This window comes from Fundulus heteroclitus, unplaced genomic scaffold (genome assembly GCF_011125445.2).
Source record: "Fundulus heteroclitus isolate FHET01 unplaced genomic scaffold, MU-UCD_Fhet_4.1 scaffold_345, whole genome shotgun sequence".
Taxonomy (NCBI): Eukaryota; Metazoa; Chordata; class Actinopteri; order Cyprinodontiformes; family Fundulidae; genus Fundulus; species Fundulus heteroclitus.
Window position 1 is genome coordinate 72,374 of NW_023396755.1, and position 62,883 is coordinate 135,256.

A 62,883-nucleotide genomic window follows, 5' to 3' on the forward strand; every position below is an offset into this window, starting at 1 on the left:
ATGATTTTCTTCCTCCATGTCACTGGCAGATTTGTAGGTCTGTTTTCCTCTGGGTAACTTATTAACTTATTAAATTCCACAGCAATATATATATATATATATATATTCCCCCTGCATCCTGTCAGCCACAAAACATATAAGAATTAAGGTCACAATATAAACTGACAACAGACAGCATGTCATGTTTTTAAAGACAAATTTGTAAGTTTGTAGAACCTAAACGGAGTGATGTGATGTTACTGCTTCATCAAATGACATCCTTTCCGTTTCAATCTGGGAAATTCCCAAAGTTAGGAGCATTGCTGAGAACTTCAACTATGCCGGAACCTTATTATATATTTGTATAACTGAGTATTGATATACTTTATTCATATTAAATGTCTTTTTTTCCAGAACAGGATGAGGCCACTGCCATATACTATGTAAATGAGCAGCCCTGTAAGCTAGAGTCACCAAAAGCTTTATAACCTGGCAGATTGTTTTTTTTTTTTAAGTACAGAGGAACGATTTATGACAGTTTGATAATGAATCATCAAAAAATGTTGAAAGTGATATAATTACCATGAGTAGGGGAGCATTTTTGGCAAAGCGCCTCGTTGCGGACGGTGCGTTTGGCTGCTGAGACAGACGTGGGTCAGGTAGAGTGAGTGTAGGTGGAGAAACTGAATGGATCAGACAGAAAGCTGGGGCCCGTAGGATTACCAGAAACAGCAGAGGACATCATAAAAAAATCAAGTTGTACAGAAAGTAGAGCTCAGGTTGTTCTGCAGAGAAAACCTGGGCAAGATTGAAAATTAAAATCAGGCGAGGTAAACACCTTAGCAGCGACTGTAGCTTTTCTATAGAAAAGCTACAGTTGCTGCTAAGGTAAGGCAGAAGTAAATGCTTCTGGAGAGCAACGAGAAAACACCCTGCATTTCTAACAGTGCTGAGGGAGAAAACATTAAATACTGTGACCATTAGGTCTATTCGTCTCATTGGAAACGAATGAACCACTAGGAATGGAATTTCCCGCCATTGTTCACACTTTAATATATCATTTTACCATATAAACAGTTCGCCAAAACCTCCCGTCCAGCAGCTCTCTTCCCCTAAGACAATGATCGCTGAGCTATTTTTAACCCAGCTGTAGTCATAGCCTCTGGTGGAACTTCTCTTCCACATTCCAGCAAAGCACAAGCTGTTTATGCTGCCGGTTTCCTCTCCTGTCATTATATCCAGCCTCGTTCTCCCGACTGGTCGACTCAGGCGTCGGTTTCAGAGTCCAGCGGATGTGAATAAAGTGCCAGCTGACCGTGAAGCAGCTCTGATCAGCGATGACGGCGGAGAAACAGGCCGACCGACAGGGAGCAGAGGGCGTAAACATGTTTGCTCCTCCGCCTGCTGTCCTCTGCTGCTTGGTCTCCAGGCTTCGCAGGAAAAGTGCATGTGAGGGACTTGGCACGTGCGTTTGTGATTCTGTGGATACAGTCTTGTGCCTCTGGCGGTTGTGCTTTCTGAGAAATTCAAATGAATACATGAAAGCGATCAGAGATACTAGCATTGTTCCTTCGTTTTATTTCTTCTGGTATAGTGAACTTTGAGTGGAGGGATTTGAAGGTATTGAACATTTCAGGGTTGTATGAGGGCACACTTCTTAGCACTGTTGTGTGAATCCTGGCTGGGGCCTTTGCGCATTGACTTTAAATGTTCTCTCTATTAATTTATGGGTTCTCTTTGGGTACTCCTGCTTCCTCCCACAGTCTAAAACATCTATGCTTGACATTTTCCACATATTGTCACATTACAACCACAAACATGAATATATTTTTGTGAGCCTTAAGTGAAAGACCAACAAAACGTTGTATACAATTATGAAGTAGAAAGAGAATTATGTACAATTTAAAACATTTTTTTTTACAAATAAAAAACTAAAATGTGCGATGTGCAAAAATATTCAGCCCCCTTTTCTCTGAGTGCAACCAATTGCCTTCAGAAGTTATCTGACGATTGCTAATAACTGAATAGAGTCCACCTGTGTGTAATCTAATCTCTGCACAAATAAAACTGCTCAGTGACGGCCTCAGAGGCTGGTTAAGAGAACATTGGGGAGCAAGGAACACACCAGACAGGTCAGGGAGAAAGTCTAAAGCAGGCTTAGGGTATAACACGATTTCCCAAGCTTGGAACATCTCACGGACGGCTGTCCATCATCTGAAAATGGAAAGAGTTTGGCACAACTGTAAACCTACCAAGACAAGGCCGTCCACCTAAACTTACAAGGAGAGCGCTGATCAGAGATGCAGCTAAGAGGCCCATGGTGACTCTGGATGGACTGCAGAGATCCACGGCTCAGGTTGGGGGGATCACGGGACAAATATTAGTCGTGCACTGCACAAATGTGGTCTTTACGGAAGAGTGGCAAGAAGAAAGCCATTGTTACAACAAACCATGAGAAGTCTTGTTTGCAGTTTGCCGGAAGCCATGTTGGGGACACAGCAAACATATGGAAGAAGGTGCTTTGGTCAGACGAGACCAAAATAGTAAATTTTGGCCAAAATGTTAAACGCTACGTGTGGCGGAGAGCTAACGCTGCACATCACTCTGAACACGGCGCACCAATGCTGCTGACATTATATCTGACAGGTGTGTCAGATATAATGTCAGCAGCATCGTGCTGTGGGGGTGCTTCCCTTCAGCAGGGACAGGGATGGACAGAGTTGATGGAAAGATGAATGGAGCCAAATACAGGATAATCTTGGAAGAGCACCTGTTGGAGTCTGCAAAAGACTTAAGACTGGGGCGGAGGTTCACTTCCAGCAAGACATCGACCCTAAACATACAGCCAGGGCTATAATGGAACGGTTTCAAACCAAGCATGTTCATGTCTTAGAATGGCCTAGTCAAAGTCCAGACCTAAACTCAAGAATCTGTGTCAATATCTGAAAACTGCTGTTCACAAGCGGTCTCCACCTAATCTGACTGAGTTTGAGCCGTTTTGCAAAGAAGAATGGGCAAAACCTTCAGTCACTAGATGTGCAAAGCTGGTAGAGACACACACGAAAAGACTTGCAGCTGTAACGGCAGCAAAAGGTGGTTCCACAAAGTATTGACTCGGGGGGGTGAATATTTTTGCACATGCCCTTTTAAGTTTCTTATTTGTAAAAAATAAAAAAATAAATCAAGTATAATATTCTTTCTGCTTCACAACTGTATCCCATTTTGTGTTGGTCCTTCTCATACATTTCAATAATATGGATTTATGTTTGAAGTTGTGAGAATATGTGGAGAAGTTCAAAGGATATGAATACTTTTACAAACCATTGTAGTTTAACTGGTCAAGCTGAATGCTGTAAGGTGCGACTGTGCCTTGTTATGTCTCCCTTTGATGCTCAGTGCTGGACTGGTAACCTTGTAGGGGTTACCAGCCTCTTCCCCAATAAATGGTGGAGCCAGGCACCAGTCAACTCATCACCCCGCGTGGAAGAACAGTACTGGAAACGCTGTATGGAACAAAAACAAGAGGCAACTTTCATACAAGGGGTGGTTCAAATTGCTCTGTATGAAATGAAATGAAGAGAGATGATCACGTTAAAGAGATTCTTCTGTATCACATTTGTTGCTAAACTGCCTTTTTTGATTCTCTTTTCCGAAGATGTTGGACTACATATGGGTCTGCGATTGGATTTTATTGAGGCATCTAGATTCGGGCTTCTTCAAGAGAGGTTTGACCGCTGCAGTTTTCAGAGAAGTCTTTAAAATATGTGAGGTGCAGTTTTAAAATGCATGGTAATCCCATGAAGGCGGTTATGGGTTGCAGGTGGTGGACAGTTTTTGTCAGAGTTGCATAATTCAAGACTTCAAAATAATCTAGATCTACTTTGCTGGATAACATTTCAGGAGGAACAGGACAGAGTTTTCAGCCTGCTAAAAAGAGTAGAAAGGTTATGGGTCATTATTATTACCGGTGTTGTCATTGATCATGTCAGAAAATGCTTCACCATCTTTGAAGAAGAAAAGAAATCTTTATTTTTCATCCAAATTGTACATTAAAACATTTGTTTTTCTCTATTTGACCCATCCCTTTGGGAGCAGTGGGCAGCTTTTTTTTTTTTACAGCACCCAGGAGCCCTCTGGAGCTAAGGGTCTTCCTCAGGGACCCATTGAAGCAGTCTGTGGGGATTGACCCAGTGACTTGTAACCTTCGCTAGGTGGAAGCGCGCTGCTCTAACTGCTCGTTTTACAGCTTTTCTTTTTGTTTGTCTATTTTTTTCCCGGTAAACATATAAGGGAAGCCATCTGACAAGAGGTTAAGATTTCTGCAGTTTTGATCTCGAACATGCTTGACTATTATATGTCAATAGGATTTGCCATATATGGTTCTCCTTTCACTTCAGAGAGAGGTTTCACTGCATCACTGATCATGGGATTGTTAGATGGAATTAGTTTAAATTGCACATTTTGCCCTTCGCTGCCACCAAACCCTGTTTGAGTCCACATATTTCTTTTATTCACCACCATCATCCAATTTCAAAAGGCACATTTCCCGGTTTAAAAAAACAAACAAAGAAATCTCTTATTCCATTTGTTCAGTAAACCTCTAGACTGAGAAAATGATGGCAACATGAAACACTACTATTACAACAGCATCCAAAAACCCTTTTGATTTGTTTCCTCACATAGTTACTGTTTAAAATCCAATTCCTGGGTCTTCGTCAATTCCTAGAAAGCAAACATTTTACAGCCTTGTAGTTTTATTCAGAGCAGCCGCTGTTTGGAATTGCTGCCCCTAAGATTTCTGAATAACTTTGTGTATTGCCATACTATAAAGCATGCGTTATTTATTTTGTGTTCATTTGTGTGCCGTGTGAACCGTGTGTCAAGAAACATGCAGTCAGTTTCCCACAGATGCGTCTGAATGTCCTTTGAAAAGTGCATTGCCGCATGAAATGAGAAATTTCTGCGTTGAAACTTTTCCAGCACCGCCTGAACATCCACTTTGATGTGGGTGGAAGTTAAAAATGGATGAGCACCCAGTCAGATTCTGCATTTCATGAGGACAGTAACACAAAAGCACGACTCTTGGGAGCTTTGCACTGTGCCGCTCGTGGCTGTGCGGCTAACCCGTCCTCCATTCGTCGCCTCGTCTCCTCCGTGGAGCTCCCAGGTTGGCATGCAGGGGACCTGGCGGGAACCCGCCTGCGTTTGTCCAGACGTGTAGGCAGTCAGACCAAGAGGGAATGTGTGTGTTTTATGTGTGTGTGTGTGTTCTAATTAATTAGCACCTGCTGTGTGGTGCCGGTTTGAGATTGGCTGCTAACGCACCGGAGGCTGTTTCGTCAGGGCGGGCGGAGGAACCGGCCCGCAGAGATGTGACATGTGAAAGCTGCTGCAGAGAGGAGGCTGTCCTGTCAAGGCGAAGAAACTCTCAGAGACGCGCAACATCTGAAGCACAGCTTCCACCCCCCGAAGGTGTTCAGCAGACCGCAGCTTGAGAAAATAGGACATTTAGAAGAAGAAGAAGAAAAAAAAAAGATACGTATCACACATCCTGACCTTGCAATGACACAGATTCTTCTAGAGGCCATATTGAGTTCTTCGTAGGAAGCTGACGCAGCTGATGCAGCAATAAAAGTGGATCTGGGAGAACCAATGTTTAACTCATGCATATTATTTGTGTTATTGTTTTTTTTTTTTATTGATTATAAGCACCTTGATTACAGCATATATGCGTAATCCAGTTATTCTCTGTACACTGGTCCATCGAAGAGACAGCCAAGTCAAGCATGTATGCACACATTCACACCCAAGGTTGTATTTGATAACAATTAAAAGTAACACACGTATTTTCATTTCACTGGAGTTGTGAGGCCAGTAATAAACATTACATTTTATCAAGAGAAGATCTCTGCTGGTGAGCTCCTGCCAGCTCTGGGTTCTGCACACCTGGAGCAAATCCCCTGATCAGGCTGACTGGGGTTTAAAAGAGGCAGCAGGATCTTCACTCCTCGCCGGATGATTACTGATGATGGTATTTCCAGCCAGCTCTAGTGAAGTCAATATAGTTGACAGTATTGTGCTTTGGTCTTTCTGCTCTAGCTCTCAAGGCTATTTTGTCCCTGTGTTTTCAGACCTTTTTGGATGATCCTTCACCATTGGCAATTTTGGTTTGAAGACCTGTGTGCTGTCTGAAGATCCTCAGTCAACTAACTTGCCTGCTCGCTCTCCAGTGTGTCGCTCCCACCTTCAGGAAAACAACCTAACAGGAACTTTACTTTACTTGAAAATTCACTGACCTTAGGGCTCCAGTTGTGCACCTATATTAGTACAACTTCCAAATATATTTTGTGTCTCTCTGTGTTGAAGGGAATCCAGCAGCTCTAGCACAGAACGTTTCCCTCAGTAATGTGGCTTTAGAGCCATCACTGAGTCATGGAAAGGATTTGGAGAAACGTGTCACGCTTTTATCAACATGGGGCTTGTGTGTATCAGGCATCAGTTCAGAACAGCTTAAACCTGACCTCAGTTATTTGTGTATTTATTATTACTTTATATAATAACCAGGTAAGACCCATTGACGTTTTAAATCTCATTTACAAGAGTGACCTTGACAAATTTGTGACATGCAGTTGGAGCTGGGCTCCAGAGATGGGCAAATAATAAATAAATAAATAAGAAATCAAGGTTTCATTTAGTTCCTGTATTTCTAAAGCTTTCATCATAACCCAAAGTCTCTCCTGTGTGCATCCGTGATCGGATTTCGGTATTTTTAGACCCAGTTTCTTCAAAACTATGTAATACGCAATGACAACCTTTGGTGGTCCAAGTAAAAAAATCACCATAATCACCATAATCTTAACTCTATTAGAGCAATAGTAAAAAAAAAAAAAAAAAAAGCATTTGATCTTTTTCTGAGAAGCTCCTAAAGCTGAAGCTCTCGTAATGTGAGGAAATTACCCCCAAATTCACGGTCCACTTACTCACTGCTTTTTCCATTTTGAGCTGCATCTCTCGGGTTATTTCGTCTTTTATTACGGATTCAGACTTCATTTTACGACTGGATGACTCTGTAGAAGGTTTCTTGGAAATAATTGTGTAATCTGGTCCCAATATAAGAATAATGTTATAGTAAAGTTAACGTAGATGGTCTTGAGTTCACAGTATGAGTAAATTAAGAGGAAATTTAACACACATAACTGAATCATTTGAATCAAACTTTTAATACCGTTTATTAATATTAATAGGATGTTTTACTGAAATAAATTTGAACTAGACCCTGACTCTGACCCTAAAAGACTCTTTTTGATTTTAATTAAAGGCCATTTTACAGCCCCATGTGACCGAGCAAATGTTTCTCTCGCCAACATCCTGGGAGAAAAACAAGTGAATTAACCCAGGACTATGGAGGGTGAAGAGAAATGAATGTGGACGTAAGATGCATGGCAGAGACCCAGAGAATGACGATCCAATAATAATCCGAACAACACAGAGAGCTGGCAGACCACCAACAAAGAGTGCAGTCAAAACAATCAATGATCCCAGTGTGAGAGCAGCAGGGTAATGTTAAAATATCACCTAATAATCAGTTTAAAAACCTAAAAACACCATGTATGCTGTATCTAAGGCCAAAAGCTTATTATTAACGCATTTCACAGTGTGGGAGTCAAAGGATATAGAAACCTAAAAGTAATCTTAGACAAGCAGAAGCAGACTATGATTCTGCTTATGCATTGCCTATTTTCATAGGAAAGATGCTAAATAAAAACAAACTGAACCGTCGTCCCTCTTTAAAATGCAAGCAATGCAGCACAGCTAGCTTTGACAGGAAGTTAGAAGAGTGGCAATTTAGGACTCAGCTGAACCAGACAAAGGTTGATTGCCAGTTTTAAGGCGCACTGAGGTTTTTAAAAAGATCCTATGGCTAAAATCTTCTTAAGGGTAATTTATACTCAATTTGTGCACGAAAAGAGGTCTGTCTGTTTGCGTATGTGGGTAGCAACCTCATGCGTGAGAGGGCAGTTCGCAGTTAGTTTCTAAATTCACTCAGGCCAATAAATAATTTGTGACACGTAGACAGAGACCTATTTCTACCATTGTCTTCTTTGTTCATTTTGCTAATCGCATGAAAGCTATACTGCGACTCACTGCCCCCTGCATGTCTGGTGGTGTTGCTTGATTTGTGGCATTTGGCTACACATCCAAAACAAAAATAAAATACCCGTGAAGATGGCCTGGATGCTCCGTTCACATGTATCTGCCTTTAATGAGAGGCCAGAGAAAGAGTTGGATTGACCAGAGGTTTCTTTGGCTCCTTGAACAATAGCATCACTATAATTTACCCTTGGTTGCAGGAACAACAAATACAGTCTGGAAATACTTCCATTGACAAAGAATAAACATATAAATAAAAAACAGACAGTCATGATGTGGAGAGCAAAGGAGCGCCCCCTTTTTGCTCCCATCAAAAGTAATGCTGTTCTAAAACTGCAGCTGGAGAACAATACGCAGCTCGCCTGTTAAGTCGCTGACTACAGACTCTACCAGAGCAGAGAGCCTGACTAACCAGCTAACATCACCTTCTTTTGTCTGTGTTACTCTACAGAGACCTGATTGGATAAAAGGTTTGTATGATGAAATGTTGGACACTAGAGTTTGTTTTTGTCTCACTGGTTTTGTGTCATGTTGTTTTATCTCTATATTTTTCTCAAAGACTCAAGTCCTGTATTGTTAAATTTGTTTCCATTTTTTATTTATTTTTTGCTGGGGTCTGAAAATCAAAATAGTTAAAGCATCACTATAACTGAATTGTCCACTAATACTCTTGCAGCAGTAACAGCATGTTGTTGCTTTTCTGTTTTACATAAAAGTGATATCATCATGACTTTGCTGCTGGTGCACGTGAATTCACCCACTGAGGGACAATAAAGGTCATTTCTGTTCTGCTCCTGTCATCCATTTTTGTTATAAATTTGTCTTTAAACACCACGATGCTGTGAAAAACGTTGTACTTTTCCTCAAGGTTATCGTATCACCGAGAGAATATCCTGCTGGATCAAGCCTCCTACGAAACACTGCTTTTCAAGAAACGCTGGGTTATTCATAGTACATGTATTAAGTTCTGGTAAGTAGCAGCTATTTGGTCTGAAATCCACCAATTAGTCTTGTGCTGCAATATAGTTAAGCCAGAAATGATAAAAAACAACTGTCAGATTTAGGCCTGAAGTGACTGTTTAATTCTAGCAACGTGTTTCTGATTGCAAGTACTACATTTACTAAATAAAGCAATAACATTTTGGAATTATTCAGCCTCTTAAATATGATAGATAATATCTGGGGGGTACAAAAGATTAGGATGATGCCAAGGAGGCCTTTCACACTCAATTGTCAAAATACCAGTGGCAACATGCAAGACCCTGGCCAGCAGTTATAACATGGGTTTGATTGCTGTTATGCAAATCCATTCTTTTTTTCCTCCCACTGATTTTTGTGAAGGTTATAAAAAAATTTTGAAATGCAAATTTTTGTTCATGAAGTGATTTTTTTTAAGTAAGCTGAAAAAAATCTATGGTTATATACAACAGAAGCACTAAATTAATCAGCGTGAAAGAATCCATTTAAAAGGACACATGGTAACTTGCGCCGTAGAGAGGATCAGAGTAGATAAAGGAGCTATTTGTAAAAACTGAAATGGCTTTTGAAGTTTGTATTGTACCTCCGTCCCACTCCACTACCGTCGAAACAAGCGTTTCCAATTTAAAGCATCGTCCCAGAGTGGCGCTTCCTCGCTTTCCGCTCTGGCCCTGACCGTGAGCGCGGCCTTTGCCGCCATCTAGTGGCCAAACGTAGAATCACACTTACGCTCCTACCTGAGACGTGAGGCGATGGCTGTGCGATGATGCGGTTATTCCCCAAATAGCCCACACACAGTAATTAAACAAGCACACCGTGCGTCAAAGTTCCGGGTAGGTGACGTGTGAAGTAACGTCGATTTAAAGTTTTAAAATAGGGACTCTGAAACGGAAGCACAAGCCTCTTAAATGAGTGGGGGCGACAATAATAACGCGTTTCAGTTGAATTCTAATTATAAAAGGCGTCTTTTTTATTATACTGTGCAATTAGGATTTGAAAGCCCCGTATGATCTAAAAAAAAATGTATTCATCAATTAAGATAATTATCTGTTCTGTTTTATTTTTCTTATTATTTTTACTTTTTTGATAAGCTGTTCTGTTCTTTTTTTATATATATATATATATAAGCGGGCAACGCCCTTTTTACTGTGTGGAAGAAAATAATAAATAAAATACCTTTGGTGCCATAATGTAACTGGGATTGGTTTGTGTTTTTGTCAGAGTCATGGAGGCGGGAGAGGGGGCACGCACAGACACACACACACATACAGATACAGTGTCTCCACTGTGACTGTGTATCAGTTCAGATGCTCAGATAGAATTAAAAATCTGCGCTCCTCCGCCTTTGTCACCAGTGTTGTGCGCATTTTTTTTTCCCTCTCCCGCAGCATGGTGCACGGACTCGGAGACTCAGCGCCGCATCTTTCTCGGACGACTTAGATAAGCCAGCAGAACGCTCCTACACCACCTGTTCCCACCTTCAGAGACAAGGTAAGACATTTGAGAGGCAGGATTTGGATTTCTTTTTCCTTTTTTTTCCCTCTTCCTCCGTGGAACGAAAAAAAAAAAAAGCAAATGCGGCTTTTTGCCCAGATTAGAAGTGAGAAAAACAAACATCCAAGATGAGTTTGTGGAGAGTTGGCACACGCTGAATGCCTGCAGGCTGTACAGTGCGCGTTTTGAGGTGTTTCTCCTCCTGTTTAAGGTCCCTTTCGCTTCCCAAGTTCAAAGCGCGTTGGCGCTTGTTGTTTAACGTAGTTTCCGGTCAGCGGGGGACGTCTTGGTAAACAATGCAGCTCAGTTGGATTCGTGCGTAATGGCACTCCTATTATATCATTTGCCAATTAACCAATTTGTGATCAGCATCATATGAAGCTATGACAGGGTTTCGTTTAGCTCACAGCAAAGTTACCAGACGCATTAAAGGCAAGCTGTAGCTGTGATTTATAAAAACTGGCAACTAATACAAATCCAGCTGCTATGAGAAATATTTGCCTTCTTTAGAGCTTTTCAAACTGATGCCAATTACCCACTTTTCCTTGGCCAAGCTGCACCTTTATGAGGAAGGCCAGTGATCAATTATCCACTCAGACCTGTTATTTCAGAGGCTCATGATCACTTGTCTCCCCTCTGAGGGCACATTAAATGTAATCTCATACCAGTGGACTGTTACATAACTTTAAAACTGAAGTGCCATTCTGCCTGCGTGGGAGGATGTGATGTTCCCACTTCCTTGCTGTGGTGTTGCTTGTTAATTGAGTGAGGAATATTAGTGTAAGCTGACTTTGTTATGATTGCTGCAGCTTTTGCAGAAGCCTTTATTTTATTTTTATGTATGTATTAGTGTGCAGATGAGGCGCTGAACAGAGGAGCGGCTGCCGAGATAATGCATGATTCCCACACAAAGTCTTTGGCTGCTGAATTGCATGTTAATTCTGAAGGTGGCATGACCAAATGTGCATATAGCTCTGTGAGTATGGAGGTGGTGGGTCGTGTTCTAACCCTGCGTTGTGTAGGAGAGGTGTGACCATGGAGGGCCCAAGCATGACGCCCAAGAGCTGTTTGGACATAGTTCAACCCTTCGCTGAGCAGTCTGTCTTGTTAGCGGGAAGTGTTGCCCCCTGGCAGGCAGACACGTTACAGCAACCCGAGAAATGTTTACTTCTCCCTCCCAATCAATTGGGGTCATCGACAAGCGTCACGCGACAAAGTCCAAAACCAGACGTCTTTGTTTCACCAACCACAAACTTCAACGTCATTCGTGGAGATGTGATAGACCGTCACAAAGTAGGATTTCAGAGCTCTGATCAATCCTTCAGCTGAACGCTGAAAAGGTGTGGCAGAACCGCAAACCAGCTGAAACCGTCTGGACCGACAGGAGATCGTGAATCTGAGAAGCAGCCAGGAGGCCCACGGGAACTCTGCAGGAGCTGCATAGGTCCAGAGCTCAGGTGGGAGAATCTGCTGGCAGGACAACTATTAGCCATGAAGTTGGGCCTTTATGGAAGTGCAGCAAAAAAAAAGCAAGACGAAGTCCCGTTTGCAGTTTGCTTCAACATGTGTAGGGGATGCAGCAAATACGTACATTCAAGAAGGTGCTCTGGTCAGAAAAGACCAACCTTTAACATTCTGAGCTAGATACAAACCCACATGCATGGTACTTGTGGTGGAAAAGTAACATTGCATTCCAGTGGTGAAAAATGGCGGCGGCAGCATCATGCTGTGGGGTTGATTTTGTCCAGAAGGGGAAATAGAAGCCTGTTTGAGTTGGTGGAGCTAAATACGGACCAAACCTGTAAGACAACCTGTTAGAGGCTGCAAAAGTCTTTAGACTGTAGCAGTGGTTCTCCATCTAGTAGTACAATAACCTAAACCAGAGCTACAACTCAATGCTTTAGATCAGAGAATATTCACGTGTTAGAATGGCCTAGTCAAAGTCCAGGCCTGAATGGTAAGACACACAAACTTCTGGTCACCGACACTCTGCTGCCAGTCTGACTTAGCTTGAGCTACATTTCATGAAAAAAGGTGCAGAAATTAAAGTTTTCCTAGAATGAAAATAACAATGAAAACCATCTATTGTTTACCTTTCAGTTCACAGCTATGCACTTGTTTGTGTTTTTCATTTACTTAAAGTCTTGATTAAACAATGAGCTCCATAGTTTGTGGTTATAATGTAACAAAATGGGAAAAGGTTAAGGAGGTTTAAATACCTTTTCAAGGCACTTTATTTAAATAGTTTTACACCACTTTCAATAGATTATAATTTTTGTTACCGGGAGGCTTTACAAATTAAAAGAACAAAAGTCTAAGTGGGTTTTTCTTCTTTGAGAACAAAAAGGAAAAAATAATAGAATATCCTATAAGAGAATTTGACTTGCTGTGATGGACTGGCAGCCTCTCCAGGGCGCAATCTGCCTGCGACCCTGCCTGTCGTACAGACAATGGATAAATTGACACTTTGAATAAAAAAGAACAACAAAAACATGCGGATGAGCTGCTGTTAAGCTCAGTCTTCACGTGGGAAATAACTCAATATTTTCCTGGTCGTTGAGCATTTTAAGCTGCTAAAAACCTAATGAAAGAATAAGTGCTCATGCCAAGGAAAGGCAATCTTTCTAATGGATCTCTGCCAGATTCTGTCCGAGTCCTTTCCCGATAATTACTAAATATTAAGTATGGCAATACACAACAAAATATAGCAAAATTCACATTCTTTCACGGCCAAAACTCAGAAAGACTTGGGAAGACTTTACCTTCAGAGCATGTTTTCTTTCAGATGAAGGCAAACAAGAGGTTGAGTTTACACAGCTACTGTCATGGTTAAGTGTTAGTGCAACTTCAATGTTTTATAGTTTTTCACATATAGAGTAGACTGAAAGTCATCTGTTCTCATCAAAATGTTTAAATTTGTTCAGTCCAAAGACATTTTTTCTTCAATCAGGCCTCCTCAGTTTTAAACATAACACTGTTTAAGAAAGTAATAAACAGAGGTAGTTTCAAACTGATTTCTGTAGAAATTACTTTTTAACTCTTTATTTACTTGTAGTTTATCTTTTTTTTCCAGTTTAACTTAATGCTGTTTATTATTCAGCGCTTGCAGCCTTGTAACCTTTGTGGCATTGATGTAATTGTCTGGTGAGCACAACGAGATGTCCAGGCTAATAAAGGAGAATTGCTCTTATGGGATCCCATCGCCCATTAATTGGCTGAAGGAAGTCCTGTAAAATAACGTGGGAGACGTTGTTGCTTACGTTGACAGTAAGCACGCACCTCCTGAATCAGCTCCAAGTTACACACAGAGGACCCAAACTACCATATCACCCATGATTTTGTGGTGAAGAGACAGAGGCATCAGTTTTGGTGCATATGAAGATATACGGTTTATCTTATTTTGATAAATGCCATGCTGATTGTATGTTCTTATATATAGCCACTGCATTGGGGAGCCAGTTAAGATCATAATAAACTTCCTCAATCTCTGATATTAGCCAGGATATGCAATAAGCTCTTCTATAGTTTGAGACAGTTATAGGTAAAACACATGGTAGTAACGCCAATTATCAACTGAAGACTCATATAACTGTTTACCATAGGTGGGTACACTGCAAAACGGCAACTAAAAGTACCGGTCTGTGAAAAGTTCCTTGAAATTAGTGTATTTGCCCTTAATTTGAGCATGTAAATAAGATTATGTACCAATGGAATGAGTATTTTGACCCCTAAAACGAGATAATTAGATATACTGCACTTGCAATAGGATGATGGAGATGAGTTGTTCCTATTTTAAGTGAAAAACTCCTATTCAATTGGTAGACCTTTTAAACTTGGCTGCTCAAATCAAGGACAAATTCCCTAATTTCAAGAAAAAAATACTTACTTTTGGTTCCATTTTTGCACTAGTTATATTTACTCAGTTGCATCTACTCGATTAACTTTTTTGAAAATGTACTTTTAGGAGTAGATTTACCGCACTGTCCTTTTAACTTTTACTTGAGTAATATTAAAAAGTATCCCCACTATTACTTACCCCACTGCAAGTTAAGTCATTGAAATCAGGAGCTGATATGTTTTAACCAAAAAAAAAAAAAAAAAAAGACAAACCTTCAGTTGACATTAAGTTGAAACTTCTTGTTGTTACACAAGGTTTGTTGCTTTAATGTTATTTTCTATCTACTGAGGACATTGAGCCATTTGGAGGTCAAGTGAACATATAGTAAGCAGTAGGTATTGTTACTGGAAGGACTTTGCACTATTCTAACTTACTACACATACATTACCTGCTGCAAGTATTGGTTATCAATTTTTATCCTGAGAAAACAATTTGGAAAAGTGTTTCTTTGGCCTTCATTTGTTATCTTGTAATTCTGTTATTTTTGTGTAGATTTTTATATCATTTTAGTCTTTTAAATACCAGAATTTGTATATGACTTTACAGATTTGTCTGTCCAATTACATTTTCTAATATTAAATTAGATTTTATGATTAAATCAATTCAATTAAATTGAATTTTATTTATATAGCGCCAATTCATGAAATATGTCATCTCAAGGCACTTTACAAAGTCAGATTCAATCATATTATACACATTGGTCAAAAATGTCCTATATAAGGGAAACCAGTAGATTGCATCAAAGTCCTGACAAGCAGCATTCACTCCTGGAGAAGCGTAGAGCCACAGGGAGAGTCATCTGCATTGTCCATGGCTTTGCAGCAATCCCTCATACTGAGCAAGCATGAAGCGACATTAGTTACTCAGTACTCTAGTAGCTTTCTTACAGGTTATCTTTTTACTCTGACTTGAGTCTTTTCTTGGTTGGCTGCGTTTCACTTTCATTCGCATAAAACTACTTTCAAGTTGAGCCCCGCTCACTTGAGTGCAATTTTTGGCTACACCTCTGCTGTTGACAAATTGAATAAATGATTTCATGTTGGCAGGTTGGGCATCTGTCTGTTAAAGCGGACGTCATGCATCACTGGCTCTACTCCGTAAATTAACAAATACTCTTACTGTGTCTGGAATGAAAATGCTTCAACACAATAAATCTTTTTTTTATTGTTAGACTGTACCTGGCAGTTGTTTTGTAACCAAAACAATATATTTCATGGATTAATTCACTTCTGTGAGTTACATCTTGTGTATTTTTATTTTATAAGGCTGGCGTACAGACATGAAGACCTGCAGCCAGGTAAGAGGGGCTCATTTCTAGGACCCTGTGCGTACAATGATTTTTTTTTTCATAAAAAAAAAGTCATCATATGCACAAGGCCTAAGTCAAATGAGGATGATGGCAGCAAAACTGCCTGAGAATCTCCCTTAGGAAACGAAGAACAGGGATATACTTGATGTAGTGAGGATGCTGAAGCAGCTGAATATGCCTACGTAACTAAAGGTTCAGGCGAAGCAGAGGAGTCGCCACCAGACAGAGCTCCAGGGCAACAGAAAGCAAATAATTAGCTACTGAGAGCTGAAACAGAACCTGATGGAGGGTTGGAGCCTTCTGACTGATGTATTTGTTTAGGTTTCTATACATCAACGGGCTCATTCCTTTTCTCTTAGAGTCATGAGGAATATTTTGCCTATTTTTCTGGAACTGCCCGTTGTTAAAATACAAAGCTCTCCAGAGGGTAGAGTCAAGAATACTCGCATGAGAGATCGAAAGACAACACAGCAGCATGTTGAAAAAGGAGGCCAACAAGTCAGGAGCATACTAGCTTTTCTTTTCTTTACCCTAAACAGTTGTAAAACGGACAAACATGCGGCCACAAAGATTTTTTTTTTTTTATAGTTTCAGTCAGCGTATAGTATTATTCAAATGTTGTTCACGTGCATATATCAAAGTCTAACTGTCCTTGTTATTTATATACTCTGTATAAGAAATACATCATAAATCAGACTGAACTTTTAACATTTTAGGTGCCTTAACATTTCTATGCTTTAAAACTACTTTGAAAAGTCCAGATGATAATCTCTTGGTGTTATAAGCACCTGATTCACAACATTTGCGTTAATGGGAGGCACACAGAAAGATGTATTTCAGGCAACACCTCAAGCACCTGCTTCCTTTTCTGACAGCATGGAAAACTCGAAAGAAATCAGCAAACGTATCGGGGAGAGAGTGGCGGACCTCTACAAGACCTACAATGACAGTTTGTCATTTGTTGCTTTTTCTGAGATGCCCGAAGGAGCCCCCGTTCCTCTGTTCAAACGGCTACCTGCAAGTAAAAGCAAGCAGGGAACGTCCAGCCTGTATGCTGTTCAGGAAGAAGACTGGTTCTGTGTCCCAGATATGAACCTGTTTACTCGCAAAATGTGTGCATCAACCCCAGAAATAAAGTAAAAGACCACGTAGACATGGTTTCTGAATACTGTCTGACGCTTTCTGAAGTCCTGTGTTGACATGGGCTGAAAGGCCACTCAGACAGGAAGAAGCCATCTGTGTCCCAGAGGAAACTTGAGAGCAGGGCTGAAAAGGTGTGTGTGAAGTTTCTCTAAGAAAATCTCGTCATGAGTCATTTACCAAATACAAACAAATTTAGTGATCCTAACTGACCTCACACAGGAACAGTTCTTGCTGCTCGGACGGTGTAACAAAGTTATGTTTATGCAGCGTGTATGAATATGTTGTTCATGGATGATGTCAAGAAAGTGAAGGGATTTGACATGTTCTCTGCCACTGATCGCAGTAATAATACAGGCTTTTGTCCTCTTGTGGTCACTCTAACACAATGTGAAAAGGGAGGACGAGCCTTCAGCGTCTCTGTCATCATTGACAGACCAGGCTGACAAATCACTTAAAATGACAGGCCTTAAAAACCACAGTGATGGCCGCCCCTTTAGACGTGTTTTACCCAGCAGCTCTATACGTCCTCACATCAGTCCAAAATAAGCTTTTTTAATTTATGTCAAATGAAACGATGAATTCTAACAAATGCTTCTGAAGGTCTTTTTCGACCGAAGGTTGCTCCTTTTTTTTTTTTTTTTTTTTTAGTCAAGCATTTAAAGCAATGCTGACAAAAATGTTCTTACCTAACAGCCCTTCACAAAAATAACATTTTATATGAGGTGATGTTCGTGCACCATTTCACTCTGAATCAGTGAGTCATCCAAAGGTCCGGTCAGATCAGAGAAGGCAGAATGTGCTTCGCGAAACAATTTTTTTTTTTTATTAATCCTTTCAGGAAAAACTTTCTAAACATCTTGGTCCAGCTGTTTCCCAGCATTTTCAGGGACTTTCAGTTTTACAGTTTTAGCTTTGCGACTCTCATTGTTAGTGATCACATTAAAAATTTTTTTTAGGTATGACTTACAAATCAGTTATGCTACAAATGATGTTTATTTTTCTTTCTTTTTTTTTCTTCTTTGTAGTATGCCACCTTTGGTCACAATTTGGTATCAGGTGGCTGTTGGTGTTTGTAGGTAAACCAGAAATAATAATGTATTTTATTTGGATAATATGTGATAAGACCGACACAAAGTAGAACATTAATGTGAAATCTGAAAAGTGTGGCATGCACTTGTATTCACCACCACCCCAAGTCAATATCTAGAGGCTGAATTTTTTTTTTTTTTTTTTTGGCTAATTGTTCTCTGTAATATAATTAAACCTCAATCAGACTGGATGGAGATTATATGTGACGATCGCTTTTAAAATCTTTCCACAGCATCTCAATTTGATTTAGATCTGGACTTTAACTGGGTCGTTCTCACATCAGAATAATGTTTGACCTGAACCGTTGTAGTTCTGGCTGCGCTTTATGTTTAGAGTTGTTCTTTGCTGGAAGGTGAACCTCGGTTCTAGTCTCAAGTCTTTAGCAGGCCTTGACAGGTCTCATCTGATTTGAGCTCCTTTTCTCATGTTTTTGCTGTGTGGACTACATGTTTTGTTTTTGCAAGCTGCAAACATGACTTCTTCTGGTTCATCCTGCCATTCTTCAGTAATTGTCAGATTTGTCAACAGATTCTTTCAGGTGAGTTTTGGATCTGTGCAGCTCCTCCAGAGGTACCCTGGGTCTCTTGTCTGCTTGTCTGGTCAATGCTCTCCTAGCCCAGCCTGGCAGTTCAGGTGGATGGCCATGTCTTGCTAGGTTTTGCTGCTATGCCATACTCTTTCCATTTGCACCTAATATGTCATGCCTGATATAAGTTCAGCATGTGGGATTAGATCTGATACGTTGTCTGAATAAAACTGATTTTGATAGTGGCTTTATAATTGTAACTGTTGTCCTTTGTCATCTGAAAGGGAAATACAGTATTTTACATAAAGCCTGCCTGATTACAGGGTATATTGTTGGTCCGGACCTGTCACTGCTATAAAGCTGCCTCTTTGTTAATATTTTACAAAGCAGATTGAGTATACTATAATTAGGGAGGTTTGTTACAGCTGTTTCTTTTAGGAAATACAGTTATTTTTTGTACCGTGTTTCATGTTCAGCTGACAGAATAAATGTTCCCCAGGTCTTTTTTTTTTTTTCTTTTACCGTGTCCTGTCTGGCTGTGTAGCACTAAGAATTGCTCCCTTAGTGCCAACGAGACCCCAACAGATTAACTTTCACAAGTGGAGCATTACTGCTTTTGCTATATTGTTACGCCTGATAAGTATATGTAAAAAAAACTTTATTGGATATTATTTTTCGGATTATTTCAAATTCAATGGCCACAGAAACGGAATGGTAAAAGACAAAGAACGGAAGAGAGAAAGATGAGGCAAAATGTTAAGAAAGAGAAAAGGCGACAATAATAGAGCAGAGGAAAAAGAGGGGGCAAGATAACATCCTCGGAATGGGTGTTTGCAAGAATGCACTTGTTTATGTAAAGTTTATCCATACGAAAGATTCTCAATAGTGGTTGTGAAGAACAAAAGATCCAAGGCAGACACCGGGGAGATCAGAGCCCCAGATGTCCGAAAATGTCCCCAGAGCAAAGGAACCAATGAAGGACCACCACAGGGAGAGCTGCCTCCCCCATCCCAGAGAAAAGCAGAGCCCCAGGAAACCCCCTCAGCAGCCACAGTGCAGAAGTCCCTGGGGTCTGCAGCAAAGAGCCCACCGGCTCCGCCAGCTGCCCCCCAGCGGGGCCCCGAAACAGCCATGGAGCCCATGCCCCGTGGAGCAGCCACCAGGAGTGAGTCAGCACACACCGAGCACCCAGGACCACCAACGCAGCAGCGGGTCAAGGCACCAACCACCGGAGGGGAGGGGTGGGGTGTCCCAGAAGAAGGGCAGCCCAAAACCCAACCTGACAAAAAGACAAGCACATATACACAGGCACACATTCTCACATTCTTAATGCTCACACACCAGATCTAATAATACACGAGAATAGACTCTGCACACACACTAGGACTCACCACACATCCTATACTCCCAGGTCCAGGTACTGATACCCCAGATGGGCATCCAGCCCCAAGACCTGGGAGGTGTTCCCCAACACCAGGACAGGGGGGAGCAGACCAGCCATGCCACTAGCCAAGACCAGGGCTGAGCACTGCTCAAACCTGGGCAAACCCTGACCATACCCCAGCCCCACGCCCTGATCCCAACCCGACGACCCCCGAACCCATCCATCCACAATTTGAACGAACCAGCCAACCACAGCTCATGCCGTGAATGTTTCCCAGGACTTAATGAGAACAATTAGGTGTGAAATAGAAAATTAAAGCAGTAGAATTAAAACATTGGACTAAAGGGTCAAGTTAGGCAATGAATACCTTTGAATATTTATGGTTTTGCTGATATACAAGTTGATGTCTGTACTAATTAAACACAATATACACACTATAAGATATGTAAGCAATATTGTTTAACAGTGTCCAGTGTCTGTTTAAAAATAAACCTGATTGATGAATGGATATGCATATGTATCAATATTTAATGCGTATATGTAACTCTGAAAAAATATATTGTTGAGACCCATATCTATTAAGGAAACTGAATAGAGTTTTCTCCAAAAATCAGAGCTTTTGCTTTTTAAAGATAAAAAATGGATAGACAGGTAGTATTTGACTTTATAGTACACTCACTGATAAAGCCCAGAGGGATTGATTTGGATGTAATGTTCATATTTAGACATAAAAATATGAACAACTTGTTGCATTTCTACAACAAGTATCAACACAAATAGTTGAAACTAAAAACTGACACTGTGTAAACAGACATGTTTTTTTTTTTTTCTCAATGTTTGACATTGGACCCGACTAAACCCTCCCTGTTTTTGATCACTGATGGTTACTAAAATAATTCCTATTTGCTAAATTCTAGAATAATGAGAGATACTGTATTTTAGAGACCATTGTTTTTTTTACTTACCATAATGACAGTAATTACCATTATTGGGTATAGAAATAAAACTGAGAAGCGAGCAAACTTGAGGACATGATCCCCAAGTGTGAGGATGCAGCATCATGCTGAATGAATCCCTTGTTACTAACTCTGGGTATAACATTAGTTAGCTTCAGCTGTTCTTACAGCCAGTTACCCAACGTTATCCCAATGTTGTAAAGTAATAGCACTTAAACCTTTCTATTAAATGCTGTTTTTATCTTTATTTTTACAGTCATTCAAATATCTTGAACTGACTCTGTCCTCCACATTTATATGGTGTTATCAACAGATACAATTGAGTGAACAAGTATATGCCCCATTGCAGATTTCTTCTGCTTCTTTTTTATATTAAAATGTTGCAGATCATCAAGCAAACTCTTACATCAGAGAAAATAACCTGAGTAAATTCAAGAAGCATTTTTTTTTTCAAATTAAGATATTTTTTGTTAAGAGTAAAAAAGCAACCTTGGCCCTTTGTGAAAAAGTAATCAATGCCCAGTTAAAGGAGACATATCACACTTTTCAGTTCTTCCTTTTCACATTGAAATCATTCAGTTGCGGTCTATATACAGTGGGACTTGATTTTGTAAAGTGCCTTGAGATGACATGTTTCATGATTTGGCGCTATATAAATAAAATTGAATTGAATTGAATTGACTGCAATGCTTTGGTCTGAATTCCTCGTTAATTTACCCCCCACATTCCTTCTTTTGCCCCTGTTCTGAAATGCATCTAGGGCAACTTGTTTTAGTGTTGCATCTGAGTCCATCACTACACCCGCATTTCGGCCCTGATCGGTGGTTACTAGCTGAAGCAGCTGAAGCTGTGCACTGACTCTTGATTGGTTCTCTATTGGTCCAAAAATTATTATTCAGCACTTGAATGGGTTCATAGTCACTTGGTGACATGGTGATGTAGAGCTGTATGTCGTCTGCATAGTTATGGTAGCTGATGTTGTTTTTTATGATCTGAGCCAGAGGGAGCATGTAGATATTGAAGAGGAGGGGACCCAGGATGGACCCTTAGAGATCCCCACATGTGATTTTTGTGTTTTCTGATGTAAAGTTACTTACTGAGACACACAAAAAAACATTAAAATTTCCTACGCTCCAAGAGACTCCAAGTACACAACAAAATGGACTTTTATAGTGGATATATGTCCCCTTTAAGGTCAGTGTGCAATACATCTTGGTGATCCCAAGTGACATTTGGGAAAGTACTGTGGAATGAAAAGACAAAACTGTAACTTTTTGGTAGGTGGGCTTGACGTTGTTACGTTTGATATAAAAAAACGGTATTTCATAAAAATTTATATTATACTAACATTGAAATATGCTGGAGGTGTGGGACTGCTGTTTATTCTTCAGGAAATAGATGACTTGCCTTAATTGATGGAACTGTGAAGTCTCACTGACTGATCTAGTCAAAATCTGAACTTAAAATCCAATTCAGATGGTGTGGCATAACCTAAAACAGGCCATTTATGCTCAAAATCCCATCAGTGTGGAGGAATGAAAACAATACTGCAAAGAAGAGTATGCCACAGTTCCTCCACAAGTATGCCTCTTATCCCATGCGTTTGTTGTCAGCTGTTGTCATCAAGGGTTTACTTTTTCATACTTGATGTATGTGGCTTATTCCCATTCAATAAAAATATATAAAAAAATGTAAAGCGCATTTTGCAATTTCTCAAGTATATAACATTCAATTATCATATAGAATTAATTAATAAAACATATCAAGCGTGATCTTAAAGTGTGACAAAATAAGCAACAAAAACTAGAAATCTGTTTTCCCAGCCCTGTAGGCTTTGCTGTTCCTGTGTATCTAGTATGACCAGGGCTGTGATCCGGACTGTAGGCAGTGGGAATGTGTGATAATTAATTTTTGTGAATGACTCATTTAAATATTAATGTAAAAAAAATGTTCTTTTAGATGATTTCATGACATCATTATGAGGTTTTTCACTATTTTAAAACGCACACACGCGTCTGGTGAGACAGAACTATTTGTGACAGTTCTGCTCCTGAATCACCGCACCATCAGATTTGCTGATATGTTTCTAATATTATCAAAATTCACAGTTATGTTAACAGTCCTTCTTCTCTCCTTCATCCCGACTGTTGCTTCTGACTCACACTAATGCCTTTGTATGACTTCACACATACTAACACGCAACTCTCACGTCTTTTTACCGGCGCTGACTGCCTGTGCAGTGTCTTTTCTGCAGCAGGCATCAAAACAGACACCTGTCATCAGTTGGCAGCCCCCACGTGCCCACTGTTGCCCCCTGTGGGTACTTATAGCCCACTGCAATTATGTTCTTCCATTAGTCATCCTACGCGTGCAGTGATGGGCTACTGGCTATTCTTAGCCATCGTCATGGTCACTCCTGTGTAAAAGAGAGATTTTACAAACACATAATAGTGGTTGGCGTCAAAGATGATGATCAGAGATGAATGTTACGCACATGGTTCTTGTTTTATTTCTGGGTTTTAACCAAATGTGGAGTCATTTTAGTGAGGGGGCATCTTTTATTTGTTGTTTTGTAAATGAAATTTCACTTGGTTATTTCAGGAACAGCTGTCAGACATGTGAAAAATGCAAAACAACCACCTTCTAATTCATTCACATACACTGTGAAGACAATAATGCTATTGCCAACTTTAAAAAAAAAATACAGCTTATCAAGTCGGCTGTTATAAATATGTGGTGGAACTTGAGTTTTTACTTTTTAATGATAAAAAAAAGTAAGAATGAACACACACGTCACTTTAAAATTTCTTGTTGTACTTCCTTAATAAGGATCTCATTACATATAGTGTCTCTTTCTTATGGCAGAGGCATGACTTCTGACCTTTAATGGAGCAATAGGCAAAATTGTATTATTTTAGATAGAAAGAGCTAAAAAAAAATATTTTGTAAAGAACTAAAAGTGTCTTTTTTTTAGATGGACTATGGTTAAACATCACACACTATCTCTCTGTGTTGTTCTCCAGTCTCTTGCTTACATAGCCGGGCATGTACGTCCACGTGGACAGCTGCCACTCAGGGCTTACCTACTCTCTGCCCATAAAATGCACAAAATGGCGGAGATCACTGGCCCGTAACCGGACAGAAGAACCACTGTTTAAAGCTGGTCACTTCATCAGAAAGTCAGACGAAAAAAATGTATGTGAATCTTTGATCCAGCCAAAAGATGGCTGGGTGCTTAATAAATGGTATCAAAATGTGCTTTCTCCCTGAGGTAACAGTCTGACCAGCTGTGCTTAGCGAGACTGTCTGAAAAACCTTTCTTTGGCTTCATCGGCATCAACGTTTTCCCTGCCTTCAACATTCCTGAAACCATTTCCCTGCAAATGTTTGAGAAAAAGACTTCTCTGTGCAACTCCTGCAAGACTCTGTTCTCTTACCTCCTGTGGCGGCTACTGGCAAATAACCCCTTTTCTTTTATGCTGGTAATTGGCCTCAGATGGTCTTTAAAACCTCCTCCATTCAAACAACCAGATCTGCTTCACAGGCACCTGTTGCCTCCTCTCATTCCTCAGAGTAACTCGTGTTGGTCTGAAGGGATACATTGGTCTATGACAGACAGAAAACTATCAGTTCTGCTCTCTTAGAGACTGAGATCCTGAAAGTAAGTAGCAGACGTTAATAATGGCACATTAAGTGGAAAAAAGTTGATATGAACCTGGATATGATGGTTGCAAAAAGGTAACTTCATGTTCTTAGCCTTAAATTAAATAAGAAATCTGGTTAAGTAGAAATTTTTACATACAAAGTTTCAGAAATGTCTCATAATGTCTGGATAACCACGAGTGTTTAATCCATTGACTAATAAGATTGCTGAACGGTATTTCATTACTTTAGACAGTCACACATTTTATTCTGATCACTATAAGTAGGTTAAATCCAACCCAAGTGGGAAAATACAACCACACGAGTCTCAAATGCGAGACCAAGAAAAAACGTAACTTGATTTTCATCAATTCCCCAAACACACTGCTGCCAATTTCTCTGGGTGTGTAAAGATTTGTAAGCCTTCTCCTGCAGTTTGTAATGAAACAACTACCAAAAAAGAAATTTGAATATGAAATTATGTCAAAAATCTTTTGTTGAAGAGCATTGACTGAGATTCAAACCAGAGCGGTAGCTCCAAAAAGTAGGGACAGTCCTGACGAGCTGAGTCTGTTCTTCACAGATCCAGAATAGAGGATCAAAGATTCTTTACAGACAATAATAAAGAATCGAAACATCGATGTATTTTTGCTAACAAGTTTCAGTGTCTGTCATCTTGGCTGAGGGCTGAGTCTCAGCACAAACAGCTGTAAGATCCGCCTGGGGGTTTCTCCAAGGATGGAGGACGGTCCGGTTCCTTCTGAGACAGGGTATTGGCTCTATTTGGAAGACCCATCCATGCCCAGGCTTTTATTGATGCCACAGCTCAAGCAGGTTAAGCCTGACAGGCTTAACCAGGCTAATACTGTATCTTAAGACCCCACTTCTATATTTCCACATGATCTTATTCCTCTTGATGCCATCTATTTTCTCGTGCACCAGTCCCTCCTGCAGCAAAATGCCCACACAACATGATACTGCCACCTCCGTGCTTCACTGTTACAATTATGTTCTAATGGCTTGCAAGCTTCCCCCATTTCCCCCAAATATTAGTCATTATTGTTAAATTTTTGTTTCCTCAAACCATGGGACATGGCTTTGAAAGTGAAGTTAATTTGTAAATTGTAATCTGTTTTTTATGCTGTTTTGGAGTAAAGGCTTCTTCCTTGCTGAGTGGCATTTCAGTGCATTCAATCCGCTACAGAACATGTTTCACTGTCGAAAATTAAATTCAGCATCTTCACAAGGTCTTTTGCTTTTGTTCTGGGGTTGAATTACATATTTTCCAGCATATAACATTCATTTTGGAGACCCTCCCCCTTCCTTAATGGAATGATAGCTGGACACTCCCATGCTGTTTATACAGAGCAATTCAGTAAATCAGAATATTATTTTAAAAACTTAATTTATTTCAGCAACTCATTTCACTTAATGAGAGTATACAACTAATGAAAACCCAACATGTAATATTAGAATATTGCAACAGAACAATAAAACCATTTTACAACAGAAATGTGGGCTTAATGAAAGGTATGTTTACTTAAATGTTATTTTCAAAAGGTACTTGCAACACGAAGATTGATTTATTGAATATGACCGTTGTTAAACCCAGATTAACAGAGAACATGATATTTTTGCCAGTAGCATACTCCAGCTAATATCTGAGACTGAAGTAGTATATTACGAACTCAACTCACTCCCCAATGCAGTGGCTATATACATGCATGTATGTTATCAAAACACCACTCAAATACAAAAATAAATAAAAAATGTTGATATATTTGCAGGTTTCTTTAGGGTTTTCCATTATTGTTTGAGGTTGTACCTTAACAAAAATTCAAAAGTGTTCCTCCAAATAATTCAAATGTTGTGAATCAGAAGCTAAAATGCCATGGTATTATCCCCTGGGCTTTCCTGAACTGTTTAAAAAGCTTATTAAAATCAGCATATGGAAACTGCTGATTTTTAATAAAGTGATAAAACATGATATCTCAAAAAAATAATCTCATAATTATTGCATTTAGAAATTAGCGAACACTTGTTGGTCACCCCAGCTGACCTCAAACAGGAACGGTTTAGTCTGATTGAATGTCAGACAGTGAGTAAAACAGAGGTTATGTGTCTTATTATACAGTATGTACACTATAGATATAGAGCATTATATACATCTGGTTTTACCTGTATATTTAACTTTTCAGTCCTTCCACACTTCACTGTGTTTTCAAAAATATTGAGCTTCCAACTTGGACTAACAGAAAACTTCATCTCCAACTCCGTCTTTGCAGTATTCACACTTCCTTCCTGACACATGTCAACATTTTGACAGAACCACAGCTTGCCTAAGGTGTTGTTAATCACATGAATATAACTTCTCGTGATCTGGACATCCCGTCAAAAAAAAAAAAAAAAAACTGTTGAGAAAAGATGATTACAAAGCTCTAATTATCACTGGAAATGTGTTTGCTGCCTTCAGTCTCCAGTCAGACCTGTACGATGTGACAGGGAACAAAGTGCACAAGAGGCTGTCACTGTCTCTGCAGGTTTATTTGGAAGACTCTGTGCTGTACCACTGATGATGTGCCAGAGGCCGGACATTGTTAGGAGCTGAATCAGCTCGGTGTCGGGGAGGCTGGAGATGTCACCAAGCATTCAGTTCCCTCCTTGTTCTCCCTGTGCTGCTTGTCCGGGAGTAATGTCTAACTGTCTAAGGGCCGGTTTAACTGCCATCTCATTTTTCCTGCATATGAGAAACAAAAGTTAAAGTGCTGCACAGTTTGTTTATGATTTTATTTGCAGGTGGGATAGAGATCACAGTGTGTCAACCATAAACTTAACATTGCTTTTTGTCAAGGTTTTGTTTACCGATGAACTCAGGACGCACACACGGAACTAAAAGTTTGAGTCTTTATTGAAAGAAGTGTGCTGGGTGATGAGTGATGAAGACCGGAGGTTCAGGACTGCAGAAAGTCAGGGATGTAGATGATGGCAGGAGCTGACGGCCAGGAGACAGAGAGTCCACACTTGCTAGGTGCTGCTCGGCTAGCAGGCCTCATAGCACTCAGGTTAGCAGTTCATTGGAGACACCAGGGCACAGAGCTGAGCTTCACCAGGGCGGCTAGTCAGGTTAGCAGAATTTGAGAGACACCAGGGCACAGAGCTGAGCTTCACCAGGGCGGCTAGTCAGGTTAGCAGTTCTCTGGAGACACCAGGACACAGAGCAGAACCTCTCCAGGAACAAACAGTGAACGAACAGTCTTTAGAGTGACTGGCAGGACTAACCTTAACAACAGGAGCAAAACAAAGCTTCCAAGGCAAACCGGGGACTGGCATGGAGAGGTGTGGAATGATGACGGCCCAGTGCTGAACTGAAGGCAGAGGCAGGTTTAAATAGAGCACTTCACAGGTGGAACAATGGTCTGGCTAATTGACTGGTAAATGATTATCAGGTGTGACTGACTGCTGAGGAGGTGAAGTGAAAATTGACAGAAAATAACTGATGACTGAAAACTAACAATAAATAAAGTCAAACCTAACCCAAAAGAGATGAAAAAATTAAAATAACAGAAAAACAAAGCCAAACCAAAACTCAACCATGACACTTTTAAAATGTGCTTAACTAAGTGTTAAACAGAACCTTACGTCACTAGAGAAATGCATTACCTGATTATTTTTTCTAATATGGCCACATCTGCCTCCACATAAAACTAAGCTGAATGCAAATGTATGTGCACCCAGACTAGTAATTCCTTTCAAAAATAGGCAAATAATAACCTAATTTAAAAACAAATATTTAATTTCAAATTCTTATTACATTGACATACAATTTTAAGTACAATACCACAACAGATATTAAGGAGTGAAATATGAAGGCTATGTAAAGTGAGAAGAAGTATTATGGGGTACTACTTAAAAAAAACATAAGCGGTGGCTGCTTGTCAATGGGGAGCCCTCAGACACAATAAACATAAATGATCACAATTGTTATCTCATAAATAGATATAAATGATTTTTCAGCGTTTCTATTCCTTTTTGGGCATATTTGGGGTACATTTATGTTTAAGCATAAATGGTTACGTTCCAATAACGAGGGGTGCCAGTGACGCAAGTATGTATGTTTTTAAGCTTTTTGGCTTCTATGTGACTTCATCATGTGACTTCAAGCTGGTCTCCAATTGGAGCGCAGCTTTCTGCCATGGCCAATTAGGGGTAATTGTGTAATTCTTCATCCAGTCATAACACCTGTCTATCAGTCACAATGTCACTTAAACGGTTGGAAGAGTCAGACAACAATAACGACAACAGAGGAGATAATGACAGCAGCATATGGAAATGTGGTAATTTATTCACAAGATAACAATGCTTTTGCTGGAGGAAAAGAGCAAATAAGGGAACATGGACCAGACAGACTAAATTTATAAATCCAGCAGCAGGCTTTTACGTTCAAGAGGTTTATTGTTGTGGTAATCTCTGACCTCTGTGTGCTCCCAAAAATGTTATCACTGGCCTAAAGTTAAAACCCAGCAAAGGCAAACATGACAAACAAAGATTAAATCCTGCCAATTTCTCAAGGCAGGCTCTGGATCAACATCAGGACCGGCGCCGACGGCAAAAACAATTCCCGTACAAAAGCACCAGCCACAACCCATATTAGTAGTTTCTGTTTGTTTGTTTTTTTAGTTTGATTGAGTGGCTGTAAACATACGGGTCATCTTGCCTTAATTACTTGGTTGGATTATCAATATAACAAATATTTCTTGATGAAATCAAAGCCTATTGTGTGACTGAGAAGGAAAATTAATTACATTTCTATGGTTTGAGCATTTTCAGGAGAAATGAAGAATGAGCTGAAAATGGATTTATTCAAAACAATTTAATTATACAGCACTATGAAACAGTCTTAACAACATTTTGGTTCAAGTACACCTCGCTGCAGCCTGCGGAAAGGGGGCGGGGACGGACCACTGTCAGTCTCATACCTTATATGGAAATGGGACCATTCCACTCCGGAAATTAAGGGGGCGCCAGTGACACTATTTCCTGTACCAGCCGTGTTATAATAATTATAATATTAATAACGCCATTTGTTTGCCAACCATAAATCAAATTAATATTTTAGAGACAAATGTACATTACATTTACAACACATTTATCCATCCACACCTATCCCTATAGTGGGATCGTTAGGGCTGCTGCGGTGGATCCTGGACAGATTCCCAGTCCATCGCAGATTAAGAAAACATCCATCCATCCATTTTCTGACCCACTTAATCCCTTATGGGGTCGCGGGGGTGGTTGGTGCCTATCTCCAGCGTTGAGTAAGAAAACAGATATAACCAAATACTTGCTAGTGCTGAAGTTCGAATAACAGATTTTGATGTTTGAATGGTACTCTTAAAATAAATAAATTCAAATCTAAAATATAATAGCCTTTGCCTTATTTAATAAGGACTAGATAGAAAAGAGGTTTGGTCGGTAAGACATTTAGACAACAATTTTGTCCAATTTAGTATGTCCATTTACAGTGCACTTTTGTTCTGTTTATTTGCCAAATATTTCTCTTATTATTCACATTGTGAATACAATTTACAAACAAACCAAATGACTTTTGAACTTCTAACAAGTGGCATTCCGAAAACTAAGATATACTTCTTTGCAGGCGACCTGGCTCAACTATTATCATTGTTTACCATAATGTCTCATTGGAAACTTTTCTACATAAAACTGATTGGTGTCCCACTATTCCATTTAGAATTTCCACATCAATTCTACCAATTGCAATCGATTCATAAACTGCGCTCCAAATACCTTAAATATCCACTTTTTGCTAAACCAAAAGGGATTCATTTGAAACTTTAAATGTAGCTTCAACCTGGAAAGACTCACACAGAGATAGGTTTTAGAAAGTTTATTTGACAAGAAATAATCTTTGGCGCTCGGAATCCGTCAGTAGACATGGTGCTGGTAACCGGCAGAGAGAATGATCCGCTGTGGATGAGGTTTTTTTTTCTATATGAAAACCTTTTTGAATAAAGTCACTGGATACATAAGTTAAACCAATGTGTAAATTCTAACTATAACTATCTTCATCTTATCTGCTCAGCGAATCGCTTGATCATGCACCTCTGTCCCAGCCTAACGGCGGCGGTCTCATCTCCTCCACCCTTCATAAAGTCCGGCTTGATGTGTGCAATTGCTCCTCACCTGAGCTTTCCTCACCTCCATCTGGTCTCCACCTTTGTTCAGCATACATTAATCATATGTTTGCAATATGACTATGTAACCGAACAATATGTTTTTCTATGTGCTTGCTTTATTACAAAAAAAAAAAATCTAATTCTGACTGGTAAAACATAAACAACTTAGCTGTATGTCGGATTTGTAAAGAAAATTTCTATTGATTCCAGTCATTTTTCAAAGATTTTAGGAAACATTTTATTTAAACATATAAAATATTGCAAGTTATTAACTTTGATTGTATGTCAAATTTTTAAAACAAGATTATCAAAATGTTAAACAATGCTGTTACAGTATAGTTACAATAACTTTATTGGTTCTACTCTCTTTAGAACATCTTACAGCCGCAATGTAACTTTTTCTGGAACCGACAATATTTCTATGAAAACTAAATGAATGAATGAGCTACAACAAAAAGAACATTCAAAAATTTACATAATATTGAAATAACTCAAAACGAATGACCGCACAAGTTAAAAGGCAAATGTGCTTCATCAGAAATGTTTTAAAATGGCATGTCACACACAAAAAAAAAAAAACGAACAGTGTGACAACAGAAATATGTGAAAGACTGGAAAACAACTGATTCATTCATTATTGACTTTCAGGGCAGCGTCCGGGTATGGCATCACAGTAGTAACGAGGGTACTCCCCTTCCATTTCTGGTGAAGCCCACACAGTCTTTATATGGCCGGTTGCAGGAAGAACACGTTTCGACCCCAAAAGGAATCCGATTTTCTGCTTTGAATGACTCTTAAAATTTATCCCAGTGGATCTCACCTGTTAATAAAAAATATATTTCACGTAGTTCAAATCTAATTTTGCATGTTTAAAGTGAAAATATTCAAAGGTCCTTACCATCCAGCCAAGCAAAGTGAGTCTTCTTCCCGGAAACTGGGTCAGACACAATGGCTTCAAAGCACTTGAAGGTCGATGCCAAGGTGTGTCTTGGCATGCCAGGGTGAGGTAAGCTGTGTCTCCCTGTGCTAGTACCACCTCCTGGAGAACAGCTTCAAGTCCATTCAAAGGCATCTGAAAATAAAAAAATAAAAAAACAGGTGCATTGCAAGACAGTCATACCAGAAGAATAGCTATGACACGTGATTATGAGTGAATCTTACCTGTAAGATTGGCGATATCCTTTGCACCTGCATGGTGAAGAGCATTAAACGCTAGTTAATACTTTATATCGTTCAAGATCTTATCCTTTCCATCTCTAATGGTATAAAAAATGCTGTCCAAATAATGAATTTAATTTTTGTTTTAAATCATTTAGGGTTTTAGTGTCATTTGCACATTGTAAATTTAACTTTAACGTAAATTTAAGGACAAATCGTAATAGCTACTGACATAAAAGGAAAAGGTTAGTACTCATCAGGAAATATACAAATGATTGGTATAAAAAAGGCGTGTTTGAAATTAATCACTGTAGATTTTTTAACTTTATTGTTACTGCTTTGTAGGATTTAACAATTAATTTTAGAAGTCACAATGGCTTCCAGTTAACAGATATATATTCTGCAAAAAATTAATTGAAATTGTAAAAGTGATATTGCTCAAACAGCCAAGGGCAGGTATTAACTAATTAGATTTACTCAATTATTCTGTAACGTTTGACAAAAAAATAAAAAAATTAGGTCTATTTTTCCTTATGTTGTAATCTTGAGTAAATTTGTTGATACGCAACCCAATGCGTGTAATTTAACTGAATGAAGAACACATTTTAACCTATAAAAAAATAAAACACGATACACAGATAAATGTTGTTCATGGTAGGTTTCTTCTAACCTTAATTTGTTTTCTTGTAATAATATTTTTCATTTTTGGTTAGAAAATGCCGAACAGTGTACATAACTTCATTTTTATTCATGTCTGCTAAAATAAATGGGCAATATTACATCGCACATTATGATCAGTAAAACAGGACTTAATAATAGCCATCTCACAAAATACTTTGTTACTCTTACTTGTGTGTTTTTTTGTTTTAGTTTTTTTGCACAGTTACTTATTAAAAATATATTGAAGCAGTGCTACTCGTTATTAGAGCATCACATCTGGGTACTACACCCACATATGATGACAGCTGTTAGTTTATAAAAAATATTTGACTTTCCAGAAATGTAACATTCATGTTCCAAAAACATATTTAAAAATAAAAGAAAAACACTTGAAAACCGATTAGCATGTAAAAAAAATATTTTATATTTTTCAAGTGTTACTTTACATACCGTTATGTTGAGCCATAGCAGCTTTTGCTATATGGTTCTGTACCTTGTGCGACTCATCGGCATTGTATGAGCAAGGGGGACATCAATATGTTGCAAATAGATAGATGCGTGGATCTGTGTGATTAAAATAACAAACAAATTCCATCTAATGGTGCCCTGCAGGAAAATCTATGCTACATGTTAGCCTTCGCTGTATAAATTACGAATTTCACTTGTCTACAGCTGTTAATTATATTTTAAACCTTATCTAAAAAATGATTTACTATGTGAAAACAAGTTTTAAGAAGGTAAAAATACCTTTTGCTGACTTCGTAGGTTTTGCATTATGGATCGTGTGCCGAACATCAGTGGAAGAACCTCTACTTCTTTTAATCGACTTCTCAACTCCGCTTCTTTAAGGTACTAGTGATAATGAAAATAGCGCCCCCTTCATTTCCGGAGTGCAATAATCCCATTTCCATATAAGGTATGGGACTGACAGTGGTCCGTCCCCGCCCCTTTCCGCAAGGCTGCAGCGAGGTCCTTCTCTTTTGGTTAGATTTTGTTGTCTTCTCCTGTGATGTCCAATCCAGCAACACTTGTCTTCTGTTACAGAAACAAATTTCTTAACAAGGAGTTGTGTTCATCAGTTTGGAGTTTATATGTATGAAACTTTTATCTTTAACTAATGTCTTCCTCTTGTTCTGTATGGTGGCAGCTAGTGCATTTCCTTAATTTAGTTAGGAAAACCATACCTCCTCACTTTGAGGACAGCTGAACTGGCTTTTGATTGACCGGAAAAAGGATTCAGACACAACAGAAGTGGCAGTTTTTATTGGAACTATTTATGCTGTCTAAATGCTAAACAAACAGTGGTGCAATTACACTCAACAAAAATATAAACGCAACACTTTTGGTTTTGCTCCCCGTATTACGGTGGCCCAACCGTAAATTTTTTATGAGATGAACTCAAAGATCTAAAACTTTTTTCACATACACAATATCACTATTCCCTCAAATATTGTTCCAAACCTGTATAAATCTGTGATAGTGAGCACTTCTCCTTTGCTGAGATAATCCATTCCACCTCACAGGTGTGCCATATTGTTATGGCACACCTGTGAGGTTATAGCTACTAAACGGTAGCTATAACAAATGTAATTCAAATGGTTGTGATCCAAGGGCTACAAGCCCGTAATGACTAACACTAACAATGCATTTATTAATTAGCTAGTATGAACTTATTTATGCTGGAAAAGTGTGATCTGACCGGTTGTTGACCGATTAGGCTTATCCAGCAAAAGTTGATAACTCAAATTATAACTGCAATTGGAGTTTTAACCCTTGCTTCTTTATCATAAACCAATGAAAATGTCTCAGTTGATTCAGTTATTAACTCAAAAAGAGGTAATTATTTTACTCTTAGAGACCATCCAACTTCTGGATCAAAATAAACACAAACAATTAATATTCCACACGTTATTATTTATTAAACCAAAATAATTCCCTGTTACAGTAATTATTATATTTAATAAACACTAGGAAACACTACTGGCTACTCAAAGAACATGCAAAAGAAAATAAATGAAAATAAAACAAGTCAAAATGGATCAAATGAGAGGTAGCAATTCTTAATTCAATTCACAGTTGTTTAAACATCACATTCAAGAAGTCGGCACTTTGACGTAGCAGCATTGAAAGACAAAATAGCTTAGAGAAAACAGACCTGAAGCTAGGTGGGCGCTCGTTGTATTCCACAACAAGCTAAGCTAACTGTTTAGAGCTACTTTGCCCCTTTCAAAGATGGCAGCTATGACGACATCTGACCTACGATCAGCGTAGGAGATGTGTGAGGAGGAGATCCTAATGACGTATCTAGCGCACACGCCTAGTGCAGGGCGGGCTTTGATCAAGAGGTGGTTTTCACTCCTGAATAAAGAGATCAAAGATGAAGATAGAAAGAGAAAAGGAAAATTGACTCGGCGGAGTCAGCTTACAATCAAACCAAAAGCAACACAGCCAAAATCACTTATGAAATGCATGCACACACATCAGAAATATCCAGCACAGTTAAAAGCAAACGCCGTCTCGGAGTAATTAAGCATTAAACTAATTCCTAATAGGTTCTGCCCAGGCATAAAATATATCACCCTATGGGTGAAAAAGAGAAAATAAGAGTAAAATCCTTTGCTTACTCTGACGTTGCCTCTGTGTGTCCCGGCTCCAGATCTGTGGGTGTCCTTGCAGCGGCGGCGGCGGCGCGTCCATGAATGCCAAAAAGGAGCGAGGGGGGACCACACAGTCTCTGGGCTTTTAGATGCTTTGTTTGGCCAAAACAAGTGCAAAATCTGGTGATCACTGGGAGATAAAGGCTTCCAGTAGGATCAAAATGAATTCAAAGTACTTTTAAAGTCGACTTCCTGCATAGGAAATTGATTCGGAAGTTCTCGGTCCAGCGAGAAATCGAACACGTGCCACGTGGGGGAAATCCCACGGGAAAGAACAGCTGTATGTCTTCCCAGTTGGCGTGGGGCCAGTGAAGAAGAAAGAATCGAACACGCAGGCGCTTTTTATGTCCTCTCATAGCAACAAGATAACGTTGCTATGAGAGGGGGGGGGGGTCTGGGGGACTCAGAAAACAGTTCAGTATCTAGTGTGACCACCATTTGCCTCACGCAGTGCAACATATCTCCTTTGCATAGAGTTGATCAGGTTATCAACTGCTCTTCAATGGCTGTGCGAAGTTGCTGGATATTGGCAGGAATTGGTACACGCTGTCATATACGTCAATCCAGAGTATCCCAAACATGTCCAATGGGTGACATGTCCGGTGAGTATGCTGGCCATGCAAGAACTGGGACATTTTCAGCTTCCAAGAATTGTGTACAGATCCTTGCAGCATGGTGCCGTGCATTATCCTGCTGCAACATGAGGTGATGTTCTTGGATATATGGCACAACAATGGGCCTCGGGATGTTGTTACGGTATCTCTATGCATTCAAAATTCCATCAATAAAATGCACCTGTGTTCTTTGTCCACCATGAGCCACTTGATCCACAACATTGACATCAGAAAAACACTCACCCACACAACGCCACACACGCTGTCTGCCATCTGCCCTGAACAGTGTAAACCGGGATTCATCCATAAAGAGAACACCTCTCCAGCGTGCCAGACGCCAGCGAATGTGAGCATTTGCCCACTCAGGTCGGTTACGACCACACACTGGAGTCGGGTGGAGACCCCGATGAGGACTTTAAGCATGCAGATGAGCTTCCCTTAAACAATTTCTGACAGTTTGTGCAGAAATCCTTTGGTTATGTAAGCCAATTGTTTCAGCAGTTGTCCAAGTGGCTGGTCTCAGATCTTGGAGGTGAACATGCTGGATGTGGAGGTCCTGGGCTGGTGTGGTTACACGTGGTCTGCGGTTGTGAGGCTGGTTGAATGTACTGCTAAATTCTCTGAAACACCTTTGGTGACGGCTTATGGTAGAAAAATGAACATTCAATACACAATCAACAGCTCTAGTTGACACACCTGCTGTCAGCTTTATAATTGCACGCTCCCTCAAATCTTGCGACATGTGTGGCAATGTGTTGTGTGATAAAACTGCACCTTTCAGAGTGGCCTCTTATTGTGGGCAGTCTAAGGCACACCTGTGCACTAATCATGGTGTCTAATCAGTATCTTGATATGGCACACCTGAGAGGTGGGATGGATTATCTCAGCAAAGGAGAAGTGCACACTATCAAAAATTTAGATTGGTTCGTGGACAATACTTGAGAGAAATGGTGATATTGTGTATGTGGAAAAAGTTTCAGATCTTTGAGTTCATCTCATAAAAAATGTGACCAAAACCAAAAGTGTTGCGTTAAAAGTAAAATCTCGACAGATTTTACTTTCACAAGTGGAGCAAACAGCTTTCGCCATAATGCTCCGCTTGATTTGTGCGTGTAAATAGCTTTATTGTGATTCCTGCAGGGAGAATATCAAATTATATGGACACTACAATGGGAAAGTAGGAGAGTAAAAGAAAAACAAGAAGAGAAAAAAAAAGAGAGAGAAGAGGTGAAAGAAAGAAGAGATAAAAGGAAGAGAATGATAAAACTTCCTCTGTCTGCTCCATCACCTGGAAAGAGACACAAAAAGAACAGCACAACCAACAGACATAAAGCAACAGATACAATCGTGTAACACCTTGATACCATTGCTAAATCATATGTATTATTATTTAAGCTGACATGTGTAATGTGATACCTAAAAAAAAAAGTAAAAGAAAGTAAATAAATTATAGCCTTTCTGTATATAAGTGACCATTTAATACCTGGGACCCAGCACCTGTGGGAGATTGTGAGAGTGCACTAGTTTAGGTGAAAATTATCCAGAAGGAAATGGCTTGATAGTGATTGTGGAGAACCGAAGACCCACCTTCCCCGAGCACAGAGGCAGGGGTCAGGGGACCCGTAACCCCGGACTCCCAAGGGGGCCCCCAAAGCAGTGCGCCCGAGAGGGGCCTTCACAGGAAATCTACAACCCCCCCCTGAGGAAAGAGGAGAGACGACCCCGAGGAAATCCCCCAGCCACCGCAATGCCGACGCCCTCAAGGGCCGCGGGGACGAGCCCGTGGGCTCCGCCGGCAGCCAGCCGCGCTGAAGTGGTCCTGGCCATGGGCCCTGGGGGCCAGAGGCCCCAGGGGCGCCCCGCCCCCGCGGCAGGGGCCCCGGCCGCCCCCTGGGGGGCCAGGCCCCGCGAAGCCACCGCCGGGAATGGGCCGGCGCCCACCCGGGAACCCGCCCCAAACCCGAGGACCGTCAACGCGCCAGAGGGTCAAGGCGCCCGCCAACGCAGCGGAGGAGGGCAGGACGTGGGGGGATGGGCTCCGCATCTAGCGGAGACTTGAGATGATCTTGGGAGAGGGAGCGGACCGAACCCAAACCTGGAAAAAAAAAAAAAAAAACACTCATTCACACCATCCCTCCCTTGTGCCCCACTCGCCACACACAGACACCAACAAAAATAAATAAATAAATAAATAAATAAATAAAATAAATAAATAAAATAAAAAATAAATTAAAAAAGGACGCTTTACACACATTCCAACATAGCATTCACATCCAAAAATCCCAAGTGGGGGGGGGGGGGGGTCACCACAATTCAACAATACGACTGCCTGTGCCCGACCCCCGGCCCCGCCCCCGGACCAGGCGCCCCCCGGACCAGGCGCCCCCCGGACCAGGCCCCCCAAAGAGGGGAGGCCGACACGACCCGTACGGGCCATCCGACCAGAGCCCCCCATCACCCACTATATACCTAATAAACCCCCTCCCACCCCAACCTTACCCTAGCTACCCCTGCCCCCCATCCCTCCCTGGGGAGAGCAGAGGCGTCAGCCCCAGATCCGGCAAGCCGCTGGCCAGCCGCAACAGCCCCCCGCCAAGGCCCCGTACCCAGTGGCCCGCACCTCCTCCAGGCCCCAGTCTCCGTGCTGCGATCGGAGATCGGGGGTGTGCAAAAGACCCCCGATCCTCCCTACGCCCGCTCAGATGTTGTGTTGTTGCATGTTGTTCTCAGGTGTGTTTAAAACTGGGAGCACCGAAGGGGGTGCACGGCACAGCCCACCCCCCCTCCGGAAGGGAGCTGGTGCCAGCGCCCCCCCTCCAAGCAACTACCCAGAAGAACCCAGCGCCCCACTCCAAGTGCCCACAGAGTCCCAGGAACCCCTCCACCCAGCCACTGCGCCCTGCAGGAGGCAACCCACCGCCCCCCATTCCACTAAGTGATAGTGCTAATCAAAGGAGCCCAAAGAGATCGAACAGATGTGGATGCAGATGCTGTCTCAAGATTAATATGATCCAACAAAAGATCTCTATATTGATTGATACTGAGATTCTCCTTACTTTTCCAATTCATGAGGATAGTTTTCTTTGCGATACATAGTGCAGTGAAAACCATGTAAACTATTTTATTTCCCAGAGGGCTTTCCTCAAAATTACCAAGCAAGCAAACTGATGGGGAAGGTGTAATTTTACAGCTCAAGCACTTTGATAAGTCCTTACATATCTGTGTCCAGAACCTCTTGACTGGTGTGCATAACCATAACGCATGAATATAATTATCAGGATGATTGCCTATGCAGTGTGGGCAGATATTAGATTGTGCCAGACCCATCTTGAATAATCTTTGTCCTGTGTAGTGTACTCTGTGAAGGATTTTGTATTGTATTAGTTGTAAGTTGGTGTTACTAGTCAATTTGAAAGTTCTTAGACATATCTGAGCCCAGAAGTCTTGTTCAAAGTTGACTGATAGATCCTCTTCCCATTTCATAATAGGAAGAGATATTGAATCATCTATTTTAGTCAGTGTCCTGTATGATTTAGACAGTAGTTTGGGGGGGTTTAAATCTAGGAACTCTAATATATTACTTGGAATTTGTAAACCACCTTTAATATGCTTACATTTTTTTCTAATTATATATTTAAGTTGTTCATATTCCAAAAATTTATTTTTACTAATGCCATATTGCATATTTAGTTTGGAAAAATTGATGAACTCGGTTCCATCAAGTAAATGTTCCAGATATTCAATACCTTTATTCTTCCAGTATGTAAAGTTTATCATATTATTATTTTGTAGGATGTCAGGGTTGTTCCAGATGGGTGTACGACTGCATGGGATAAGTGACGACTTTGTCATTTTAAGAAACTCCCACCATGCTGTCAGAGTAGAGCTGATATTGATATTTTTAAAGCATGTATGCCGTTTTATATTTGAGCTAATAAACGGCAAATCTGAAATCATGATATTATTGCATATTTTCTGTTCTATATCTATCCAGGGCTCGTCTAACGGATTTTGCTTTATCCATTTAGTGATATATTGTAGTCTATTTGCCAAGTAGTACTTATGGAAGTTAGGCAAATCTAGTCCCCCTCTGTCTTTAGTTTTCTGTAGCGTCTTTAAGCTGATACGGGGCGGTTTATCTTTCCAAAGAAATTTAGAGATTGAAGAGTCTAGAGATTTAAACCAGTCAGATGATGGTTTATTGGGGATCATTGAAAATAAGTAATTAATTCTAGGTAAGACCATCATTTTAATCAAAGCTACTCTACCCATGAGTGAAATTGGAAGCGATTTCCATCTATCCAGGTCATCTTCTATCTTTTTTAAAAGTGGGATGTGATTAGATTTGACTAAATCTGCAAGTTTAGACGACACAGTGATACCCAAATATGTGATGTTTCCTGAGCGCAAATGTAAATCTAGGGGGTTTTGGAAAGAGCAATTAATTGGCAGTACCGTAGATTTAGACCAGTTTATAGAGTAATCAGAAACCTTTGAGAAGGATTCTAGTAATCTAATTACTTGAGAAAGGGAAGAGTTTGAGTGCTGAAGATAGAGTAATACATCATCAGCATAAAGACTAATCTTATGCTCTATATTCATGCATTTTATAGAGGGTAATTTAAGGTAAAGTTTGATTATGGTGATTTAAGTTAAGATAAAAAGGATTATACATAAGTTACAAGATGTTAAAAGGTTTAAAGCTTCTCATGTGTAAGGGTATTTGATATTAGCAACTACTGTATACTAAAGCTCTTTAGCAAATGTGCATATTTAATTGCTCACTAGAAAGTTACGGTGTTTTGGGAGTGGCTATCTCTACAGTAAGTCAGACAATTAGAGTGGATCCACAAAGGTTTTTGACCTTGCTCACATTTCTCCTCTTCTTCTTTTATAATTTTATTTCTGATGGATATTTCATATCTTTATTGTTTACATTTCTGAAGTAAAAGGTTCAATCTAACCGAGAGGATCCTGTTTGTTTTTTTGTTTTTTTGCCATCAAGAGTAATACAAAGTGGAAAAGGAGAGCGTCAAGCTTATGGCTCCATTACTTAAGAACCGACGCCATACAAACTGCTTAAATAACATTTTAGGCATTTGTAAATGGTAACTGCTTAAAACCTTGATATGCCTTAATGGTGTCAATTCCTACAGTGTAGACCCTAAAGATATTGCTACATGTTGCCGTTCCCTCACACATAAACAGATGGAGTAAACAACCATGCACTCAGAGACTCTCTCCAAAGGGTTATTTAGAGTCTCCAGCTAACCTAACTTGCATGGTTTTGGGCTGTGGGAGAAAGAGAAGCACGGGGGGGCTTACAAACTCCATTCCTGTGTGTCCTGAGACATAACTGTTTAAGATGCAGACCGCTGCATCCTGCAAATAAGGACACCATGATGCCTATCTGCATGGGGTAAAGGCCTCCACAGAGCAGCTCTGTCAGAAACTTGTTCATCCTACACAGTTCTCCCAAGAAAATCCTGCTTCTTTTTTTTTTCCTTCTACTTCTTTTTACACGGAGGAAAGCTTGTCTTCGCATGGAACCCGGGAGTGACAGGTGGAGAAATAAAAATAGAAAGAGGGAAAATCTGCTACCGCGGTTTAGGAAACTGGGCGAAGATTTGAAATCCATTCTGTCAGTTTAGGAGGAAACTCTTTTGCGCACAGATCTGCGAATGGACATCAGTCTGTTAGAGTACAAGTAATAAAGCTGAAACCAGATGTTTACATGAACTGTATATGAAGACACGCCGTTAATTTCTCACAGCCTGACATAGATCAGACTAAACCTTTTCTGTATTAGCTCAGTTAGGATTACCTGAAGTAATTTTAATCTGATAGACCCCAACATGAGATAATCTTTTAGAGTACATTTTAATCTCTTTAAATTCAAAGGTTTATATGCAACAAAATTACTTAACCTTTTAACAACTTAGGAAAGCCCAGATAATGATTCCTGTAAGGATCCCCAGGGGCGTGCTTGCTTATGGTCGCTCCCTGGGGATCCTGCAGTTTGTGTTTATGTTGGCTTTTTGTGTTGCCTACCCCAGGTCCTCATGTGTGTCACCTGCTTAGTTCTCTGTTCAGGGTTTAATTAAATTCTGATATCTGTTAGATCCGGTTTCTTTTAGTTTGTGTTCCTATTATTTTTAGTAGGTCTGTTAGACCCTTATTTTAGCTGTGTTCCTGTTCAGCATTATGTTTGAGACATCCTCATGACTAGTGTCAGCTCCTGTTTTAGTTTATTTCTGTGGTTGGTCTTTATATGTTAGATCTGTTCGTTATTAGTTTAGTTAGGTTTTCCCCCTATATCAGTCCATTGTCTGTTTCTGCGTTAGGTTCTGTTTCTTCTCTGCACCTGCCACCTCATTGTCCCTCCTTTCCTTTAGCATGAATGCATCCCTCAGTTCACCTGTGCCTCATTACTGCCCTACAGTGGCGGCTGGTGAAAAAAAAAATCTTGGTGGGGCTGGCCAATAGATTTCCCTGCCTAATCCAGTACATGCATTTAAATTAAACGTCGGGAAATTACTACGATTCCACAATAAGCATTTAATGAATAAAAAAACATTGTTCACAAAGGATAATGTTGGTGATTTTGTCTTATTAATCCTTTTCACAGACTTTTGCCAGAGGGTTTGCGTACATTGTACATGTACGTATATTATTACAAAACGAATGTTTACGTCTTGACTTAAATATATATCCTAATTTTTTATTTATATAATGATTTAAGTAGAACAATGACTAGTGCAAAATTAAGTTGTATTTACCGGAGATGAAGTGTAGACTGTAAATTCTATCGTGGTATGATGGCGTCCACAGTCCATTGGGAGTGTCTGCCTGCTTCCTTTTGATTGAAATTATCCATTTCTTTCTTCTTTCTTCGTCCTTCGGTAAACGAAAGAAACGTACATCCGACGATTTGGAATGCCTCTGTGTGCAACCAGGAGCACAACAAGTCGTATTGTTTAGATTCCAAAAATAACTAAAAGTATGTTCTAATTCACCCGTTTTGTCACACTGGTAAGCGAAAACAGTACTGTTTTTGCCGACCACCGTTACCCGAATGTAGCGCGGTTGTAGCTCGTGACGTCATGCGTGAAGTGGTCTATACACCTATCACTGTGTAGCAGGGGCAAAGACTACAGGAGCCCGAAAGCCATTCATTTTGGTGATGCTGATTGGCCAAATATTTATAAATTTTCCCTAGCAACAGTATACGATTGGTTATTTCGCTACACTTGTGGGGCTCCTTGAGTGACAGCCCCACAAGTGTAGAAAAAGAGAAATGCTACGTTCTGTTGGTGGAAATGCACTGTTAAATGAGAGTGAGTTGGTAGAGTCAATTAGTAGAAGTGTTTTTATAGTTCTTATTACATGTAGCCACGTACTATTAAGGAAAAACTGACATTAATAATACTTTTAAAATCTCTATATATTTTGAATTTTCCCCTCCACATCTAGGTTGGGCGGCGCCCGAGCGCCCCCTATGGGCCAGCCGCCACTGCTGCCCTATTGTTTCCCTCTGGCTTTTCCCCTTAAAGTTCATTCCATCGTTAGGTTCTATGTCTTCATTTGTCTGTCTACCCTGTTTTGGTCCAGTTACCGTGTTCCTGGATCCTGTTTCCCTGCTCGCCTGTAAGCCTGTTTAGTTATTAAAATTCATCTTCAACTCGTCATGCACCTCCCACCTTCTTGTCTGTGTTTCGGTCCAACCACAACTATGACAGATTCCATGGCTTTGTAGCGAAATTCACCACAGCCGAGTTAATGGACTGCTTCTTTGTGTGACGTGAAAAAAAAATAAAACACTGAAGATGTTATGAATGTAATTATTGACCTCCACAAGTCTGGTTCATCGTTAGGTACAATTTTTCAGATACCTGAAGGAGACGCAAATAAACCTCTTCAAATATTATGTGGAAAAGCAGAAGCAACATCTAAAGAAGTTCATGCTTGGGCAAAACGGATCTTCCCGATATACAATGGGCCTAAGTATCCATGGTTACAAATGGACAGTAAAGTCAATGGTTTTTCATTGGCCATTTCACTGACTTTTTCCATTTGAAAATTAACTGAAAATTACCTCAAGTTGTCTAAATCTAAATCAAGCTGGTCCCTGCAGTCTTTTTTTATTTCTGGGAAAAAATGTTGAGTTACTGTATGTTTCCCCATTAAGAGCTACACCCAGCTTCATACCGAAAGAAAAGCTTAAATTCAAATTCAGGAGTAATTACAAATCTATGCAGGCAACTTACTACACGTATCAAGCATGTTTTCATGACTTCTGTTCTTATTTCCACTCCTGACCATCACTGGACTCTCTACCTGCATGCTCACCTTGAACCATAAACCTTTCTTCTTAAGAGCAGTCTGATCAGATTTCAGCTCTGTCTTATCATTTTGATGTCTGATGAGTGATGACTGGCTTCAGAATCAAAGACGCTCTCCCAAACGCTGAATGAAATTGGAAAACACAGACCAATAATATTCACCGCACCTGTTACGGTTTTTATCTGATCTGGTTATAATGTGCCTTTTGTTCAGCGTTTGACTCGTTACATCAGCTCCTCATCACTCACTGAGACAGCTTGCACGTCAGTTCTTCTACCCGGCGTTTCAAATACAATTTCTTTCCAATTTTTTTTTCTTTCTTTCAGCTTAAATCCAAAAGGTTGGGTTTCTGCATCAGTCAATCAATTCTTTGGACAGCAAAATCAGACCTCTTTCTAAAGTAACCAGTGGCTGCACTGTTTTTCAGGGGTGTAACTCTGCCTCATGTTCTGCAAGATTTCGGCCAAGATGGGTAAACATGATTTGCATTTCTGCAGACTTTATCTTTAACAGAATCCCACCGGTGCCACACATGCATAACACTGAAAGAGGAATAGGAGAAATTTTCATGTACTTTCAGCTAACACATCCAATTGTTGAAAAATCCATATTCTACCACAAGGACTCAAGAAGCTGCACTGAAAAAACAAAACTAATATAAGTCAAAATTTCTTAAAATTTGCGCGTTTGTCCTTGACCTAAGCAGGTAAATAAGATAATCTCCCAATGGAATTAGTATTTTGACCCTAAAAATAAGATAATTAGATATAATGCACCTGAAATAAGATTATAGAGATAAGTTGTTCCTATTTTAAGTGTAAAAATCTCATTCCATTACCTGTTAAAATCAAGGACAAATGAACAAAATTCAAGAAGACTAGACTTATTCAGTTCAGTATGAGAGCAACTTTTTTTTTTTTTTTTTTTTGGTTAAGTTTACCTCACATTTTGCTCAAAGGCCTTATTTCACCCCTATGTATCTATTTGCATGTCCTGGGTTTTTAGTCTGAAAATAAAAAGTTGACACTTGTTTAAAAATGTAACTTGACAAACGCTCATGAGATAAGATGACCGTTTGTATGTTTTGAGCAGAGATAATTATTTTCAGAGGTGGCTTTATGTTTTGAGACTCCTCTGTCATTTTAATTAACATTAATTATTCAAAATTATTATTATTCAAAAAGGGACTTGGGTATTTTTGCCACATTTCCGAAAAATCGTCCACTATACCTTTAATTGTCCCACAGAGGAGAAATTTGTCCCTGCGTTTAACCTGTTTCTTGGGGAGCAGTGTGCTGCCTCTCTGAGTGGCGCACCGGGAGCAAGCTGAGGTCAAGGGTCTTGCTCAGGGAGCAAGACTCCATAATGTATTGGTGAATCAATAAATACATAAAGTCATTTGATAAAAGAAAAGCTGGTGTGGTTTTCTTACTACTGGCCTCACCTGTAGAGCAGCCTATCAGCAGGTCTGATCACTCTAGAGACTATTGAGGTTGTAAAGGAACTATACCTGAATTTAGTTTTGTCTGGTTAAGAAAAATGCTTTTTACACAATGTATTATGAGTTTAAAGACTTCATTTGATAATACCAATTGACTGATTGCGCGATTGATGACTTTCTCTGCTAATGGCACAATGAGGTGCGAAGACTTTGCTATCAAGGAGCTCCTCCAGTGCTATGGACGACAGGGTATGTAAACAGAACAGCATGGCATGCATGTAAGTGTTAGCCATTCGCATAAGAAAATATAATTTACCCGAGATGCAGCCATTTATGTCAAAGAAAACGAAGAAAAGTCCCCTGATGAAGCCTTGATTCCTACGGAGGATTGTGCACGAGCTTGAGGCAAGTGTTTCGTTTTGTGCATGTGAATTGGGAGGACAAGGAAGGTTTCTCATTGGGGAAAAAAACATTTGGGGGCGGGGCTTACAGCTCAAAACGAACCGTTCTCACTCGTGGTTCTAATCTGTGCAGGATTAGGGATACTTCCTATAAAACGCAAGCATAAAACTCTGGGATTTTTAAATTAAGATAATTTTTTTATCTTGGTCTTTACCCATAATTCTTTTAGTTTGGCTCTTTCTTGATTGTGAATAAATATATTTAATGTATTTATTTGGTTTTATTGTTTGGAATGTTTGTGAATCTTTATAGCAATTGTTTAGATCAAATACATAATATATTTTATTCCTAGTTCTTTAATTAACCTATTTATTTTTATTTAGTATATTAGTAGTATTTATTGATTTTTGTAATCTTATTTTTAAGAGTCTCATCAGGATTTTGTCTCTATTTCATGTCCTTTTATCATGATTAACTCAATTGTATTTTCTCAGTCCTTCAAACACAACTTCTGTTAACCTTCTCTGCATTTGTTCCATTCCTTAGTTGATTATTTATTTTCTGTTTGTTTATCATTATTGTTATTATTATTATTTTATTTCACTCGATCAACATTTCATTTGAAAATATATGTTTTAAGATTGATTTGGAGTAAATACCAGTAAAACATTGTGTGTTTATTCCTCTTGGTCATGATCCCCCGTGCTTCAGTCCCTGCTCAGTCTTTACCTTGCCTCTTCATCTTGGTCTCGTAAAGCGCTCAGCGCGTCTCGCAGCATCAGCTGTTCTCATGCAGGAGCATCCCGCCGCTGCTGCCTTCAGGGACGAAAACACTTTGCAAGAAAAACTCTTGATGTCTCTTTCAGCTTTTCATATTTGCAGTCTAACAGTTTGAAGTGCGGCGCGCTGCAGGCCTGCTGAAAGTGGGATTTCCTTATCAACCCTCAATTTTCAGAAAAGGGCTGCCTTTTCTCTCATCTTTATTTTTCTCCTCTTCTTTCTCCATTACTGCTTCTCTCTTTCTCAGAGGGAATTACATAAGTCTTTCAGCGTGTGCGTGTGGGCAGTGCTGCACTTTATGTAAGGCGGACGTGGAAATGGCTAGTGAAACACTTGGGTCTTGGCCCCTGCCTTGTTTTTTCTCTCCTTTTGTGTGTCCTGTAGCCTTTTGTGGTTGTGTTTGCGGTTGGATTATCAGAATGCAGATGTGGCTGCGTGGTACTTGGCTCCAGATATACAATGAGGTGACTCTGACAGCCCACTCAGAATCGCACACACATGCATACAAAGGGCAGGTTGTGTAAAGTGTAAATCAACAGATGGATTTTAATTTACAGAAGATGGCAGTTTGACTCCATATCGATGTGATACAGCAGCGCAGTTGGTTTCTTATGTTTGCATTTAAGGGAAGCAGTTTTAATTTTAGTGAAGAAATTGTGGGATTTTCTTTGTGTTGTTTTCACATGTAGGCTGGAATCATTAATTAGCATATCAATCTGCAATCTGACTCACAATAAACCAAGATTTTTGCACCATTCTTGTTTTTATTTCAACATTTTTGTTTGTGCTTTGCTTGTTCCGACTATTTTCCTTTTTATATATATATATATATATATATATATATATATATATATATATATATATATATATATATATATATATATATATATATATGGGCTCAACCTTTCCTTCATTAAGATTTTTTTTGTAAGTATCAAACATTTTCAACTTAATTTGACATTTGCGTGCCTCCATTTTTGGTCTAAATGCAGCTAAAAAGACGGACCATTGAAATAATTACCTCCATTGAAAAAAAATGGGATTTGTCAAAATAAATAATGTCTGAAATTGTCATCAGTGTTACTATAAATTCTTAAACCTAATGAAACTGAATGTTTCTGCTGTGAAAATCTATTGTAGTAAAAGCTGATAGTGTTCCAGTGTTGAGGAAATTGGAGGAAATGGTTGTCATACATTCAATGTTTGAGAGTAACTCAATTGCAAAGGATGCAGGCATATGAAAATAACTAAGACTTTACCAAAAAAACTTAAAGAGAATCAGTAATTTACAAGACAGAACAAATAAAAACAAGAAAGGATTACTGGAAGAGCGTGATAAATGCAGGAACAAAAAGGATCTAGACAATGATTGCCTGACATGAGAGCCATTTTGAACAATCTTAACCACACTGATGCAGTCTTGTATTCATTTTGTGCATATTTTAGTCTGTTTTGCAGATGTGTAAACAAACGCTGGTAATTATGGGGACAGTATTGTGCAAAATATCTCACGTGATCAACAAAAGGAAGGAAGACAATAAGAGACTTGGCTGTTTTTTACCACATGTCGTGGTGTATTTAATAGTCATAATGCGTCATAGTCTTGGACATTTTGGATGAATTAGTTCCAAAACGTACTTACTTACTCCCCTCAGCCTTCTGCCATCTGTCACCATCCTATCAGCTCAGTCCACTCCTCTGTCACCAGCCAGCAGTCCAGACCAGATCAATAAATCTTTTAAAACGTACTGCGTTGGCTGGATTTTGGGTTCACACCTACAAACTTGACATACTGGCAACTTCCATTTACAGCTGTGGCTTTTTTTTACACCTCTGAGAATTTACAATATCACTGTTTTCTCCCCAGTTGTCATGTTTTTTGGGGTTTTTTTGTGCTGTGAAACCCTACCTCTAAATTTGGAAGCTGCCATCTTGTGACTATAGCGCCCAAACGCCACACTAACTCCGTAAACAGTCTGAAGCACGACGGCAGTGGGGCTTGACAATGTTAGACACACACAGACCCATCTACATGTGTAAAGGGAGAATAAATGAGTCTGAAGGACCTGCTCAACAGCTGAAAAGACCAGGGAGTGTTCATAGGACCATATAGACAGCCTGTGTGCATGATGTGTGGGGTTTAGATGTCAGCTGCCCTTTTTCGGATCCTTGATCTGTACAAGTCCTGGATGGAGGGAAGGTCAGCGGTGATGATCCTTTCTGCAGATCTAATTGTTTGTTGTAGTTTGGATCTGTCCTGTTGTGGATGAGCCAAACCACACAGTGATGGACGAACACAGGACAGACTGAATAATCATGGTGTAGAAAATGACCAGCAGCTCCTGTGGAAGGTTGTACTTCTTGAGATGCCACATGAGGTAAAGTCTCTGTTGGGCCTTTATCTGAACAGGACCACCTCAGGTTCTGGGAAACGGTGGTGCCTAGAAACTGGAAAAGATCCACAGCAGACGCAGTGTTGTTGAGGATGGTGAGGAGGAGCAGTGTTGGGGGTGTTTTTCAGAAGTCCAAAGTGTTGAGCGGGTTCAGCTCTAGGTGGTTCTGACCGGACCAGCCGATCTACCTCCTGCCTGTGTGCAGACTCATCGCCATCCTGGATGAGTCCACCGACAGTGGTGTTGTTAGCAAACTTGAGGAGTGTCCCAGATGGGTCACTGTACACAGATGACTGAGTTGCAGTCATCTGTGTACAGTGAGGACACGCCCCTGAAGAAGATGCTCCCCGTGTTCAGCTGCTCTAGTCGGTCCGTCAGGAAACTGGTGATCCACTGACAGGTGGAGGCCGGCGCTGTAAGCTAGGTGAGCTTCTGGTGGAGAATGTCTGGGTTGATGGTGTGAAAGGCTGAGCTGTAGTCCACAAACAGGACCCTGGTGCACAAACCTGTTTGACTGAGGTGGTGGGGTTGGTGCATGGGGAGCTTTTGGGTCAGTGCAATGAGTGTTGACCATAGGTATGAATGGCTGCTTTTCATGTTTGTTTTATGAAATTTGTATTCAAATTACATTGTCAAAGAGCAACAATAGTTCTTTAATATATCAATATTCTTGCAGGAGAAGCTGTTAAGGTCATCTGCCAGACGAGGATACCGTGCAGGTATCCTCGTCTCAAAGCATTTCAAACTCTAGCTGGGTCCAGAAGCTGTTCTTTCGTTTCTCGCTGTAGCTTCTCTCGGCTGTCTTGATCTCCTTGGTGAGTTGCCGCCTGACTTGCTTTTACAGCGCCGGGTCTCCACTGCTGTAAGCCTCTTCCTTGTTTCTACGCGGCTTCCTGCAAAGATGTGAAGTGAGCCGTGGTTTATTGTTGTTATAGTGTTACAAAGCCCTGACACAATCGCCTGGGCTTTCCCACATTGTTTAGAGAAATGGTAATCTTACGGTACATAAACTTGTGAATTCATGGAAAAAAATCCACAAAAAAACATCTAATTAATTTTTCTGGCATGTGATATCTTGTAATCTGTGGTTAATCTTAATTGACCTGTAACAGGAAAGGTTTAGTTTAATTTATTGTCACATAGTAATAAAAGGTTATGTGTCCTTCCATACATGCTAAAGTTTGGTTTCAGCAGTATATATGACAGCATGAACTCTGCAAGCTGTGAGCCTTCTCACCTGGGTATAAACAAGTCTAACTATTGCAAGAGAAAAAACATCCCCGTCCTTTAAGCTTTCTTAGAGTCCAGCAAACCTTTACCTCTGAGACAGTGCTGATGAACCCCTCCTTGGGGGATACTGTTTCACTCTTCATTGATCCTTTAAATGAAAACGTTCCTGCTGATTTACGTTAGTTCCGCTTTAAATTCGCTGCCGTCAGCACAAACCTGTAATTGTTACACAACACCAGCGCTCTTATTTTAATGGTATCTCCTGCACATGGTTTCTGACCTCCAGGCTGGTGTTTTCCAATAATGGCCCCGCATTAAGAACTAGTTTCCACTGGAGAAGAGGACAGTTATGTAATGGGACCAAAAAAGGTGATGAAAAATGTTATGTGGGGGAAAAAAAAATATTCAAATAGGATAATGAAGAGAGACAACATTCACTGTGCTTTCTCTAATGCCACAGAAGCATCTCCGATTTGCTTCGGTTCCTGTAAGCATTTTGATTTTCTTAAAAAAAAAAAAAAGATTAAATAAAACACCTCTGCGCTCCGGAAAACCTGTCACCCTTGGGCAAAGTGGGTCGATGTGTGTACAAAGTTGTGTGTTTGGCTGTTTGCTTGTGCGTGCGCGTGCACCTCCAACTTGTTGGAGAAAGGGTGTTTCGCTGAGTGGGAATGCCTGGTAGGATGTGTAGGCCCAGGTTGCCATAGCATCCATCTGCTGCTACGCTCGCAAGAGTTTGCAGACAGCCCACGCACTGTGACATCCAGCATCAACCCGATCTTAGAGGGAAAAAGTAAAGCTACGGCTGAGCGCAAACATTAAAGAGCCAAAAATAGGCAAACAGACGCACAGTTCAAAGTGATCTCGCTTCATTTTAGGCACATGAATAGGTACATGGGTCCAGAGCGTGCATCTCTTAATGGCATTTCCTGTTAGAGCGAAGACAGACAGACGTAGGAGAGGTGTGCAGCTCTCAGCGCACAGAACAACATTTTGGCAGAGCGAGGAGCGAACAGAAGGTTGCGAAGCGGCTTTAAATATTCCGCAGCTTTGACACAAATTTCTGCAGAAGACGAGTTAGGAAAAAAAACCACACTTTCAGACAACAGGTAATCATTTCTGTCTAACCGACGTAACGGTGTGCCAAACAAAGTTAAAAACCTTCCCACAAACGCCACACAGTGCCCAAATAAAAAAGTCAAACATTGACGTATGACGTATTAATTAATATCTTGGAGAAGAAACGTATAAACTGAATATTTTAATTTAAGCCCAAATGTATTGATAGCCCGGGTAGATCTACATTTACAATGCCACACAGTTTCACAAACTCTGAGGGGGATAATGGCTACAGATCAGATAAGTTGTCTTTTGGTGCTCATTTAACTAGATCTTTAAACACAAGCTTTTTTTATGGTACCTGATGAACAGCGTCTCGAAACAGAAATGAGGCGTCGACAGAACTTCTGTCATTTCAGAGGGTCACACGTGTCTCCATCTTTTGCAACTTTCAATGTACCATATGAGTATTTTGTTTAATGGCCTGTGCACGGTTGGATATAAACACAAAAAAGTAGCGCCTAAAATATCAGCCATCGTATTTAGAGTTGTAAATTTTTTGAGGAATGGAACATTGTTAAATAGAGACATTGTTCTCTGCAACAACTTCATCTGTTTAAAATGAGAAACCTAACAGTCTAGGAAGTCAAAGCGCCCGTCTCCTGTGACTGTTTACCAAAAACAAATCATCACCCCGCCACCATGCTTGACAACTAGCGTCAGACATTTGTGCTGATATTCAATGTTTCTTTCTGTGCAGTTTGGACAAAGACCTCTGCATTGATCTCATCTGTTATGAGGCAAACAAGCCAAAATTCAAGCCGGACACGTTGTTGTTCTTTTTGAAAGCCCTCCGGCGATGCTGAAGGTCACCGCAGAAGGTCACAGGCAGGACAGCTGACGTTAGATTAAGACCCAGAGAACAGGCTTGGGTGATGCACAGGTGGTCAGGGCCTTGGCAAGGCTTACTGACCATGGTACTAATCCACAACCTTGCCCGCAAGATAAATTCTTGTGGTATTTGTGCCTCTACAAACTCACGAGAATCCATCTTGTACCGCTCCGTCTTAAACCGTCTGTGTCCGAACCAAAAACGTTTCAGGCCAATCACGTTGCAGTATTGGGGTTTAAGGCGGGACATAACGGTGAACCAACAGCTGAACCAACATAAACATGGCGGCGCAGGAGGAAGCGCGTATAGCCGCTGCTATCACATCTGTTTTGTAAGGATCCACAATTTCTTCTTTGGTAGAACAGCAGGAAGCGCATTGACTAGCTTACCTTCTTGTGGTTTTGCATGACGGCGCAGCTTACGTTTTAATTTGATAAAGTGAATGGTTAAAATCAAACTTTGGTAGGCGGGCTCTAGGTGTCGCTTCGCCCAATCAGCTTGGAGAGTTCTGCTCTTTTCCCCAAACGGATTTGATAGGCGCAGTCCCAGATTGATAATGTGCAGAATGGAGAGTGCCATATCAATCTGGCTAGCCAGGTTAACTAATCCACATAGAGGTCCAGAAATCGGAAGCATTTGTCAATGTCCGACATGAGAAAGGTTAAGATAAGATGCAGCTGCAGAAGGGAGAGAATTCAGGCATAAAAACAGCAAAAAAAGAGAAGCAGATGAGGCTGGAGGAGATGGCCTTGACCAGAGACCAGGACTCGGTGCTGTCCACATCCCACCTACAGGGCTTAGACAATCAAAGAAACAGAACTACTGTACAACATCGTGCAAAAGATTTGTCAGAATCTTCCTTCGCTCAAGGCGCCAGCTGTTGGTGTAAGCGAGGAAGATCCTTGTGTCGACACATGCTCTGTACTATTCAACTGTTTTAACACATTTTGATTCACTTTGAATTCTGTCTCTGATTTATTAACGCCAGCATGTGCCCTACCACATGGCAGAATCATAACATCATCTGTATAAAGGCTATTGTGCCGCCAGTAGTATTCTGGTTCGTTCATATACGGCAGTGTACTTTCAAGAAAGGAGACCTTTACCTGGCAACTCTTCTTGCATAACTGTTTTCTACTTTAACAATGTATTTTAAACTATCAGTTACAAAAACAAAATCTTGGATACTAGCAATAGTAATTTGTATCAATTGTTATGGTACTTTCAGAATCACGTATAGGTCTTTTTTTGTTAAAACTAACTGGAGACGTGATTTATACATAAAAATATGTTTGTGTGTAGCTTTTTTGCATGACACAACAGATCTGGTTTAACTATATCTTATTTAGCTGTATCAGAGTTAAGGGGGCTGAACGTAAATGCAAGGCACACTTTTCAGGGGGGTTTTCCACACAAAAAAAGCTGAAAACCACAAACAGGTCCTCTAAATAAAAGGAAAATAACACGCATTATCTGAGGTCTAAAAAGTCATCTCTCCAAATAAATGTCACATGTTTGGGCTTGTTTTCTTGTGTCTTTTAGATGCAGGAGGTGGACAGCACCCAGGCAGGCTCACAGCGGACCTTCAGTGTCCTGGATCGCCTGCTGCTCACTCACCCTGTGTGGCTGCAGCTGTCACTCAACCAGGACTCCGCCCTGTACATCCTGCTCAGAGAGCCTGTTGGGGTAGATATTCACCTTAATAAAACAATCAGCATATTCTCTGGAGCAGTTTCTACATATGCTATATTCAATCCAAATATTTTCAAGTATTGAAAAATGTTGGCAATATGATTGGAAGAAATTGGGACTGAAGCTTTAAACGTGAAGGTTTAGATTGAAATTTCACTGTAAAATTGCAGTAAAATTTCAACCGTAGCTGTTATTACACGTTTCCGCTTGCTGCTTATGTGCCTTATTGAAATGCAAAAAAAAAAAAAAAAAAAACTCAACTAGAGCCTATTTACATTTGTTTGTTTTATGGTTCTTGCTGCTTTCAGACTTTTCTGGTGCGCAAGTGCAGCTCCAGCCAGAGGAAGGTGCTGTGCTTGAGAGTGGCAGCCGACAGGAGTGCCTCCTCTGTTAAGGAGTGCTTCATTTGTGAGGAGGACTCCAGTGAGTATGAAACAAGCCTGTGATATTTGTTTATAGTTACACTGATGCAAGCAACAGTTAAAATTTTAATTACTTTAAAAAAAACAATAATTTAAGAGACTTATAATACAAAACAAGCTTTAAAAATGGTGTTGCATCTTATTTTAATGAACAACAAAAAACACTGAATATTTTTTAAGATGTCCCAAAAAAATATTTTTAGCTCTCACAGTCAGACAGAGGACAACAGTGTTGGAAAAGAAACAGTTCTTGCTGAAATTTCACTTGTTCTTTCTTCTTAGGTTCAGCCTAGCGTTAGCACTGTAGCACAGCTGTTTGCTGCAGGAAGATAGAAAATCAGCAGTTTGAAAAAATGTTGCTTCGGAAGATTGTTTTTGATCTGAATATCAATTCAACCATTTAGACAGAGAATTCCTACATTGGATATGTAGTTTTTAACAATGGTGACAATAGGATGATGAAAGCTCTTTGAGCCATGAGTCTTATGGCACCATATATGGCTATAATACAAAACCCTAAAACAATGTCAATCTACTTGAGTCATACATGTAGAAAAGTATTTTATCATTCTTTCTAAATGTTTTTCTCAGCTCTCCGAGGAAAAATTTGCTTTGCATCTGCCTGTGCATGATATACACAAATAATTCATCAGAGATCTTTTTCTGTAACTATGGGAAGCAGTTAAATACAATAAAAATGAAAACCATATAGACAGAAACTTAATTAACCATTTTTTTGGTCCGTTTTTTCCTCTAGCATGGCTTTATGGCATAAATCATATACACAAATGAAAAGTCAATCCATTTTCCATTAAATTGGGAGTCTCAAATTCCAGTCCACGTGGGCCCATATCCTGCAACTTTTAGATATGCTCTGCACAACTGAATTAATTGGCAATCGAGTTTTTCAGAGATCTGCTAATGACCTATATTGGTCTCAACACTGCTGAAAGCATAGAAATATCGAAATGTTGTAGCGCACAGGCTTTGGGGACTGGAGTTTAAGAGTCCTGCTTAAAAAGGCACCAGATTTGTAAGGCAAATTTAGCAAATCCTCTCTGCAAATGCCAAATTATATTTAGTGGAGGCAGTGGGATGGAAAAGCAAGGCGTCCCAACATTGGAGGCAATCCCAATGCAGAGAGACGTCTGGATACAAATTTACAATGTTGAGTAACTTTCAGGTTTACAGCATATTTGAAATTCTGTAAACAAGAAGACGCAAAACAAAAATAATACACTATTGTTTCTCCCTTTTTTTTTAATAATTTGGACTATAGCTATTATTAGTGAGTCCGACAGGCGGGCAGTTTGAAACCTCCCGAGAACAGTAGTCCAACAAATCTACAAAGTTGGCAGTCCTGCGTGATTTTTTTCCCTCTGTTAGTGCAGGAAATGTGATGGGTGTTTCATATTATTTTTGACAGCTTCTCCTAAAATGAACCAGTCTTTCACTTCTGTCAGCCGATCTCTTTCTATTCTGTGAGCAGCATTCGCCTTGGAGAGCTCAGCACTCAGCTTCCCGGACTTGTGTCGTCTGGTGGCCTTCTACTGTATCAGCAGGTAATATATCATACAAAAAAAAACATTCACAGTGACGATAAGAGCATGCAGGCAATCGATTTGGTGTTTTCTTGGCGAGGCGCCAGCATAAGTCCTGCAGAGTACTGACAATCAGGGAAAGTATGCTTCTGCTTTATATTGGCATACTTCACTGGGCCGCTCAGAGTTTTCAGTCCCAAATAGCAGCTCTTGGATGTGTAAAATAATGCAAGCCAGGCTTTTTCACTTATGTGAAGGATGTGGGTAGCTGGGATGCCACATCAGGTCTGAGGCCTGAAATAAGGCTGTGATGAGAGCAGCCTGTAATGTTTGTAGTATGAAAAGTCTTGAATGTGAATGTAGTCAACACTGTACTAAAGCATGCATCTTTTTCAATGAGTCTGACTGTCCTGTCATCTTATAATTATCAATAGCCCTGCAGTCTTTCCCAGTTTCTCTCTGGTCTTTTACTACCCTTACTTGCTGTTCTTTACAATTTATGTCAGTCAAGCTCATGAAAATGTCCTTTTAGTCTGTTAGCTTGTTTTTCTTTAAGTTTTATTTTTTTAACAACGACTCCAGAACAACATGAACACAGAACTCAAGGGTGGATCCAGTTAAAACTAATGGTTGGATGTAGTTTTTTTTAAACATTAATTACTCTACATGTTTTGTACTGAACTGATTAATACCCTTGTTATCAAAATAACATTATATGACACAATAAGAAAAGTCTTTCAGTTTATATAGATGTTGCTTGATGACCAAATAATTCAATTCAATTCAATTTTATCTATATAGCACCTATTCGTGACACATGTCATCTCAAGGCACTTTCCAAAGTCAAATTCAATCAGATTATACAGATTGGTAAAAAAAAATAAAATAAAAATCCTATCTAAGGAAACCCAGCCGATTGCATCAAGTCTTGACAAGCAGATGAAGAAGCGTAGAGCCACAGTGACAGTCGTCTGCATTGTCCATGGCTTTGCAGCAATCCCTCATACTGAGCAAGCATGAAGCGACAGTGGAAAGGAAAACTCCCCATTAACAGGAAGGAAAAACCTCTAGCAGAACCGGGCTCAGTATGAACGGTCATCTGCCTCGACCGACTGGGGGTTACAGAAGACAGAGCAGAGACACAACAAGACAAAAAAGCACAGAAGCACACATTGATCCAGTAATCTGTCCTACATTAGATGGTAATAGCGGGTAATCTGATGATGTCACAGCTAACAGAACGCCAGACCAGGTGTACCTACTATGAAGGAAAAAAAGTGAATAGACATATAGGATTTGGATTATGAGGATAAACAGCAATTTTTACTTTAGACATACTTGAACCTGGAATGTTGTGATTTGTGCTTCCATGATGTGGTTCATCCAGCCTCACAGGTCCCAATAACTCAAAATGTTTTTTGTCTTATGTTAACGCTTCATGATCCTGTTAATCATGCAGCTAGGTTGGAGAAATTTTACTGAACAGGGTTTCCGACATAAAGTGTTCAACCCTCTCCGCAGTACTCGTATATTCTCACACCTACTTTGCCCGGCAACACTCTTTCTTGACAATGATGCTGCTGCTCAGTCCTCGCCCAGCTGGAAAATCCCCGGTTATGATTGGCAGACAAAATCACAGACAGTACACCAACCAGAGAGACTCATGAACTCTGACACCAATCATTCAAAAACCCCAGTTTCATTCTCATTCTTAGGATCAGATTGTGGAATTCCTGCCCCTGCAGTGTTTAGTGTAGCTCATTTTCTTTTTGTCAGAACCATTTGATTTATCCATTTTTATTTTCTTTTGCTCCAGAGACGTCTTGCCGTTTCCTCTTCAGCTACCAGAGGCCATTGCCAGTGCCACGACACACCGACAACTGGAAGCCATCTCGCACATGGGACAGGGTAAACACCACTCATTTAGTCAGAAACTATTTACTTTTAGAATAAATTTAGAATAATTGTTCGTCGAATCACAGTGAAATTTGCCACAGACTCTCATGTGTCATACACGTAATGGATAATGACGACTCTTGCATTCCTCATATTTAAACCAAAGACAAATTAACTGTAGTGCCCTTTCTATGCAACTGTGTGTTTTCGCTCCTCACTAGCTGCATTTGACAGTTTTCCCTCGTCACTACAACTAACAGAGTGAAGAATATCTGCATATCAGTTGTGAGAAAGTCAACTGTGTGAGGAAGTGACTGCCAGATTGCGTCTATTTTAACACAGAAGCATGTGCTGTTGTGCCGCAGCAGCAAAGAGCGAGGTGTGACTTCATGATGGCCGAAAGTGATAAGCAGATTCTGGAATATCGTAGCTCTTGAAAAACAAGTCTGCCCTATGGTGCAAATAATTTTTTTAATCCTTGATCAGATAAAAGCAAATGAACCGACTTAAAAGCAACCTGTCAGTGTTTTCTATGCTGCTTGGTTGGAGTGTTCTTTTTAATATGCCAAAAAAAAAAAAGAAAAGAGAAAGAAAACAAAACAAAGAATGGCCACACAGCTGAGAACTATAATGTAGGAGTACATAACAGCACCACTCTTTTCTAGCCTGCTTTAAATGGTCAATAATCATTTATACTCGGAACAGATTCAACGTCATACTGGATATAGTTGCTCTAAAATTGTGCCAGGCGTTACAGAAACAGCAGCGTTTTTATTCATTTAATGGCAAATGAAGATCTGTTCATTTTGAGATTTCCAAAAGGCTGCCCAGGTTTCCAAAACCAGCATGTTTCAAGACAGAGGCTGGAAGTTTAAAAGGGTGAAAAAAGGCCTTTCTATTATTTGCTAATCTCTCCCGATGTTGTAGATTTATTAGTTTCTATCCTCTTTTTTACTCATTCCTTAAATATGAACTTGTGGTTCTGAACACCCTTCCTCCCTTTTTCTATCAGAGTTCTGGAGCTCACCGAGTGCTGTAGACATCCAAAACGGGCCCCTCGGGCCTGTTGCATCAACCAGCAGCCCCCATGCCCAAATGGGGGGGGCTCAGGACCGATGGTCTCTGATGACTCGAGGCAAGCAAGGCAAGGTCTGCTTCATCAACCCGCTCTTCCTTCAGCTGGAGGTTTGGAAGGTGAGCTACAACCCGTCTTGAGTTTTTTTTAAAAAAAAAGACCATCTATGATTTCAAATTGGGTTTCATGTCATCTAACTTTGAATCTAAAGCAGCAGCCACAACACACCAACCACAGCGCCTCCAATAAACGGCACCGCTTCAAGCGCAGCATGCGTCTCCGGCTCTCAGAGTCCTCCATGAATTTGTCCCTGGAAGGCATTGGCTCCTACTCACCTCCGCCGTCGGTGGAGCAACCCGGCGGGTCGGAGGGGCTGCACAAGGCTAGCCCTAATCCCCAGAGAAGAGTTCACGCGGGGGCCGGCGTCCTGAGGAGAACTCCCGCAGTCTCGCCCGGGTCAGCAGAGGAAGACGACATGATGGCCATTTATGTGCCACAGGTAAGCGCAGAGCTCAATATTTGAAATTCAAATAGTGAAGCGCACAGAGATTTCCTTCTATCTTTCTGTAAGTGATTTAAAATGTTTGTGCCTGCTCTAAAAAAAAAAAAAAGAATCTACTTGTCGTCATCTTCTAACTGAGAAGCATGACTCCTCTCTTGTTCAAGGCATCTGCTGCTGCCGATGAGACACCCAAGTTCCAGCAGGAGGCGGGAATCGAAGGGACAGTTCTGGGCCTGGAGCGCCGGCCGGCTCCGTCCTTGGCTGAGCTCGACAGCTGCAGCTCCTTCAGCAGCATGGAGGACGAAAACGACTCCGATTCAGAACCAGAAAGCATGGCCCAAGCCCAAACAAACGCCTTCCACCGCCCGCCACTGGTCCGCTCGCGAGGCCGCGGAGGGCTACATCGCATGAGCGAGGCGTTTGTGTGTTTCTTCGCGCCCGACAAGCGTCTGACTCGACTGGTGGAGGAACTGGCCCGGGACAGACGCTCGGTCTTCGGGGGCACGGTTCAGGACTTCCTCCAGGAGCAGAGAAAGGTGCTGAAAGCGCTGAGCTCCTCTTCGTCGTCTTCGGCGACAGGTGCAACTTCGGTGCAGCTTCTGCAAGGCCTGCGCCTCTTCCTGTCACAGGCGAAGTGTTGCCTGCTGGACAGCAGAGAACTTGAGCCTCCCATTGAAACCCTGGTGCCCGAGAACGAGAAAGGTAAGCCAAGAGAAACACCAAAAAAAAGTCTTCTAACGCATCGTTGTGCTGTCATCTGCGTTTGCACACGTCATTTTGTTGCAAAGTTTGACTCAGGCAGGTGGGAGGGCCACCTAAAACTTCAGAAGGGCAAGTGATCCCTCTTAAAAGTCATGCTTAAGGACTTTTTTTCCAAATGTTTTAGATTCATTGTTTTGAAGTGATGAGTGGAAATTGTTTTAAATCGATTCAGGCAAGGAATAAGCAAAAGATGCAAATAAAAAAGCTGACTATTTTCACTTTTTACGCAGAAAAAGAAGAAAAAAAATTAAAGCTGAATCTCTTTTCTACTGTTACCTAATTTTATGTAACATCCAATCTACATTAATGTTTTTCTGTTGGTACAGGGTTTTTTTTTCTCCATTTAATTAAGACATGTCTCTTGATTTGTTCCTGTAATTTTTCTCATACTCTTCCTGACAGGCTTGGCTCCCAGCTGCAGCACGCTCTTAATCAGCTCACCTACTTCCACTCGTCCTTCCACCCTCCCCGCTATAAATATCCCCGGTTTTTACAGTCAGGTGTTAGATCCGCTCAGGTCAGATCGCCTGCTTTTCCTTTGCCTCTTGTGGTTCAGTTTAGTCACTGAAATTAAAATCTTGGTCCTGAACCAGGCTGCAAAATGGGCAATCTGCATTTGCTTCCACCTCAATCAGAGACGTTGCAGTTTGAAATATTCAACCCGTTTCAAAAGCTGATTATCAATCAATTGTTGACGATTCTTTACAGGGAAGGGATAAAGGGTTCATTGGCAGAATTTTGATATGTAATGAAATATTTTGTTGGTTGGCTATCTCTATAAGCACCCAAAAATATTTAATATGCTTGTTTAGATCAGTAATAATCACAAGCACAGCTAAAGAGATTAAAATAACTTTAAAAAGTTCAACATGTTTTGTCATTAATTTCAGAAAGTCAAATTCATATATTACATAATTTTATTACGTAACGGATGAAATATTTCTATCCTTTATGTCTTGTAATTTGAATGACTATAGCTTACAAATGATTAAAAAAAAAACACGTTTGAGAATTACAAAAGATAATTAAAACCCATTAAATGTCATTAATACATCGGTGTTCTCATGGAATGTATTTCAGCCATATCTTTTTTTTTGGGGGGGGGGGGGATTAAGGGGTTTAAAAAGGATAATTGGTACTGAAATGACCGTCTTCTGAAACTTATATTTATTTCTATATGCTCAATACTTGGTTTTGGCTCCCTTTGTATAAACTACTGCATCAATGTGACGTGGCATGGAGAAGATGAGCCTGTGGTTCTGCTGCAGTGTAATGGAGGCCCAGGTTGCTTTGATAGCTGCCTCCAGGTCTTGTTGGCTCTGGCGTGTCTCATCTTTAGCATCAGCTGCCTGGCCCTTTGGTAATGCTTGTAACCAAGGAAGAAAATGTGTTTGTCAAAACCATTGAAATGTTAGTCATACCACAGAAAACGCAGTAAGCACAGATAATATTTTGGTCTGACTCGCACGGCGCATTTTTCTAAAAAAAAAAAAAAAAAAAAACCAGGAGTCCGGCAGTTTGACATTTAATAACTTTTCTCAAAAGTTAAAAACCTCTTGTCAAAGATTATTGTTCAATTGAGGTATATGTAGAAAAAAGAAGCAAATTACAAATCCCTTTTTAGTACACTTGTTTTAGGCAAAAATGCTAAGGCAGTGCAAGACTCTTTTACAGTCTTGCACTGCCTGGGGGGTTATGCCCCTAGTGGAGCAGAGCAGTGTTAGCCTGATTTTTCAATCTTTGCTTCAACCACTCGCCAGTGGTCAGACAAATGTTCTTGATTAAGAGCCAGTAGGAAATGTTATCCTGGTCTTGGGATGATGATGAACTTGTTCAAAGACATCCTCTACGAACTCAGAAACTATTTTACAGTAGCTTTCGTTGATCCAGATGGCGCATTCAGCATTTTCACTGCATAATGATCTCAGAATAAAGGTTGTGATCAAGCTTCGATTCCAGTATTGATAGCCACTGGACGTCCTCTTTCCTGGGTGGGAAATACTCGGGTCCGGTGGCCATAATTTACTAAGAAAAGACACCAGGACAGTAGCATTAACCCAACCTGGAGAGAAACCTCAAAAAGTTTAGATAGAAACCTTTTCTACAGTACTGTAACGGAGCAAAGCATCTTTTTACTCTCATTATTTTGTCTTGTTTTGAAATATGGTTGTGATCCTGTTAAACTGTGGAGGTGTAAATGCCGACCGCTCTGTCTCTGATACGATCACAACAGAAACGTTTTTTTTTTTTTAAGTTTCCTTACAAAATAAATGAAGGAATGTTTTACCAGTCCAACAGCAACTCTTTCCCCCTCAAATAGTAAGCTGCATACATGATTCAAAGTGATCTTACAGAAAATATAAAAATATATAAAATAATGTAAAATAAATATAATAAATAATTCACAGAAAATGTTTAATATTGTGTGATTTGGTGCAGATTACAAAAAAGAAAATAGTGAGATTAAATTGATTTTGTAAAGGAGTAAGTGAGATATTTCCTCCTTTTTAAGGAGTTTCTTTTTGTATGTAATGAAGAATTTTACTGCATTTCTGTTCATCACAATTTTAGTGATGAACCGAAAGCCAGCTCTGAACATGTTTATTGGGAATCACTGTTTT

At 40.2% G+C, this 62,883-nt stretch overlaps 1 protein-coding gene across 1 annotated transcript; it reads left to right on the top strand.

The window, feature by feature from the left end:
* Positions 1–10,424: 10,424 nt before the first annotated feature.
* On the top strand, positions 10,425–60,202 carry LOC118559741 (ras and Rab interactor 2-like; the record flags this gene model as incomplete). The annotated part of the gene is made up of 8 exons (XM_036130348.1): positions 10,425–10,599; positions 53,915–54,058; positions 54,373–54,487; positions 55,976–56,048; positions 57,844–57,935; positions 58,936–59,117; positions 59,213–59,497; positions 59,665–60,202. Coding segments are annotated over exons 2-8 (1,429 nt in total), but the record flags the coding sequence as incomplete, so codon positions are not given.
* Between the last annotated feature and the right edge of the window lie 2,681 nt (positions 60,203–62,883).